The following is a 72,089-nucleotide window of genomic DNA, read 5'->3' as shown; positions in this document are numbered from 1 at the left end:
TTTCCTTGACTCTTCAAGGAAGAGTCTTGACTCTTTGTGTTTTCTTCGTCGACTCTGCCATGATTCACATCTGAAATGCGTGCTGGTGTCTTCCATAGAGGCTGCTTCATATGTTGTTGATGTATGTGACGTCGTGCCGTAAAGCAAGTCGTGATTCTCGTGAGATTTGGCGGGGCGCCACCTCTCAAACCTGCATTGCTGGTTTTGCCAGCGGTGTCCCCGCCCCCTGCTTTGCTATCGGGATGATTCGCCCTACTACGAGTTCGTTTACCATCGAAATGATTTCAAAGCTGTTATATTAAGGTACAAATCTTGCATAGTGTGCTTTTAAAATTACATGGTTTACTCAAACTGCATTCACAATTAAAACTCAAATCACATACCAATATGAACTGAATATGCGTAACTTAAGCAATTAAAAAAATAAATAAACCTCCAACCAGCGACATTACTAACACTATCATGATACCAAATACCACCAAATACTGTTATAAATGCATTCTCACCTGTGTATTAGTAGGTTATTGTGAACAAGGGTTAAGAAGCGCTTCTCAGTGTGCACTGAAAACTAACAATGCTCTACCACAAGCACACACACATTTGTAAGATTTAGGCTGGCGCAGGTCTGTAAGACTGGAAAAACTGGAAGAGAGAGCTACTCTCTGAGAGAAACGAAATTAACATTTGAACTCACTCTTGTGAAGTTAACATCATCACCATTTGAGACGCAAAGTCTCACCTCAGAACACATTTCTCCCCCTCTTCCCCCACTCCCCATCTCTCAAGCTGAGATCGCATGAAATTCAACCAAAAATTCATATGGTTTAATGTGAACAATTATCATACAGTATTACACATGTTTGGTCTCGTTTGAAATGTCTCAGTGCGACTGGTACAAGCATCTCATTCCCAAATAAGTAAAACAAAAGGGAATAAGGTTTTCAAGAGTTTAGAGATAGCTGGCACACAAAGGAAGGTGGTCTCTAGACAAATGGCCTCATACCCCCAAAAGGTGTAAACATTAGCTGCGTTTACATGGACACTTATAATCGGATTGACGGCTCAATCGGACTAAAAAACCTTCATGTAAACACCTTAACTGATCCGATTGAGCTCGATCCGAATGAAATTTCGATCGGATTGAAAGGGGTGGTTTATCCCTTTTGTAATCCGATCGAGAGAACATGTAAACACTTGATCGGATTGAAAACCGAAACTGAAAGGACTGCGCATGTGCAATGACGTTAACTAGCGTAATGACGTATGACGCGCGGAACGAGCTGCTGTTCTTCCTGTTTAATAAAGTGTCATATTAATACGTTTCCCGTCATTCTAAAATTCTCATTTCACTCGCGCGTCTGTGAAGTGAAGCAGGACAACGTCCCACCAGTCCTTGTTTTGGATTCTCATCCACAGACGACTGGTTTTGGCCGCGGGGAGGGGCATTTTTACTGCGTGATCAATAAGCAGCACGGCAAAACGGTTTATATGCTCTAAATTATGACCAGAGACGAATTAATATTACGTAAAGAACCAATAGAGGAGAATATTTATGCACGAAAAGCGGGAAACTCTGTATATTCGTGCAGTGTGCGCATGTCAAAACATCAGATCCGTTTTGAAACTTGTGACATATAAACGCGCACATCAACCCGATTACTTTATTTATCATTCATGAAAACACCTTGTTCGGATTCATCAATCGGATTGATTTAATTCCGATTGTGTCCATGTAAAAGTAGCAACTGAATGCAAATTACCATTGTTAGCACATGTTTCCATGTGAAAGAAGTTCTGTCTATATAATGGAATGCAGCAGGGGATTCTGGGCCTTTTCTGTATTTCAGATTAGCCCGTGAGGCTGAGAGTGAGACTCTCAGCTTCATGTATTTCTTAATGTTGAGTTCGCATCTCTTCTCTTTATTCCAGAGCATTTGATGTTTTGTATCGATTATATTTGAATTGATAATGAAATTGGCACGATACATTTACCTGACATAATAAATTGTTACATTTGATTATTCTAACTGACTTTGACATTACTTTCATTAAAGAGTTAAAAGGAATAGTCAAACATTCGCTCACATTTAATGATCCACAGATGTCATTAAAACCTTTTCATTTATGGAGTCAGATGAAATAACGAGAAAATACATATGAGAAAATGTATTGCATTTAATCAAAAATACTTTACCACGAGAAAAGACAGTAACACGTAAAGACCTGGTCGGATGCCGGCTTTGGGCCGATCGAGCGCAAGCTTACAGGTCCTAATCTAAGAGACAATAAATCTGCAGTTTAAATCGCGTGAGAGAACATACCTGCACATCATAGGTCTGAATCCATATTCAGCGGCTTAAAGGTGAAGTTCAACTCATGCGGATATCCCATCTGGCTCTTATCCCGGAGGGCCTTCCAGTAGACGCTGTGCTTATGGCTATTACAGTGGCAAATGCCGGGGATGGTCCAAAACTCACACTTCAAAACAAGTCATAGCACTTTACCAATGCTTCACAAACACAAAAGTGGGCTTGTTTTTAGCCTGGTATAGTATAGAGGGAATAACACAAATCAGGCCTAGTATAATAATAATAATAATAATTTGTTACATTTATATAGCGCTTTTTCTGAGACCTCAAAGCGCTTTACATAGAAGGGGGGAATCTCCTCAACCACCACCAATGTGCAGCATCCACTTGGATGATGCGACGGCAGCCATATTGCGCCAGAACGCCCACCACACACCAGCTTACTGGTGGAGAGGAGACAGAGCAATGAAGCCAATCAGTATATGAGGATGATTAGGAGGCCATGGTAGACAGAGGCCAAGGGGCAAATTTGGCCAGGATGCCAGGGTTACACCCCTACTCTTTTTCGAAGGACATCCTGGGATTTTTAATGACCACAGAGAGTCAGGACCTCGGTTTAACGTCTCATCCGAAGGACGGTGCTCTTTTGGCAGTATAGTGTCCCCGTCACTATACTGGGGCATTAGGACCCACACAGACCACAGGGTGAGCGCCCCCTACTGGCCTCACTAACACCTCTTCCAGCAGCAACCTGGTTTTCTCAGGAGGTCTCCCATTCAGGTACTGACCAGGCTCAGCCCTGCTTAGCTTCAGTGGGCAACCAGTCTTGGGCTACAGGGTGATATGGCTGCTGGCTCCAGTATCCATCAACACACCAAATGAAGAAACTGTCTTCAGGAAAAAAGAAATTCCCACTGTCACAGGATTCAAATAATGGGATTTTTTTTTTCTTACACAAAAATGTCACAATAAAGAAAATCCTAATGGTGCTAAAACATGATTCACTTTCTGTATGCAAAATTTTATTCACTTGTGTCCCTTCTGATTTGGGGGACATTATGATTATACACTGCCAATTGTTATGAGTAACTAATAGGGGTGTAACAATACCCCTCATGTCACGATTTGATACATATCACGATACTGAACTCAAGATATGATATTATTGTGATACTCCAAGACATATGATAAAAGGTTAACATAAAATGAACTGTTGATTAAAGTGTAAATGAATAGGCTTGGTGATGGAAACCCAAAGCACAGGACAATAGAGACACCAGAATAAAAATATTCATGATTCTGAAGCTGAAAATGCAGAATTATTTTAGATGAATATGCTTGCACTCTTTCACAGACTAGATATATTTAAAATAATGTAGGCCACTTTTTACTGGTAACATCAGACATTTGACATTATCAGGACCAACAAATATTCCCCCTTTTTCCCAGAACACCTGAATAATTACAGCAACTCTAATTTCCAACAGAAGAGCATATAGAACAGTGGTTCTCAAACTTTTTACACCAAGTACCACCTCAGAAAATATTTGGCTCTCCAAGTACCACCATAATGACCAATATTAAAATACAGTAGCGTAGTAGGCCTAACTATTCAGCTACAGTTATGCACAGCTCAAAAACCAGGCAGTTTTATTTATAATAAGAATATTTATTGTTGTCAGCCACTTTAAACATTGTAACACCCTGTATTGTAAGTTTTAACAGCAACACTGCACTGTGTGCTGCTTACATGCAGGCAATTTTTTTAATGATTGGTAAATTAAAATGTATTGCACCTAAAAGTGAAATAAAAACTGTACTTACAGATTTAATTAAAATGTATTGTACTTAAAAGTACACTGTTGTTAGCACTTGTGCTCGGTTGGTTCACTCTCATCCTCTTCAGTTCTTGTATTTGAAACATTCTCCTCCTGATCCAAACTTCTCTTGACAGATTGAAGCCACAATAGCAGTTTTGAACTTTTCATAATTTAATCATCCCTCTAACATTCATTTATATTGAACCTTTTCACACACTTAAGTTAAAAAAATCAGCTGCTCCCCAAGCGACAAGCGTAAGCTTTTCAAGGCGACCGTTATAGATCGTAATCGTATCACTTTGTTTCCATGGTGACGCGTCTATGCTTGTCACGCGATTGTCCTGCACGGTTGGTGGACGAGGTGGAGGATATAGAGGTTAGACTAAATGTCAGCCTTGATGTTCATATTATATCTTCATTTTATGATTTTTGCCACATTTTATGACTTCTCTCCTCCATGGCTAAAGGGGGCAGCGCCTGGCATGATAATGATCCGAGAATGGATGGTGATGATGGAACATCGTTTATAAGTCCTGACGGCGAGATGTACCTGGAACCACTCAAAGGTGACACAATAAAGGGTAGTACCCCAGAGTGCAGTCTGGACGATGGGGCGGGGCGACACTTTTAGGCGGGGCGACACGTGTCGCTCCTCCCACACCCAATTTAATTGGTTTATAATACCGCAATCTTATTGGTGTAGACGAATCAGGTCTGAGCATGCGCATTCCTTTAAGTACGATTTTATGAATGATTTGCAGGGGGGCAGGGTTTCATATTATTTTGAAGTTTCCCCGGGCGCCGCCATTGGCTAGCGGACCATCACCTGCTGTCAGCATCCCATTGACTCCCATTCATTTTGCCGTCACTTTGACAGCGAATAACTTTACATCTGAGGCGTTTAAAGACTCCATTTGTCCATTATTTATTTCTAAAGGAACACGAAAATGTATAAAAGGCTCCATTACCTTGTATCTTACGTTATGGCCCCGTAGAAGCCGTTTTTGTAAAAATAGGCTAACGATTGCGTCATTACCACGCGACTCTCTGTCGCACAGTAGAGAGATTACCGTATGGACAGGAAGAGAAGCTCGTGCGCAATTGGGGGGACGTGGAGGCAAAATGACAAAGTAATTAATCAGAATACTTAGCAAAAGTTTCTCCTGCTCCTAGCTCATGGACACCTCCTACTCACGCTCTCCGTCTCTGCAAGTTTCAGAAGGGAATGATTCAGATTTCTTTTGGCACAGCTACTAGAAGACAGACGGGTTGCTCACGTCACATCTACGTCGTCAAGCTCAGTTAGAGTCTGCGCAGTACGCTCGACCATCAGGAAGTAAGAGCTTCTAATTGACTTCACTTGTCTCCGTTGAATCCAATGGGGTCGCTGTGTCCAGTTTATATACTGTCTATGATGATTTGGCCGTATTAAAGAAATATTAAATGCTAACTTTAATCGTAGGCTATATGTCTATCTTGTCGGTTTACCAAAGTAATTTTAGTTAAGATCTATTGGCTAATGTTTTATTGTACTTAAGAAACAGAATGGATGAAGTTATTGTTTAAAAACGAACGCAGGCCTACTTCAAGGAGATGTTTTACAAACTGGGGATTTTACGCAAAGGATGATAATTCACTGTAAGAATGTAAAAGCAGCTGATTTTAATTTTTAAAGCACGACCTTTTTTGTTGTCATTTTTTTAACGAGATGTTGTCCAATGCATGCATTATTTGGTAGGCTACAAAGTGCAAATAAAATGTTTAATGGCAAACTCACGTTTCTTTGTTAATAAAATGAGGGCCTGTTGGTTCTGTAAATCCCTATGTTATAGTTTTAAAGATTCATGTTTTCTATAAGTGTCAACCGTAGGCTACTTCGACTATCTGTTACTGTGACATCAGGCCATTGGGTTTTGTGCGTTGGCTACAATAGAATTAAAACCGTGTAGTGCTGAAATGTGAAAATAAATAAATAAATAAATATGTTTACTAAAACAGATTTATTATATCGATCTGGGCTTGTATACTATTTGGTAGGCTAGCCTATTATTGTCTTATTTGTCACTGTGGTTTTGCTTTAAAATAAAATAAAACACACTTTCGGATTTATCCGATGTTTTACTGAAATACAGTGAATTATCATCATTTGTGTAAAATCCCGAGTTTGTGTTTATTCACTGATCCTAATGGAAAAACGAAGAAGCATTTACGAATGATTTGAAATTCCGGAGCCCTGCATGACATGCGGAAAAATATTGTCTATATCAGCCTATAGAAATTATCTCTCCATTGATAGCCTGTGCTATGCCAGTAATTTCATGCTGTCATGATCATTGCTCACTAAAAGTGGCACTGACTTATCTGCAGGGTAAATTAATAAATATAAGAGTAGGCTATCTAGGCTAAATCTCAAACAGTAATTTATCAGCAACATATTTCGTGATATTGCCTAGCCCTAAAACTGCTCAATATTAGCCTAAAGCTTACAATATGATTTTTTGTAAAGCTGCTTTGAGACGATGTGAATTGAGCGCTATACGAATACATTTTGACAGTAACTTCATCTAACTTGATTCGTAAATTCAGCAAAATATTATCCAATTGATCATTAGGCTACTGAAATCGGACATCCCCATGGTTATCATCACTTAATATTTCTGTAGTATGGCCAAACGTTAAGTTATGCATATAACTGCTGTTCCCAGAAGGAGGGAAACGAGGTACAACACATAAGACTATGGGATATCGCGCTCTAGCGCCATCTGCTGAAGACACCTTTATTCACGCCTGAAAGGCAAATGACGCATGACGACGTGGGCGGGGCCACCTGCCCACAGCATATAAATGCAGTCGTATGCGTCATACCCTTTGTTCAGTCCAGCTCTTCACCGAGCCTCCGACTGTGCGGGGCCCCGAGGTGTTGTACCTCGTTTCCCTCCTTCTGGGAACAGCAGTTATATGCATAACTTAACGTTCCCATTCAGTCGGTCAACTCGGTACAACACATAAGACTATGGGACATATATTCACGCCCTGCCAAGTCGCTGAACTAAACGTAAGGGGCCAGCACCGCCACATGACCCCTTTTTCAAGAGAGTGAGGGTCCTTGGTCTAAAGTCCCTGCAGTAAGCACAGACCGAGCCACTGTCAAAGCAGTGACATCTAGTCGGTAAAACCGAACAAATGTGTGTGGTGATGCCCAACTGGCTGCCGCACAAATATCTTCTACTGACACCCCTCTAAACAACGCCCATGACGTTGCCATGCCTCTTGTAGAATGCGCCGCACCCCTGCTGGTGGAGCTAATCCTTTACTTTTGTATGCAATTGAAATCGCCTCTACGATCCAATGCGAAAGACGCTGTTTAGACAGCGGTTTCCCACGAACTGGGTTGGCAAAACACACAAAAAATTGGTCGGATGAACGCATTGCTTGCGTCTGCTCAATATACCTGCGTAAAATTCGCACAGGGCATAACGCATGGAGTCTCCTGTCTTCCTCCGAGTCAATCGAGAGGTTTGACAGAGCTGGCAGCTCGAACGAGAGCGAACTATATGTTCCTGACATAACTTTTGGTGTATACGCCGCGTTCGGGCGCAACAGCACTTTAGACCCATCCAGTGCAAACTGGATGCATGAGGGATGCACTGACAGCGCATGAAGATCACCGATGCGCTTTGCTGACGCCAGCGCGAGCAATAGGGCTGTTTTATAAGACAGTATCCTTAGATCCAATGATTCTAAGGGCTCAAATGGAGGTTCACACATAGCCTCCAAAACCACAGTTAGGTCCCATGATGGTATCATCGACTTTGTAACGGGCTTCAGCCGCTTCGCTCCTTTAAGGAACCGAACGGCCAGCGGGTGCGCGCTCGGCGCGGACCCATTAATACCCTCGTGACAGGCCGAAATGGCTGCTAAATAAACCTTCAGTGTGGAATGTGAGCGACCTTCTTCAAACAATTCCTGCAGAAAAGTTAATATTCCTGCAATCGGGCATTGAAAAGGTGATAATGACTTTTGTCCGCACCACTGTTCAAATATGCGCCATTTCGACGCGTAAAGCCCCCTTGTTGATGGTGCTCTAGCACTTTGTATCGTGGCCACAACATTAATTGGGAGCCCTGCTGCTGCTAGATTCACCCTCTCAGCGGGTAGGCCCATAGATGCCACAGTTCTGGCCGGGGGTGTAGAATCTGTCCTTCTGCCTGGGACAGCAGGTCCCTGCATTGGGGAAGACACCATGGTGTCCCGGACAGCAGTGTCATGATACCTGCGTACCATGTTTTCGTTGGCCAGCACGGGGCTACCAAAATTAGTGACAGACCCTCCTGACGCACTCTGTCCAGAGTGGGCTGTATCAGATCTACCGGCGGAAACGCATATAGTAGAGTTTTGGGCCATACATGAGACAGCGCGTCCACCCCCAGTGGGGCGCTGCTGTTTATTATCGAGAAAAACAGCGGGCAGTGCGTGTTTTCCCTGGACGCAAAAAGAACGACCTCGGCCCTGCCGAACCGATCCCAAATCTGCGCCACTATTCTCGGGTGCAGACGCCATTCCCTGACCTGTGGTCCTCCCCGGGATAGCAGGTCTGCACCGCCATTCAGGTGGCCCGGGACATGCACTGCCCTGAGTGACGCTAAGTGTTCGCTGGCCCATATTAGGAGTGCATGTGTTAGTTGCAGCAGTGGAAGAGAGCGTGTGCCCCCTTGTCTGTTTATATATGATATTACCGTCGTGTTGTCCGTTCTGACTAACACATGTTCGCCGTGCAGATGCTGCACAAAGTGTTTCAGTGCCAAAAGAACTGCCTGCAATTCCAAATAATTTATATGGCGCCCCTTCAGTGTTGACGACCATTCTCCTCTCAAGGAATTCCCCTTGCATAGGGCTCCCCATCCATGTAGGGATGCATCTGTCGTCACTACTACACGTGACGTAACCCTGCCTAGAGGGATTCCCTCTGTCAATAGACTCGGGGATCCCCAGGGAACCAGAGCTCGAACGCACGCTGGCGTTATCGTTACTTGTCTGTTAAAATGCCGTGTGACATTTAGACCAGTGCTCAGCGCCCATCTCTGGAACGCACGCATAAAGAGGAGACCGAGTCGAACGACTGTTATTATTGAGGCCATCAACCCCAGCAGCCTCAACACTGTGTGAAAACGTATTCGCCGTCCTAGTCGGAAGAGACTCAGGCAGTTGTGAACATTCTCGGCTCTTTGAAGTGACAGCGTAGCTGTGTTCTTTACTGAATCGATCTCTAAACCGAGATATGAAATCCGCTGACACGGAACTAAGGAGCTCTTCTTGAGATTTATTAAAAATCCCAGATCTCGCAGGTGGGAGACAAGGGTCTGTGTTTGCAATACTGCTTGTTCCCTGGTATCCGCGGCCAGGAGTAGATCGTCCAAATAGGCGAATACTCTCATGCCTTGATGACGCAGCGGAGTCAGTGCCGCTTCTGCACACTTCGTGAATATGCGCGGTGCCAGGGACAACCCGAACAGCAGGACTTGAAATTCGTATACCGTCCCCTCGAAGGAGAACCTCAGAAATTGTCTGTGATCTGGGTGAATTGTGACATGGAAATACGCATCGGTCAAATCCAACGATGTGTACCATTCCCGGGGACGCAGAGAGGATAGTAGATGACGTACTGTGAGCATTTTGAATTTGTAACGTCTGAGATGTTTGTTCAACTGCCGTAAATCCAAAATCGGGCGTAAGCCCCCACTTTTCTTTGGGAGGAGGAAGTAACGACTGTAAAACCCTTCCTCCGTTTTTCCCTGTGGAACCACCTGAATTGCAGCTTTGCTGAGAAGAACCCGAATTTCTTCTCTTAATACTGGGGAAGCCTCCCCCGACACTGATGTCGTAATTACCCCGCCGAAACGGGGGGGGGGGCGTGAGAGGAACTGCAGCCGATAACCGCACTGAATCGTGCGAAGAACCCATGGAGTTGGTGCGCATGCGCGCCACCGTTCCAGGTTGACAGCAAGGATTCCCGGCATCACCGGGGAAACCCCCATCTCTCTTATTGAGCATTGCTGGATATTGGATATCCCTGCCTTTTCCCCCTTTGACAACACATGGTTTATTTTTGAGTTTGGTGGTTTCGACACATTTTGATTGTTCTGACAAATCAATACATGAGGCATTGCATGATTGTTTTGACAAATCATAACACGAGGCATTGAATGCTGAACACAAAGTTTCTTTATTGAAATTGAACTTAAAACTGAACCCGCTCTTTTGCAAGGTCTCTTTTCCACTGAGAGAAGAATGCGGCTGCCTCTGGGCCGATGATCCTCCCCCGCCTGCAAGCTAGGAATTTGGCCGTCCCCTCCTTTCTGCGGAGAAAAATTTCCCTTTCGCTGGGGGCGGGTCTTTCTTCCCCGACCCCGCCTGCTGTTTAGGTTGTGGGTACGTTCGCCTAGGTTTAGCCTCCCAAGCATTGTGTCTCGGCGCTGCTACAGCAGCCGGTCTCTTAGCTGGCGGCGGTCGAGACGACACCCTAAACCCTGGCTGAGCGGGTGATTGTGTTGGTCTATTAAACCTTCTGGGCATTGAACCCCTGAGAGATTCTGCTTGTTTTTTTGAATTTTCAAATCGTGCTTGAAACGCGTCAAGACCCTCACCAAATAGACCCGTGGTAGAGATTGGTGCGCCGAGGAACGCATTTCGATCTCGTTCCGGCAGGTTCGCCAGAGTCAACCATAGATGGCGCTGAGCCACCACTGTACTTGCCATCGCATGACCTAACGATACCAACGCGCAACGTGTTGTGCGCAGTATATAATCAGCGGTGGATCTCACCTCCCCCATGAGCTCGTCACACGGTCTTCCCTCTGACATAGCCTCGCTTAGCTCCCCCAAGCAGATAGCCTGATACGTTTGTAGCAGGGACATTGTGCTCAAGGCTCTAGCCGTGCAGGCCTGATCACTATAAATCCTGCTAAGCTGTCTGTACGAGAACCTACACGGTCCTGACGGGAGAGTGGGGATGCCCGCGATACCGCTATTATGCATTGGAGCCAAGTACGTCGCAAGCGAATGCTCCATTGGTGGAGCTGACATTAACCCAGCTTCCTGTGCACCTTCGAGGTCGGTGAACTTACTCATACCCGACACCGGGGAAAGAGTAGACATGGGTTTCGACCATGAAGATGTAAGCTCTGCTATACAGTCTGGGTAAATCGGCAGATGTGTTCTTACCACAGTTTGAACCTGAGATAAATAGAACCCGCCGAAACGTGAGCTTTTCTGAACCGGGGGAGGGGCAGGCCACTCCACTGTCAGCTTTGCTGCCGCCCTTCGATATAGTTCAAGGAAGGGCTCCTCCATAAACTCACTTCCCCCCGTCGCCTCGGAGAGTGAGGGGGAAGCCATGACCTGCTCCGGCTGAAGACTATCGTCAAAGAACTCTTCGCCCGCTTCTAGCGAGACAGAGTCCTCCTCCCGACAATCCAATGAAGCTATCAGGGGAACATTATTAAAATCCTCTATAACCTCCCCGGCTTCCATACGGTCGCCCCAAGTATCTGTAGTTTCCTCAAAACCAGCTAGTGCCGTATCTGGAGCAGTACCTGAAGACAGAAGTGGACCGTGTCTATCCGCTGTACTCTCGAGCACTCGTTCAACAAACGCTACACGTCGTTCGAGTGTCGAACGACGAAGCTGTCGGCAGTGTATACATGTTCCCGTGTTGGAGAGAGCCAGCTTAGCGTGGACAATCCCCAAACATACCGGGCAGTGCTCGTGTGTATCTTTTTCAGACAACAAGTAGCCACATGCCATTGGACATGGGCGAGAATTCTTATTGTTAGCCATTTTTCCCCGAGAAAAAGAATTAATTAGCTCTTAGTTAGCAATGCTAAACTTATGCTTTTTAACACTTTTCTCTGTTGTGCCTTTCAATAGGAATCACCACCGTGGGCGCTTTTTTTTTCCTATGAAGATTGTGGCGTGATGGCGTTCTAGCAGCACGGTGAAGAGCTGAAGAACAAAGGGTATGACGCATACGACTGCATTTATATGCTGTGGGCAGGTGGCCCCGCCCACGTCGTCATGCGTCATTTGCCTTTCAGGCGTGAATAAAGATGTCTTCAGCAGATGGCGCTAGAGCGCGATATCCCATAGTCTTATGTGTTGTACCGAGTTGACCGACTGAATGGGAACAGCGTCGTAGTCGTAGATCATTCATAAACTCCTACCATAGACTCGTACATAAAGGAATGCGCATGCTCATGCCTCAAGCGTCTACGCCAATAAGATTGCTGTATTATAAACCAATAAAATCGGGTGTGGGCGGAGCGACACGTGTCGCCCCGCCTAAAAGTGTCGCCCCGCCCCATCGTCCAGACTGCACTCTGGGGTTAGTTGTGTTCCAAATGACATACAATGCACTTCTACTTTGTACTATGCAAATAGTGCTTTGTAAGGTTATTCTGTCACACAGCATTGGAGGATGATAGACCCTCCAATTCCACTACTTAAGGAACACTGAGACAGTTGAGTGCATGAATGATCCAACATTCCACACTTGATTTTTTGAAGTGCACTTTTTAGGGGTTCAAGCACGTAGCGCTGAAACCCTACTGTAATTGTTTGAATTTACAAGGATCAGCATTATCCACTAAAAGTGATCGTGCAGACCAAACCGTAAGTCGTAGAGACTTGAAACTTTGAGGGATGCTAGTATTCGTGGGAATTGCGGAATTTCGTGGGAATTGCGTACAAATGTCAGTTGCCCGTGATGGTTGTTGTAGCGCTGTGCTAGAATCTAATATCAAGTGTTTATAAATATAAATATTTTCGCGAGATACGTGCTGGCGGCAGGAAACTTCACTTTGTGTGCCTGCGCCTCGTTATATATAAAGCTAGCAGGACAACTTGGTTGGCATTGCCTGTTCAGCGTGAGAAATACACGGTGTGTCGTGTGAGCGTGTGAACTGGTTGAATTGCGTGTGTCTCACGGCCAATGCGTGAGACTTGAGAACATTGCTGTGGTAAATTCGATGCTTGGGTTTTAAATATTCAAGTAAACCACAAAAATGCCAGCAAACTGTCGCTTTTATCATGTTTGTTTTGCGATCACGCTGTTTCTAGTGATTTCTTTCCGATTATTTTTCTGATAAAACTTCCATTTGTTGGTGAAAAGATGGGTGACGTTGTTCCAGTTGTTTAGTGAAGCACTGTAGAGCTTCTGGCCCGACAGTGGAAACGCGACACAGATCTGTGTGTGAAAGGGGCCTGCCTCTCTCTCTCTCTCTCTCTCTCTCTCTCTCTCTCTCTCTCTCTCTCTCTCTCTCTCTCTCTCTCTGTCTCTCTCTCTCTCTCTCTCTCTCTCTCTCTCCTCTCTCTCTCTCTCTCTCGATAAGACTGAGGTCATTGGTGAGGCCCGCTGTCTGACTCGACTCTCACTCTTTATCTTTATAGTTCACATGGAGTGTTTCTGGGTCAGAGAGCAGGGATATGATGATATGCTGCAGTAAATCTAGAGGCAAGTCTTCACCCGCTTTCTGCTGTTATTTATAACATAAAAAAAAAAAAAAAAAAAGCCTTGGTCACTGCTGGTCTTTTGTCTATCAAAATGTAAAAAATGCGTTTTTAAGTATTATACTTAAAGGGATAGTTCACCCCCACATTTTATTTACTCACCCTCATGTAATTTCAAACTCGTATGGATCTTCTGTGGAAAGTAAAAGAAGATATTGTCCAAAAAATTATAAACCATATATCAAAATATTTATCAGATATATTTTTAGTTTAGTACTTTCAGTTCATTAGGCTGTGATGTTTACAAAACACACACACACACACACACACACACACACACACACACAGACAGACGCACGCACGCGCGCGCACACACACATTCCTCAATCTATTCAATACCAACAATATACCAAGGAAAAAATGGTAAAAGAATGTCTGTTTTCTAATATTTTTTTGTAAAGAGTTTATTTATTTAAAAAAAAATAATAATAAAAAAATGAGATATTGCCACAATCAGTATTGTTGCAGTAAGAAAATATCATTACAATGAATTAATTAAACAATTACAATTAAAGGCTCACTATTACAGTATATACCTTAAAAATAACTGTATTTTTATACTGTAATAGTGAGCCTTTAATTGTAATTGTTTAATTAATTCATTGTAATGATATATTTTTTTACTGCAACAATACTGATGGTGGCAATATCTCATAAAAAAAAAAAACACGCATCACTCATAATAATTACTACAGTCATAAAACTAAATAATACACAAGTATCATCAGCAAATCTTGAAATGGTTATTACTGCAGAGAAGGTACTTAATCAAATTAGCTTCGCTTAATGGTGGATCTGATGACAGAACTGTCAGTAAACATAATCTTGATTTTGAATATGTTTTTGAGGGGTAAGATCCTGAATATGAGCCTGATGCTGAATGTACCAGGGAGATGATGATGATGATGATGATGATGATGATGATGATGCACCTGCTCAAAAACAAACCCTTCTGCTTTATTGTTTTACTGTACAGCTATATCATCTATATCATTGGGGCAGTTTAAAGATCCATTTGTGTTAGATACACATTCCGTGACACTAAAGACCCAAATACGTAATAATGAATGGTGAAACATTCATGTATTTAAGTTTTAAACAGGTGGATTGGAGTAATATGAATCTGAAAAGTAAGACCTCACTTTATCCCTTGACTAGTTGGTCAGATTAGTTCTTAAGTCTCAGTCTTAACATAGTCACCGAGGTTGCCAAGTCCACGGTTTTCCCACGGGATTAGGCTTCTTTTAAACTGTTGCCACGGGCTGATCCCTCCCTCCCGCGGGTTAAAGGTTTGTGTCAATTATATTTGACTGAAATATTTTATATTGTACCAATGATAAAACTATGCTAGATGTTAAGTTTTGTGAAGGAGGGCCACTGGTAAGAAACCTTTGATCTGTGTTTATGATCACTACAAAAAAAGTGGTTTTCAATTTTAATAACAGTGACTATAAAATAAGTATTTAAGGTATGGGAATGGCATATTTTGAGTTTTGGTATTGGGATATGGTCATTGGGCAACTTTTGGACTATTTTAGTTAGACCTGGCAACCCTGATGGTGACCTGGCCCCTGAATGCCCCGCCAGACACCCATGAAACCCTCGCACCACAGTGCTTTGCATAGGCCAACACCTCTCACATTCAAACGAGAACAATCAAACATATAGCTGGATTTACAAGAGCTCACGTATAGTAAAAAACACAAAAACACTTTTTACTTAAAATGCCCTGTGGTGAAAATCCAGCTTTTAATGTTGTTTATGTGTCTATGTGGTGTTTTTAATGTGCTTTTAGACTAACCATGTGTAAATTCATAAGTCGACAGCATTGCTGAGTATTTTCTCCTTAAAACTGCAGTGAACCAAAGACAGTCTCAAAAACACGGTTTGAAATCGCTGGTGTTTCTGACATCACAAACTACCTTGTAACCAATCAGATCAACGTGTGATCGTCAACCAGTGGATCTCTGAGCTGAGTGAGTGAGTGGAGGCGGGGCTCATTTGCATATTCATAGAACCGCGCATACTAAATGAGACAAGGGTGTTGAGTTACATTCAAGATATTTTAAGGCATGAAGACATTTTATTCAAGGAAAAAAACGTTTAAATATGTAATTTTGGTGATCAAAGATGAGTTTTAAGGGATACAATTATTGACTACAGGGGGACTTTAATCAAAGTAAGCGCTTTATGCAGCTGAAAGAAAATGAAGTAGGTTAGAGGAAGAGCGAGGCATAATTTTATTATCTATGAAACATTTGCATAGGATTCTTCTTCGGTTTGCAAATGAGTGCCGTGCCTCCAGTAAACACAGATGAAAGGGCTTGTGTGTGGAGCTTCTTCCTGCTCTATTCCCTGTGTTCAGTGACTGTACGACATCTGACTCACTGTCGTCTTCTGCGCTCGTCTGACGTGTCTCTGCACGACGGGAACACACAGTCCCAGAGGAAAGCCCTTGGCAGGAATATGAAGTACACCAGAGGATCAGACACCTCCACCGGGGAATAGTCCAAAAGAACAGCTTTAACCTCTCGCTAGATCACAGTATGTCATCGGGAAATCAAAGCTTTCTTAATACTTGTTACAATAATGCATGATTCATCAGTGTGGATTATGCTAAAGATAAGCAAAATGTAATAACTTGCTCCACCTCAGACAGACATTCGTATGCGACTGACATCATTAACAGATTTTCACCCCCCGCTCCTGTCACATAGACCACTCTTCCCAACACAATCTGTTCCTGTTGGATCAGTCCGTTGGAACAGGCGTATTCATCAGTGTTCTCCTTCAGATCATGTATACACACACTCAGCACACAGGCCGGGTTGATGGACAGTATGTACAACAGCCCAGGGGTGAGTCTGAACCCTCAGATTGCATAACCTTTCTCTGCCCCGTCCTAAAATATCCTCCCCGGGGCCCGTGTCTCCCCTTACTCTCATAACACGAGCCCGTGAGTGTCGCAGGGGTCGCATGAGGAGACATGACTGGCCAGCAGGTGGCGTAATACAATACAGGTTCATTCAACAGAGTGTGTGTGTGTGTGTGTGCGCGCAAAACTTGCAGGTAAAGTTGTCAAGAAAGCAGCAATAGCTATGACATATAAAGTGCATAGATAGTATCATATTTAAAACATTAATTTCTGAGGCCTCTAGATTTCTAACACGACCAAAACCTGTTGCACACAATCTACTGACATCTTACTGGACTGAAGCAACTTAGGTTTACTTGATTATCCATCATTTTAAGAAAAATAATATTAAAATGTGAGAATGTCTCAAATATGATCATCATTTGCACTGCATTATATGTTTTGAAACTACAATAAAAACTGTAAAACTATACACTGAAATATCAGCTTACTAAGACATTTTATTGACAGATATAGAGTGATAACTGATATTTAATTGTATTTTATGCAAGTACTCTGCTATGCTGTTATAAAAAACGTAATCTTTCTTTATAGCCATATCAATATCAGCAACTGTACACAATTGCATATATTTGCTCAGTTTGGGCCTGTTTGGGTTGTTTTTTTCCTCCTCGAGTTTGAGCCCCATATTTTCTCTGTATCAAACTATATGAGCCATAAAAGCCTGATGTGTCAAATATTATACAAAACGAAACTTTTTTCAAAGATTTTTTACGATTATTTTAGATTTTGTTCAATAAACGGTTAAACAAATTTTTTTACGGTTTTACGGTATTTGTTTACGGTTGAACGGTCCTGACTATTATTATAGCCTATTTGTCAGACTTTAGTGTTAAAAACTTAATATACAACTACGATTAGCAAAAGTGGCCGAAAATTACACAGTAGTTCAGAATTGGCGGCGCCCGCTTTTACGTTGAACATAAGGTGATAAAACAGCATTTTTTAAGCTCTAAAAATAGATCAATGCAAAACTAATGTTTAAGAGCAAACATGTTGAAGATTAGCCGATGGCCTGTCGAGTCATCAAATGATAGCGGTTTAGTCAGCGTAGTGAAGCCTGTCCTCCATTGACATCCATTAAAAAAGAACCCGGCCTCTGTTCTCCTTTCCTGCGAACCACAGCGTTATATATATATATATATATATATATATAGCTAACCTTGCAGGCTTGCCTTCAAGTGGCTTTGCTAAATGCAATAAACAGTTAAACCTGATTAAGAAGACAACATGTATCAGCATTCACAGAGAGTGGCCTCTAGTGCTGTGAAGGGGAAACTGCAGGTTGGGATGTTACACTTGAAACCATGTGGAAACCTAAACCTAAAGTTGGACTCAATGACCTGAGAGAAAAGCGCTATGTTTGGCTCATACGCAGGACAGGTAACACCATCTCTGCTGTGTTATCGACTGAATGAGAATATTGAAGACTTCAAGTTTAAGTGGGCTATAAATAATTGTATTCGCGATGTGCAATGGCAATTTACAAATTTATGTATAATTATATATGATGATAATGGTTGGGGGGGGGGTTACTTATTTTGACTGTACTTTAGATCAAGCTGTGGATAGGAATCATGAGGAACCTTACAGGGCTGAAGCACTTAGGTCTTTAATTAATTATCATAGTTTTCCTGATTTATGGAGAGACCGTTTTTCATGGGTTAGCAGGGTATATCAGGGAGTTAGACTTAATTCCTTTTAAGATCTTTTTTAAACTCTTTCAAGTTTCCATTCATTTTAAGACCTCATCGCCACTTCAAGTTTTAACCGGTTACATCGGCGACACTTTAACTTACATTTACTATATATTGATTGTAAGATAGCACAACTAAACAGTCTTAGTTTGTGATAATTCCTTATAAATGCAACATAATTCAGAAGGGTGGGAACGAAGCAAAAGAATACAATTCTTTGGACAAATATACATAATGAAAAGATGACACAAAATTTAAAGGTGCAGTGTGTAAAATCTCTGGTTAAAAATGATGGTTTCATGATAAATTGTGATTACTGGCCCTTCCCTGTTTACTAAGACCGATTCTGTATTTTCCTTGCTTGTGAGTTGTCTTGATTTTGTCATTTCATCTGAATATCAACATTTATGAGATTTAGTAATCTGAAACAGTTTTAAGGTTAATTGATCTAATTTTGTGTCTCTGGATCTATAAAATTGTATTGTTTAATATACATTTGTTGTGTCTATTTGTTAATGAGGGATTTGTGGACACATGTCTTTAGATTTGTGGAGTAAAAGTTTGTAGTTTTTATGTAGAAGTTAAAAAAAATTTTTTTAATTGACCCGTGGGGTAAGATGGGCCACGTAAGTGGCATGGTGTTACTAGAGTTAATGTTTTCAAATGTAATAATTATTTTAATTAATGGGATTATTGTTCATTATTTTCAAGAATTAGATGTAGGCCTACTTTTCAGACATCTTCGCTTTCATTAAAACGTATCGTTAGTTGAGTGAGATCATTCAATTTGCATAGTGTTGCTATTATTACATATCTTCAATTAAAATATGGGCAGTTAAATAAGTAAATATCACATGCCTGTACATAAGTCATAGAATAATTTCACCATTCAGATGAATCTCTTTTACTGTCATTCTGCTTTGTCTGTCATTGCTATTACAATGTCTAAATGTACAACTAAATTGTCAAAATAAAATATTTAATACAATAATTTAGTATTTTACATTTACATACATAAGACACTTATTATATATATATATATATATATATATATATATATATATATATATATATATATATATATATATATATATATATACATACACATTATGTAAAAGTTTATCCAGAGGGATACCCTTCTTACCCCTCTTGTAGTATTTGACATTTTTTGTTATAACAACTAACTTAGCAAATGTTTCTATTTATTTCCTTTGATTGGCTGGTACAGCATCATCATCATCATCATCATCATCATCATCATTCCTGCACATGTTGATCTTATACCTAAATATATTACCGTTTAAAAGTGAACTTTTTGACTTTCATAAACTTTTATTTTAAAAGCATTATATATAAATCAATTTATTTAATTTCCTTCAATTTGTTAAAAAAAACAAAAAAAAATTAAATAAAAAGCAACCAAAAAAATACAAATACTAGTGAAAAACCAAACTACCAGATTCATGAACAGTAACAATTGTTGGATATCAAATGTTAAATATATCCCAAGTCCGTTGGAGTTGCAGAAACTTGATGGTGTGTCTGATTAAAACAAATGACAAATACCAGTCCTTTGCTCTCTTTTATTTTAAGTTCAGGATGATTAAGTCTTGGGTAATTCACATGACTTGAAGTTCATGGATTCATATGGAGCAGATTCACACGATGTAAATGGACAGGAGTTAACGGATGGACAAGATGATCTTAAGTCACTACAAACAATGCAATAAAGGAAATCTAACTCATATAATTCATCAATAATATACAATATATATATATATATATACATATATACATATATATACTCAATCCAAACAATTCAAATAAACAAATTCAAACAATACAATTGGCAAAACAAACTAACTTAACACATCCTAAGGAAAGGACTCAAAGGACATGGTTGGGTGTCCATTCAAATACCCACACCTCACCAATGTAAAAGAAACAAAGGAAGGAAGTAAAGTCTACTTATAGACCTTAACCATGGGGTGTATCTGTAGTGTAGTGTACTAGATTTAGTAGTGTAGTTTGCTTGGAATTGTGGGAGATATATATATATATATATATATATGTGTGTGTGTTTTTAAAATAAAAGTTTATGAAAGTCAAAAAGTTCACTTTTAAACGGTAATATATTTAGGTATAAGATCAACATGTGCAGGAATGATGATGATGATGATGATGATGATGCTGATGCTGTACCAGCCAATCAAAGGAAATAAATAGAAACATTTGCTAAGTTAGTTGTTATAACAAAAAATGTCAAATACTACAAGAGGGGTAAGAAGGGTATCCCTCTGGATAAACTTTTACATAATGTGTGTGTATATATATATAAATAATAAGTGTCTTATGTATGTAAATGTAAAATACTAAATTATTGTATTAAATATTTTATTTTGACAATTTAGTTGTACATTTAGACATTGTAATAGCAATGACAGACAAAGCAGAATGACAGTAAAAGAGATTAATCTGAATGGTGAAATTATTCTATGACTTATGTACAGGCATGTGATATTTACTTATTTAACTGCCCATATTTTAATTGAAGATATGTAATAATAGCAACACTATGCAAATTGAATGATCTCACTCAACTAACGATACGTTTTAATGAAAGCGAAGATGTCTGAAAAGTAGGCCTACATCTAATTCTTGAAAATAATGAACAATAATCCCATTAATTAAAATAATTATTACATTTGAAAACATTAACTCTAGTAACACCATGCCACTTACGTGGCCCATCTTACCCCACGGGTCTAATTAAAAAAAATTGTTTTAACTTCTACATAAAAACTACAAACTTTTACTCCACAAATCTAAAGACATGTGTCCACAAATCCCTCATTAACAAATAGACACAACAAATGTATATTAAACAATACAATTTTATAGATCCAGAGACACAAAATTAGATAAATTAACCTTAAAACTGTTTCAGATTACTAAATCTCATAAATGTTGATATTCAGATGAAATGACAAAATCAAGACAACTCACAAGCAAGGAAAATACAGAATCGGTCTTAGTAAACAGGGAAGGGCCAGTAATCACAATTATTTGTGATCACGAAACCATCATTTTTAACCAGAGATTTTAACTCAGTTGTTCTCATACACTTAAGGACTATCCGCAGAAAATATTCCTTAAATATTTAGATGATAGTTTGTTCATTTACAAAAGGAATTAGACAGTTTTTTGTTAAAGCCCACACAGAAAATTATAAACACTTGTCAACAAACACTGACGACAGAAACAGTTGATTATTATGGCATGCCTGACCTCTAGTGGTGAGGAGCTTGATGTACTACATCCACAGATTAACTTCGATTGGCTTCGGGAAGAACTGACACTTTAAGAGCTGAACACGGTATTTCCAGTATTTCTCCCCCATCTCCTCTGGACATGAATTGCTTTCTCAGAAGTATTTTTAATCTGTGTGTTTTATTACTTCTTTACTTTATTTGAAATTTAAGCCCTAGATTAAGTCAACACTGCACAACACTGAAACAAATACTTACCAACCTTGTTACAGCTTTGGTATCACATCCTGATATATGGTATTTCTGTTCGTGCTCCAGCTGACCGATGACCGGTGGACAGGATGCTTTTCTGGTTCACTTTGGGTAAATCGCCCATTTCTTTTTCTCAGTATTTAAATAATACTGTTTTCTGTTTTCACTGTAGAAAGCATATGAAGTGTTTTAAAATTACATTTGAATTAACCAGCAATCAATTAATTGGTAAAAGGTAAAATAGCCTGTTAGTAAATTACCTTATTTTAAGTCACAATGAATACATTTGATTGGCTTTTGTATCTGATTTGCATAACAATTAAAAGCAATTTAATGGCACAAAAGGGATAAATTCCCAGATGTTCCCAGATAATGATCACATGACTGCAGTCAGGAAAACCATGGCTTATTGACTTTCCTTCTCAACCCGGATGTCTTTCTCTGAATCCTGAAGACCTTGTTCAGTAGTGTTTGATTAGGGGTGGACCCCTGCTGTAGAGCTTTCAGAGTCAGCTCAGTTTGGGTGTTCTCCTGTAGATGGCAGCATAAGTCAGAGGCAGGGTGACTTATGGGCATTTAGGACATCTTACCAAGGACTCAAGGGTTGGCTGGTTAGCAAATGAACATTTTCTGTGCATGGAATGCACATATTTTTTCTCTGTCTGCTGTCTTTGATGTCACAGCTCACGAAAGTCAGTTCCATTACAGATTTGCGCAAAACTTTAGCGATTTTTTTCTAAATGTCGACAAAAAACTATTGCGAAATGACAGCGTTTCCATTAACCGATGTTATGCGACTAAAACTTCAATTTAAATCAAATTCAAGTAAAATCATTCCAAAAACCATGGCAACGGACGTTGGTAGTTTATGTATATCCCAGCCACTGCACTAGCCATTATTATTAATCGAAGGAGATGTATGTGTGTTTTCCAAGCATTAATGGTAAGGAACGACCCTTATTATACTTGTGAGCGGCACATATGAGGTGTTTCTGTGTTTCTCCCTCATATCTGCTTCGAGGTCTTGATTGTGGCATTTATTTGAGGTTAGAATCCATTATTCCTGTAATTCTTTTTGTCTTTTATGAATCTAATAAAGAACTCTGTCTCGTATTTTCTGTCCAAACACACCGCGTCATCTACGTCAGCTGACCTGTAAATGTTCCATTGCAGTTTTGCAGCTTCAGATTGATGTCACCTGTGATTCACGACTGTCGTTGAGATGAATGGAAATGCTAATAGACCTGCTTGTGTAAAATACTCTTGTTGTGCTCCATAAAGTGAGGACCTGTGCTCCAACTCACATAAAGAAGATGAAGCAGATATCTGAGGGGGTGATATCGATGTCAACCTCACATTACAGATTACAACACAATATCTGGCACAGAGACATGAGCAGCAGATCCTTCAAGTCCTGTAGGTTGTGATGTGGATTGAACCTGTTGGTCCAGCACAAGATGCTCAATCCGATTGAGATCTGGGGAATTTGGAGGCAAGAGCAACACCTTGAACTCTTCATCATGAAGGGTGTGCCTGGTCTGCAACAGTGTTTAGGTTGGAGGCATGTGTCAAATTGGTGATGTTTTGGTTCATCAAGGAATGCAACTAATATTATATCAAATAACTACAGTTAAAATTATAATAAAGTACTTTAATAGTCAACACATGAAAATAATTATACTTCTTCATGCATGACAGAAGATTATTAAAGCCCCCCTGTGTTGAAAATCCGTTTTTAATGTTGTTTGTATGTCTATGTGGTGTTTTTAATATGCTTTCAGACAAACCATGTGTAAATTCATAAGTCAACACCATTGCTAACATGGTTCATTTTGATTAAATATTATACATTTATTTTTTATAGGCAGTAAATAAACAATGCCACTGCTGGTCCTTTAACAATGGAATTCTAGAAAAAGCCAATAACGGACTCAGCAACATTCAGCCAAATGACATTATGCAGCAAACTCACCTTTGCAACTTCCCTTGAGGAGCTCCATGTACAGTCAAAATGTCTGTCAATTAAGCTTTCTATCCTCTGAAAGTAATTATGGCCTGGAACAGCTGATCTCTTGGTCTTGCTACTCATGTACTGCTGTAGATATTCACGGTTGTAGAAGAACTGTAGTTCTGAAAAAGATGTACACACATATTGGTCCTTTACTTCTCACATTGGTCCTTTACTTCTCACAGTCAATACATCTGGGGCAAGCGACGGTAGTCCCCTGTTCAAGAATGAATAGCAGATTGTTGCAGAGTGCCCCAGACTTTTACTTTGGTAGTCTGAAAGCCCAGGTTTTATTACTTTATTGCTCCATGGTAAGCACCAAACTCATCTGTGAATCAAGGCTGAAGCGCGGTGGACTGAGGTTTATTTTCCTTTTGGAAAAAATGCAGAAATGGGAATTAATGAACCCCGTACCTGGGTTTTCCCACAGTAAACGCTCTGGTAAATCCTGCTGGTGCAGGTGACTGGTCAATTCTGAGTCTGACTTCTTCTGCCACAGCCAGAATCCTCCCGAGCTCTGTGAATTTGATAATACCGTTTCAACATAGCAACAAACCTGAGGTTCCAGGGCGAAGGTAAGTCTTGTCGTCCATGCTGATGGCCACAGCAAACTTTCTCCTTTCCCCAGCCTCAAATCCAAACAGATGCTCTTTGGCAAGAGAAACGTGTTTCTTCTGATGGTGAGTGCATTCGTTATCTCTTTCCTCTGTTTTTGGAGGTTTCTTTGAGCACCAGAGTCCCAAACCCTTCTGAAGAAAACAATAAAACAAAAGTATTCTATCATATCTAGCTGAAAAGAATTAAACACTACATAGTTTAATGAAAAATAGTGGCATACACCAACAATTTAAATGAATACACATTCTTTCAGTACTCGAACCACACAGGCACTAACCCACATAAACACACATACAATCAGTCACACATACACACTGACCCACATGAAATTGCACAGTCACATGCGCACACAATAAAGCCCTATAAATGTATATTGAGACCTACATGTCTCCTGCTCTGTAGGGATTTCAGACGTCTTGCTCTTGCTCTGCAATGCACTGTGGACACAGCACGAATCAACGGCAGTGCTCGTCTCAGCCTTCAGTAGTTTGCCAGTTTCAGCCATAGACTGTAAAAAAATATGGACGTATTGTCCGTGACGTCACCCGTAGGTTTCTGAAGACAGTTTTTGAAGCCTAAAGTGGGCGTAGCCGACCGTCGCCATCTTAGCAGCGCGTCACTCCCGAATTGATTTATTTTTACAGTCAGACAATGAGCAGAGGTAACGTGATGGCTAACAGACAGCAGACAAACAGCTAATGATGACTAATGACCACAGCAGCGGGAATCCACCTGTCACTCAAAAGTGGACACACCCTTAATTTTGCAGAAATTTAAGGCTTAATATAATTTAAACAGAACAAAATTCACCCCCCTCACAGTCGTCATGAAGGGCAAAATTAGCTGTATAGACCAAAGCCACTTTTTGCTCCAGGCTGTAAACATGTTTTTTTCTGCTGTAAAGTTGGGCATTTCAACATGGGAGAGTTGCAGATTTGACTCACTTTTGCAGCCAGTTGTTAAATTGCCGTTTAATTCACTTCCATGTTGGTTTGAAGAGAGAGACAGGGAGGTTGCCGCTTGGTTTCAGCAGATCCCGGGACATCACTCTATGATGGGTGTAGAGAACGCTTTCATGCCGATGACCATGAACTGTAGTTTTGTCCTCTGAAAATAGCAGAGAATACAAAAATCCTGGTTGCCAAGTCTTCCATTAATAGTTTTCAATAGCCATAATTTACTATAAAATGGTATAATGAAAAAGGTTTACATTTATTAGGAAAAAAACAAATTAAAATGTAATTGACTTACCTATACACTTAGCCAACCACCTCTCATCCTCCTCATCCATCATGGTTTTGTAACCCGCAGTTCGTGCCCTCTTCGTAATGCGTTCGTCTTCAGCAATCTGGTCTGCCTTCCTTTTCACAGCTTGTTTCAAACACTGTCTGATGTATGGTGTCTCAGCTGCCTGTACATGGAAAATAGTACAAATGCTTAATACCGCAACAGGTCATTATCTTGCATCAACATAATTTTAAACACACCCATAATACATTTAAGCTGTAGTGAACGTCAACACATTACACTCAATGGGCATCATTATGAAATGGTGCGGATTATTACGCTTTAAATTGCTTTTTAAGTAGGCTACTCACTTTCAGTTTTTTCACATTCTCTAATGACTCCTGCAGAAAGCTTCTCTCATTCTCTAGATCACCAACCCCTTCTGGAGTCCATCATCTGGAAGCTACTTGTATCTGCTCCGTCAAAGCTTTAACCCTGGCCTCCAGGTTCTCCATGCGGTGATCAAGTCTTTGGGAGACAAAGACCTCTGCAGCTGATTTGCTGGGCTCCCACTTGTACAGTCGTTCCTCAAAATCTTGCAAGAGTTGTCTCGCTCTCATAGTAGTCATGCCATGCATTTTTCCAGCACAGAGCAATGGCAACCCTTCGATCATATTCATTGGTCATTGATTCAATTAGCTGGTGTATCTAGTGGAGAGAATAACAATATCAATATTGAGTATTGTATGAATGCAGTGTAACGCTTGCGTTGTAATAAGCTGTGATACTTTGACTTAAAACCGATACACTGACTTAATAGCGCACAGTGCCACTCATTTCTGGCATGTTTGAATTTCTAGAAACAATTTCATGATGTTGTTTTTATGCATAGCAAAGTGTTTCATTTTGTACTTGCTGAGCTGCTTTTATACTAAATGCAAATGCAGAAGAAAAACTGTGCAGAGGTGTCAACACATCGCAGGGCGTGAACAGAGGGCATGAAAGGACAGGGAAAACAATCTGTATCTGTTTTATGTTAATATTGGAGGAACTTGTCAGTTTTTATGTGAAATAAAATGCACACAATTATCTCTCTCTGACACACACACATACACACATTTTAATAATCTTAAAATGAAAATTAATGCGATCCCACAAGAGTTTTATATACATGGATACATTTTAGGATCTGTTCAAAGAAATGACTGATTCTTCTCCCCATTGCTCATGATCATATCAGAAAACTGAAATGTTTTTTTCCATGTACAGTACGCTAGGCTCTGTGGACTAGGCCTACTCTTCTGTTCTGTGATACTGTGCTCCAGTCGCAACGTTACACCAGAAACCTCAACAAAACACATGCATAGTAGCTCAAAACCAGACTGTACCGTTTCAGTATTGACGTCCTCGATGTCTTGGTCATGTTTTTCGTCCTCGTCTTTCACAAGCTGCAGGAAAATGTTCTCCATTGACTCCGACCCGTTGTCCAATATAATCCACTGCTTGCCTGTTCGTCTATATATTAAAACTAGTATCCCATATTCGGGATTCAGCATGCAGTCCCAGAACCATTCTTTTTCGATTGTTTGTCTCTCGAAAAATTACGCAAACAGTTCGAAGGCAAAATCCATATCCAATACCCCACATGGCTTGTCTTCATAGGGTACCAGCAACTCCTCCAACACTCTCTAGACTCCTCGTAATTTTGGATCGTCAATTTTATTGTCTATAAAAAAAATTAAAAAAAATTAAATGTTTCCTCACCCGACAGCATCTGGAGTGAAACTCGTAGGTTTTTGTGCTTCCAGCTAGTGGTCCGTATTTTCGTCCTCAGCTTGTTGTGATCCATTTTGTGAATCTGTGCGCATTCACATGAGCTTAAATAGCTTGTTGTTCACAATAAGCCTACCTGTGATTGTGGGGGTAGGGTCAGGTGTGGTGCATCATGGGGGTGGGGGATTTTTTGTTGGGTCAGACCCATCTGCTAGCGATGGGGGGCTCTGACTGAGAGAGCTACATGGAGCTACATGGAAAAATATGCACCAAACAAGCCGCTTTGAAATTTTGCTGTTTTCATGAATACAAAAGTTGGGTGACTCTCCCCCTAGACTAAAAAAAGTTGGATGACCCTTCCCTCAACAAAGAATAAAAAGACATGACCCACCCCTATTTTCCTCCGGTGGTCCATTCCATAAATACCGAACGGTCCCTTATAAGACGTTCTGTGCAGAAGGTCGCTGAAAAATCTTGTTTCCATTCTTAGATTTAACACATACTTGAAAACTGGACAAGGCACAAGCATCTTCACCAGCCCCAGTAAGACGACTGGACTGAACAGAGATCAGAGCACTACTGCTTGCTTTGGTTCCTCTGTTTTATCTCGCTGAAAGACATGAAGGATGCTGGGATGTTTGTAACCACACACTTTGATGTAATCCGATTCTTACAATCTTTGCTAATATGGCCTGTAAATAGACAGTCAAAACAGATTCCTTTCTTCTTCAGAAACCCCATCTTTTCTTTTTTGGCAAGCACAGTACAGGAATTGACGAAATGTTCTTCGCCACAACAAAGACAGGATACTCTTCTTTTATTAATTTTCCTAATGTCTTCCATACCTGTTACAGTGACAGCGAAACTACTTCCCTTAGTCTTAGAACGAATCATTCTTCGACCTCCAACAAAAGGAGCCTCTAAAATGTTTCCAAACACAGGATCTGTTGCAATTTTTACTTGCTACTCTACAAAATCAACAATGTCTTTCAATTCTACTGGTTCATTACGGTTTTCCTGCAAATCACACGCCACTGCTCTCAATTTGTCTCTGAGCCTAAATGGCAACTTTGAAAGAATAATTTGCATGTTGGTAGCCACGTTTAACTCTTTCATATAACGAACATCCTCCATGGCATTACAGCAAGCTCTAAAGGTGATGAGACACAGGGAAACTTTCTGAGCAATGTTGCTAGGCAATGTTGTCATCAACGGACAACCAGTTGAGACACAGGGCCCATCTAAAGTATCCAGATAGAAATTTGTTGCCCATTCTCAATGGGAAAGTGCCCAAGCAACATTGCTCAAATAAGTTGCCCTGTGTATCATCACCTTACACCTTATAAAAAGATGATAATCTTGTAAAGCCTTTATATCCTCAGGCTTTATGGACTTCCAAGAGAGCACTTTGTCCATGTATACTGAAGATATTTTGAGTTTGTTTCCAAAATGTTCCTTAAGTTAGGCCTTGGCGTTCAGGTAACCCTGTGTGTAAGTCATGTGTTGACATCTTCTAACAAGTTATCTAAGTTGAGTGTACTGCTCAAGAAAATAGAAACAGTCACCATAGTTGTTTGCCCTTTTTTCCACAACCTTCTCATATGAACGAATGAAGCGTTGATATTGCAAAGGATCTCCACCAAAGGACTGAATATCTCTGAGAAGAAGCAAACAAAGTATTCTGTTGTTGTACCAACATGGCAGTGATTTAATTTTGTTTTCCATAAGATGCAATATATTTCCTTGTTCTCCATCAGTTAATGATTGTCTTGAAACAGGTACATCGCTACCATGGTTACCGAGTAGCTAACTGACTGTACCAAGTAAAGTACCAAGTAGACTGTAATGGTGTTATGGACCTCGGTTGAAGCAAAGAGTGAAGCTGAGAAGTACTTTCCTTATTTCTTGCACCTCTTGTTGAATTATTAACAGACAGAAACTGTGACTCAACTGTGTGTCAACTTGAACTGACGCCACTGTCATTGAAGTGGAGGAGATAATTTCATCCTTTTCCTTTCTTGATTTTCTTACCTCCAAATGTATACTTTGTTCTGATGCAGCAGACCTGTACACATTAACTTTAGCTATAGACACAGCTATTTTAGTTTGAATATAAATTTGTTCCTTTTTTTCTTGGTTGCTTCAGATGCAACATTTGTTGACTAGCTAATAAAGCCGCCACTTCAGCTTCAGCTTGAAGACGAGCAGATGATGTAGATGATCTACTAGATCGTGAACCAGAAGAAGTGCTCTTTTTACTTGATTTTTTTGTTGTTGTAAACGTTTGAGATACTATCGGTTGGTTTGATCTCATCAATGAAAATGCTCACAAGTCAATGCATTACATTCCTCACCTTGATGCAGAGTCTTTTGTACATTGCGCATTTACATTAGAGGGAACAGCAGCAAGCAATGAATAATTTTAAAGGAGATTGCCCTTGAACAGCCATAGTCATTGTCTGTATTCCATCGATAATCAATATTCATTACTCTCTTCACACTTTTGCTCTCCATAACCGCATCAGCCTCATCTTCATCCATTTTCTCTCAATCGATCAACTTAAGTGGCACATACAACTTTTAAATGTGTGTTTTAATCACTAACAAAGATTGTACAAATCCCAGCGCTGCATGTAACACACGACAGAAACTACGCACTTCAAGACCACCATAGTTTATCCAAACAAATGGATCCGCAATCCACATCAAGCACAACCAACCATAGTGTCTCCAACAGTCCAGCAGCAAGCAGATACATAAGAATCTGATTCACATACCGGTCCAAGTGCTGTGCATCTCGTGTCCGTTTCCTCTCGTGATCCACAACTGTGTTCCAGTGCAGGGCATGAATGGAATATCCTTGAAGACAAACGCCGTTTTCTCTTGACTTATATTTGCAGCATTCCGATAGCTACATAGAGGCTAGGTAGTGGGATGGCTGACTTTTTTACACTCAGTCGTCATTTTTCAACAAAAGGAAGACTGACGATCTTAGCTTGCTTTTGATTTGATTTTAACAAAGCATATACAGACATGATTAAATTGATGCAATACAGTCAACAGAAAGTTGGCTCCCGCTACTCGCCCTTTCCAACACTAGCTCAAACAATCCACCAAAGGAAATAATAAAGAAAACGGAAGTGATCACCTGTGGCCATGTGACAGTAAATAACCAATAAGAAATAACAAACAATGAACGCTCCTACACGTAAAAAGATTGCAAATGCACAAGGTTTTGATATAATTAAGTTGAGTGTTAACCAGCCCAGTGCTGCAGGGGGCACCAGGAAGGCAGGAACAAACGCGCTCGGAATTGGACCAAATGTGCCCAGTGTGAAAACTTCTTTGTTTTAGTGTCTGATAAATACTGGTCTGGTTTAATAGAAAATCATATAATCTGATATGTTTTTAAAGATACTGCCCCTTTTTCTTGTAGAAACTAAATAAAGTCAAAACCTCTTTGAACATTTTGAAAATCACAACCAACCAATGAGTGCACAGGAATGTTAACGAGCAGGTCCTCTGTCACTAATTTCACTGTAACAAGAAACCCAGGTGATGAAAATCTGTTATTTTAAAAGCCCTGGCTTTGAGCCTGTTTTAGAAAGCATAGATAGATTGGTGATTGTTTCATCTGTAATCAAGATGGCAGTTTCAAACTTTATATTTTTATTATTTATGTGTCAACAACTGGTGCTCAATGGTAATGTTGTTTTCACCTTAATGCAATGTTTCAAACATGCTAAATATGTATGTGACTTTTTCTCTTTTTTTCTTTTAACCTTACATCTTTTTTTCAGGATTTGCTTTTCCAGTTGGGAATTATTCATTGAGCAAAGGTTTGTAACCCTTATGCTGGGTACACACCAAAAGATAATCCGGCTGATTTTCCCTCTTCCGACAATCCTAGCTATGTCCTGATTATCTTGATGGATCTACAGATTATTTTATCAGATTTTCCCTTGGTGTGAGGTGTTAAAAATGTCTGAACCTGCTTGGAAGAATGTCGGAGCCGCCCCGATCGCGAATCAGAAATCCTGATGTGTGTGGGGAACCCCGAGGACAAACGCGCGCACGCTCTGTAGATTATCACGTGAAACTAAAAAATATCCAATCAGAAAGCGAGATGATGGAAGATGAAAGCATAACAAATGCAGTCATGGCGCAGCACAAAGTGAAATTGATGTGGACCGCAGAAATGGAGGATCAGCTTGTTGATAATTCCAACAAGTATTGTTGTTTCAACAACAAAATCATTCCAAACACTATCATGGCAATTTTTTCCTGCATATCGTTCGGCATGCTTATTCTGAAGTCTCGCGAGATTTCCTGTGTTCACAGTCAAGACTCTGGTTGAAAATCTGTTCGTGTGTGGTGTGCTCAAGGCCGCCTTAATGCACGGGCTTACCTGGGCTGAAGCCCAGGGGCCTCCCAAGTTCAGGGGCCTCCCATGTTCAGGTTCATGATGAGCTGAAAAGGTCATATTGTTTTAACTTGTCAGATTTTGTCGCTGTATGTCGCTAGTCGCTTGTGGGTGTTGGTAGTGCTGTCGCTCTAATGTTATTGTTATGGTGCGTTCACACCAAACGCGAATAGAGCGTCTGGCGCGAGTGATTTCAGTGTTGTAAAGACGCGTTTACGCGCGTCTAGGTCCCGCGGCGCGAATGAGGCGAGACTGCTCGTCTGGCCACATCTATACAAAACACCACCACAAGTGATATTATACAACTATATCATTTTAATTTGACTAGGAATTAGGCTCAAAAGAAACAGTATGCTGTTGGGAGAGTGTTTTTATATCTACCACACAGCAGTGTTCAGGGATTAAATCATTTACTAGATTAACGATCGATCAATCTACAAATTAAACTCACTCATACTGTCATCAATTACTAAAACGTCATCCGAATTTGACAAATAGGCTAATACATTTTCTTGTCCCTAATAGTCAACATAATGCACTGTAAAATGAACTGCAGCAGTGCTAAACTTGCATCATAAAACTACAACACTCGAACTATAAATGTATGAATTAAACTCACTGAGACTGTCGACAGTTTCTTTTCCATGCATCATTTTATTATATCCATGTTTGTGGTTAGTTACAGTCAAATCATATAAAACAGTGAAATCGCCCTTGAACTCTTCGGTCTTGCCGATTCACATGCAATTTCACTCGAGACGGTGACGGGAGCTGAGCTCCACTGAAAGGCTTCTTTCCTATTGGTCGTCGCTCGCGAAAATCGCTTCTCATTTGCATAAAGTTGAAATTTAGTTGCTGTGTGTGGTTGTTAAATAAAGTGTCTTGTGTTTATGTGCTCAGTGATATGTTAATAACAATATTAAAATGAAAAACAATATTTTAAAAAATCACTGTTGTAGGTCTCGAAAGAAACTAATGCATTTTGTGATGTAGATTACCTATAGATAGGCTATTACACTTTTTTTAAATGAGACTCTTTAAATTGAGGGGATGGGGGGCCTACAAAACCTCTCAGCCCCGGGGCCTAACATTAGGTTAAGGCGGCTCTGGGTGTGCTGTCTTTGTCACATCATGGCACACCACACACTATAGGAGCAAAACGGTTAAATCTAGGATTTTTTTTTTGTCCTCATGTTTGTGGTCTATCACATTTTGAAAATCTTATAAGATGTCAAATCTTTTGGTGTGTGCCCAGCATTATATAGTGGTTAACAATGCTTTTCTTTACACTATGCATAGTTAACTTTAACAAGGCCTGATGACTTCTTGTATTAAAGTTAATAATACCTTTTGTTTTCCAGATGGCCCCTTGTGTTTTCTTCGTGTGAACAAACAAAATCAAACATGGCCAGTGGTAGTGAAGTGTAATATGGCTGTTCTGATGTCTTTGCAGAATGCATCTGGGCTAACTGTCCAAAAAGGTGACTTAATTTTTTTTTTGACCCCTGTTAATTGCTGCTACCCAAAAAAAAAAAAAAAAAAGTTTTTCAAATTTAACTTCAAAAGCCCAGAGTGCCACTTCTGGCCCCTGCATAGAGACACCTAGTGGATGAATATTGAACTCACAAGTGCCAGAGTGGTAGTAATATGATGGCTGACCACATGGTGTTTTGTTGAGCTGGAAACCTGGCCAAACAAAATCGTCTTCTCAGCAAACCAGCGGATGGTAAAATTGTGTTTTTTTTTTTGTTAATCTATTTAGTATTAGCTTGCAGAATGCCTAGAAGTATGTTTTATTCTTTTTGGGCCAAAAATGACCCTCTGGGTGTATGGGTTAAAAACATGTTGGGTCAAAAATGACCCTTTGGTTCTTTGAGTGACTTTTATGGAGAATGGTGACAGTCCTGTGTTTGGCTAAAGCCTTGAAATAATTTCATTTGTATAATATATTTGAATAAGTTACCTCAGTAGTACAGGGCCAGAGACTAATAAAGTAGTATATCTTTTCAGGGAGTATGGCCACTCCCTTTTCAGGACAGGGAAAGCAGCAGAGAAAGGTCACTGTAACACAAGTATTGGAGCAACTTGAAGCTGGTGATAGTGACTTTGGCCCTGAATTGGACAGCGATAGCGATTCTGATGAATTGTTTCAACCGCATGAAAGTGATGGTGGTGAATCTTCTGCCCAAGACAGTGACCATTGGCCAAAGTGTTTGTACATTTGAAATCCAGTTCTAACATGCAACAAATAACATGCAAAAAAAACAACAAAAAAACATTGTTAAATGTAGCTGTGTGGTTGACTGATTATTTTCCTAAATTTAAAATAGTTTGCATTGACGGTGTTTGTTATTGTTGTTCTGTGAAATTATACACCTAAAGCCCAATGGGTCAAATTTGGCCCTAATCCTAAATTAGGGAATAAAGGGTTAAAATTGAAAAAGTGGATATTTTGGTGTTCAGTGAACTTATAGAAGTAATTTAATGCATAGTTCATAATTTTCCAAAGAAGAAAAGTGTTCTTGGGTTCTCCAGGGTAAATTTTTTTTTTTTATAACTACTGATGCTGTAAGGTTGATATTGACCATGAGGAAAGATAATCTCAGCTTTTTTTCACACCAATTTTCTTTAGCCGAGGAGCCCTGCCGTGTCCACGCCGAAGAGCCCTGCTGTGTCCACGCCAAAGAGCCTTGGCGAGTCTGTGCCGCCCGCCGCGTCCACGCCAAAGAGCCTTGGCGAGTTTGTGCCGCCCGCCGCGTCCACGCCAAAGAGCCTTGTCGAGTTTGTGCCGCCCGCCATGTCCACTTCAAAGAGCCTTGGCGAGTTTGTGCCGCCCGCCGCGTCCACGCCAAAGAGCCTTGTCGAGTTTGTGCCGCCCGCCATGTCCACTTCAAAGAGCCTTGTCGAGTTTGTGCCGCCCGCCGTGTCTACGCCAAAGAGCCTTGTCGAGTTTGTGCCGCCCGCCATGTCCACGCCAAAGAGCCCCGCCGTCTCCCCCCTGAGGTTGATGGGAAGTCCCGACATGTCCCAGCTGAAGAGTCCTTCCATGTCCCAACTAAGGTTGATGGAAAGTTGACAGAGTCCGGCCCAGTCCCAGCTAAAGAGTCCGGCCCAGTCCCAGCTAAAGAGTCCGGCCCAGTCCCAGCTAAAGAGTCCGGCCCAGTCCCAGCTAAAGAGTCCGGCCCAGTCCCAGCTAAAGAGTCCGGCCCAGTCCCAGCTAAAGAGTCCGGCCCAGTCCCAGCTAAAGAGTCCGGCCCAGTCCCAGCTAAAGAGTCCGGCCCAGTCCCAGCTAAAGAGTCCGGCCCAGTCCCAGCTAAAGAGTCCGGCCCAGTCCCAGCTAAAGAGTCCGGCCCAGTCCCAGCTGAACATTCCGGCCCTGTCCCAGCTGAACATTCCGGCCCAGTCCCCGGCCCAGTCCCAGCTAAAGAGTCCGGCCCAGTCCCAGCTAAAGAGTCCGGCCCAGTCCCAGCTAAAGAGTCCGGCCCAGTCCCAGCTAAAGAGTCCGGCCCAGTCCCAGCTAAAGAGTCCGGCCCAGTCCCAGCTAAAGAGTCCGGCCCAGTCCCAGCTAAAGAGTCCGGCCCAGTCCCAGCTAAAGAGTCCGGCCCAGTCCCAGCTAAAGAGTCCGGCCCAGTCCCAGCTAAAGAGTCCGGCCCAGTCCCAGCTAAAGAGTCCGGCCCAGTCCCAGCTAAAGAGTCCGGCCCAGTCCCAGCTAAAGAGTCCGGCCCAGTCCCAGCTAAAGAGTCCGGCCCAGTCCCAGCTAAAGAGTCCGGCCCAGTCCCAGCTAAAGAGTCCGGCCCAGTCCCAGCTAAAGAGTCCGGCCCAGTCCCAGCTAAAGAGTCCGGCCCAGTCCCAGCTAAAGAGTCCGGCCCAGTCCCAGCTAAAGAGTCCGGCCCAGTCCCAGCTAAAGAGTCCGGCCCAGTCCCTGCTAAAGAGTCCGGCCCAGTCCCTGCTAAAGAGTCCGGCCCAGTCCCTGCTAAAGAGTCCGGCCCAGTCCCTGCTAAAGAGTCCGGCCCAGTCCCTGCTAAAGAGTCCGGCCCAGTCCCTGCTAAAGAGTCCGGCCCAGTCCCTGCTAAAGAGTCCGGCCCAGTCCCTGCTAAAGAGTCCGGCCCAGTCCCTGCTAAAGAGTCCGGCCCAGTCCCTGCTAAAGAGTCCGGCCCAGTCCCTGCTAAAGAGTCCGGCCCAGTCCCTGCTAAAGAGTCCGGCCCAGTCCCTGCTAAAGAGTCCGGCCCAGTCCCTGCTAAAGAGTCCGGCCCAGTCCCTGCTAAAGAGTCCGGCCCAGTCCCTGCTAAAGAGTCCGGCCCAGTCCCTGCTAAAGAGTCCGGCCCAGTCCCTGCTAAAGAGTCCGGCCCAGTCCCTGCTAAAGAGTCCGGCCCAGTCCCTGCTAAAGAGTCCGGCCCAGTCCCTGCTAAAGAGTCCGGCCCAGTCCCTGCTAAAGAGTCCGGCCCAGTCCCTGCTAAAGAGTCCGGCCCAGTCCCTGCTAAAGAGTCCGGCCCAGTCCCTGCTAAAGAGTCCGGCCCAGTCCCTGCTAAAGAGTCCGGCCCAGTCCCAGCTAAAGAGACCGGCCCTGTCCCTGCTGAACATTCCGGCCCTGTCCCTGCTGAAGAGACCGGCCCAGTCCCTGCTGAAGAGACCGGCCCAGTCCCTGCTGAACTGCCCGGCCCAGTCCCAGCTAAAGAGTCCGGCCCAGTCCCAGCTAAAGAGTCCGGCCCAGTCCCAGCTAAAGAGTCCGGCCCAGTCCCAGCTAAAGAGTCCGGCCCAGTCCCAGCTAAAGAGTCCGGCCCAGTCCCAGCTAAAGAGTCCGGCCCAGTCCCAGCTAAAGAGTCCGGCCCAGTCCCAGCTAAAGAGTCCGGCCCAGTCCCAGCTGAACAGTCCATCCAAGTCCCCACTGAGTTGGATTGGAAGTTGACAGAATCCAGCCATGCCCCAGGTGAACAGTCCAGCCAAGTCCCCGCTGAGTTGGATAGGAAGTTGACTGAATCCAGCCATGCCCCAGGTGAACAGTCCAGCCAAGTCCCCGCTGAGTTGGATTGGAAGTTGAAAGAATCCAGCCATGCCCCAGGTGAACAGTCCAGCCAAGTCCCCGCTGAGTTGGATTGGAAGTTGAAAGAATCCAGCCATGCCCCAGGTGAACAGTCCAGCCAAGTCCCCGCTGAGTTGGATTGGAAGTTGGCAGAATCCAGCCATGCCCCAGGTGAACAGTCCAGCCAAGTCCCCGCTGAGTTTGATTGGAAGTTGACAGAATCCAGCCATGCCCCAGGTGAACAGTCCAGCCAAGTCCCCACTGAGGTTGATGGGAAGTTGATTGAATGCTCGTGCGCTTAAGTCTCATAGTAGATCTGTCCGTCTCTACATCTGCCACTTTCAGGTCTCATTTTTAGTCAATAAAACCAGTTATGTTTCTGGAAAAGTCCTGCTTTTAAAAATATAAAAAAATAAAAAAGACTCAGCAACACTTTACAATAAGGTTCATTAATTAACATTAGTGCATTAACTAATAAATGTATGTTACAGTATTTATACTTTTTATTTAATTTTTTATGTTAGTTAATAAATATCCAGGGGCCTGTTTCAGAAAGGAGGTTAAGTGAAAACTCTGAGTATGTTAACCCTGAAATGAGGGAAACTCTGGGTTTTCCATTTCAGAATTGGAGGTATGTAAAACCCGAGGAATCAGAGGAAGTAAAGCCCGTTTCTGAAAGATGGGTAACTTGTACTCAGAGTCAGTTACAATGGTAACTTACTCTGTGAAACTAACCTAGTCGGGAGCGGGTTTTCTTCGGTAAACCCAGAGTTTTTCTTATGTAGAAAATGCATCTTGATTTAAGCATTTTTAGATATTTTGACTGGAAACAACAACACATAAAGGCTAAGTAGGAAAAGCATTTTTGCAATTCATTCATTCATTGCACACTTTTCTATATATCATTGGAGATGCAGAGCACATTAGTAAGGCCACCGTATCAGAGCAGGAAAGAAAGTGTGCCTTGCTCTCACGCTCTTTCTGAGAGTTTTTGTGTTGTTTCACGGACACAAACCCGTGAGATCCATCAAAGAGGAGATTCAGGATTGCAGGTCAGTGGTGGAGAAATTGGTTTAAATTAGGTTATCTGGAAAATAACGTTCACTTGATAACATCTTGTGCTGTGACATCTGAAAGTAACCGAATAAATAGAATTTCCTTTAGGATTTCCAGCGTGGTTGGATGCATTGACACGCATATTCCCATCATCGCTCCTGCCGAAAATGAAGCAGATTACTGTATGGAATGGGAGGATGCCAGATGGAAGGGTAGTGATATATGCTGTAACCACCATCATAGCTGTTAAATAAACACTAATTATTCACAATTTATTTGGTCATTTTTATTTCCTACAAATAAAAAGGCAACAGTTATTCTTTTTGCTGTTGGATTTTAATATTCTTCCAATAATTGGTATTGTGGACATCTCCTCTTCACCTCCCCCCAATTTGCGAGCCTCTGCCTTCTTTCTGTTGGCGGAGTAGAAGTCAAATGTTAAATGTTTCTTTACCCTAATTAAGAAATGTTACATGTTGGATTAGAGAACATTTAATTATATGAAAAGAGCATTAGACTATGTGGAAAAAACTGCTGCATATTGAAATAGTCACTGAATGATATTTATTTTATATTTCAAATGTTTGTAAAGTCACGTAGATACCCATTAACCTTTTATGTGTAAAGATTTAACTGATTGAAATATGTTTTTATAGTTAATTTTTAGTTGTTGCCATGTTCTTTTTATTTATTTATTTTGCCTGTGGGATACCATGAAAATGAGTATTAGTTCAATAACTTACTATTCTGTCTGTTTTCACCTAATAATATAACAATGATTTGGAATTATATAGACTCTTAAGTATGCAGACGTCTTTTTATTGGGTGCTGTTGCCATGGTGAATCGTAATTTCTGAGCTTCATTAATCATGCTTATTCAAAGTCGTGGTACACAACGCTTAACTCAGACACACGAATCAGTTATTCAAAGTTGTGGTACACACGCTTAACTCAGACACATGAATCAGTCTACTGAGAGTTGATTGAACTCAACTCAGCTGTTCTGAAACCGAAAACTGGTTTTCAAGTTTTAACTCAGAGTTAGTTGAACCTCTTTATTGAAACTGACCCCTGGTTTAATGGAAAAAAATTATATGTGTTTATAAAGATACTGTCCATTACTGTACTTTATTACATCTTTCAAACACATTTAACACAATTGTACAATTGTAAAAATTTGATATTTAAATAAAAGATTAAAAAAATATGATGTCTTTAAGGAAATGTCCATTATTACATATTTCAAACTCATTTAACACAGTTGTACAAATGGACATTTTACATTACATTTACGCATTTGGCAGATGCTTTTATCCAAAGCAACTTACATAGCATTTCAAGGTTCATACATTCACATTCTTAACAATTCTTGCTTTCCCTGAGAATCGAACCCATGAGCTTGGCGTTGCAAGCGCCAACGCTCTACTGTTTGGACATAGACATTTGCTTGGAATTGGAATTGGAACATTGGAAATGGACATTTTCTTTAAAGACATATTTTTATTTATTTATCTTTTATTTAAATATCAAATAATAATAATATTAAATAAGTAAATAAAATAATAAATAATTATAATTAAAAGGGAGGAAGGGTTATATAAAAAAGGTAATTAATGTAATATGTATTCCTTTATTTTATAGACTGTTCGATTTTAATTTGATTTTAGAGTTGCCCATATCTTTTCAAAATGTATCCTTATGCTCTTAATTTCATGTTATCCTCTAGTGTACATTTGAAACTAAATCTAACCAGTCATTTAAAACGGGCAATTCTTGCTTTCTCCAAAAATGTGTAATTGCTTTAAAAGATGTAATTCTCAGTATTCTAAATAAGTATAACTCATCTTTATTAAGTAGCATAGTTCCTATACCCAAAACTATATTTTGTATCTTTATTATATTTGGTTTCTTAAAAATGTCTTCCCTGAATTACTTCAAATTTTATTTTTATTTTACAAGTATAAAAATAAATGAGTATAATGAGCTATAAGTTCACCGCAACTTATCCAACATTCTAAAGGTAAATTATTATAGTTAGAAGATATATCTGGCGTTATAAAATATTGCATATTAATTTTTCAAGCAAAATTTATATTTTAGTCCGAATTTAGTCCATTTGGCGCACATGCGCGCAGCAGCTCTCATTCAATGTGAAGTTTAGCAGCAAAATGGAAATATTTGCACGACTTTCTAACATTTACAGATGGAGAATATACCTGTGAAATGTAAGTTTTGCACTGAGGAAAACACCATGTCTCAAACACATAAAACAGCACAAAATATGCTATTTGCTGTGATGGATCATTTAATCAATGATCACCTTTAGGGTTGCTTAAGAAACCATGCACACACAATTATCCAGACTAGATAAACCTGGATCAAATTAGTGGAATTGCATGAACTTCAATTACCTTTTATGAAACCACTTTAGCCCCAACTTATTTGTTTGGTTCATTCAAGTCAGGTGTTGGAGTTTAATACCAGATAATGAAAATCTGTGTTATTTTAAAAGCCCTGGCTTGAGGCTTGTTTTAGAAAGCAATGGTGACTGTTTAATCTGTAATCAAGATGGCAGTTTCAAACTTTATTTTGTTAGTATTTGTGTGTCACCAACTGGTACTCAATGGTAAAAAAAAAAAATTCACTTTAGTGTAATGTTTCAGAAGTTGTTGTTATTTTATTGTTTTAAAAATAGAAGGTTATTTTTTTTTTTTTAACCTTCCATCTTGTTTTCAGGTTTTGCTTCTCCAGTTGGGCGTCATTTATACCAGACTGGTATTAAGCAATTATGTTTGAAGAACAAAGGTTTGAAATTCTTATGTGGTTTTAAACATTATGCCTTTTTGTTTGCACTGTGTACTTAAGTTTGAGGCCTGATGACTTCTGATATTAAAGTTAATAATGCCTCTTGTTTTCCAGGTGGCCCCTTGTCTTTTCCTTGTGTGATCAAACAAAATCCAACATGGCCAGTGGTAGCGAAGTCTGATATGGTTGTTGAAATGTCTTTGCAGAATGCATCTGGGCTAACTGTCCAAAAAGGTGACTTTTGTGCTGATGCTATGAGGCTGAGGTTGACCTTGACCATGACCATGACCATGAGGGAAGATAACTACAGCTCTTTTTATTTTTGCACCAATTTTCTTTAGGCATTGATGGGAAGTTGCTGGAATCCAGCTCTCTCTCCACCACCAAGCCCGAAAAGGTTGATGGGAAGTTGATGGAATCCAGCTCTCTTCCCAAAAAGGTTGATGGGAACTTAACGGAATCCAGCTCTCTCCCCTCTGAGGTTTCTGAGAAGTTGGAGTCCAGCCCTGTCCCAGCTAAAGAGTCCAGCCATGTCCCAGCTGAGGTTGATGGGAAGTTGCCTGTGTCCAGCCCTGTCCCAGCTGAGGTTGATGGGAAGTTGCCTGTGTCCAGCCATGTCCCCACTGGAGTTGATGGGAAGTTGCCTGTGTCCAGCCCTGTCCCAGCTAAAGAATCCAGTCATGTCCCCACTGATGTTGATGGGAAGTTGACTGTGTCCAGCCCTGTCCCAGCTGAGGTTGATGGGAAGTTGACTGTGTCCAGCCCTGTCCTAGCTAAAGAATCCAGCCCTGTCCCAGCTGAGGTTGATGGGAAGTTGACTGTGTCCAGCCCTGTCCCAGCTGAGGTTGATGGGAAGTTGACTGTGTCCAGCCCTGTCCTAGCTAAAGAATCCAGCCCTGTCCCAGCTGAGGTTGATGGGAAGTTGACTGTGTCCAGCCCTGTCCCAGCTAAAGAATCCAGCCCTGTCCCAGCTGAGGTTGATGAGAAGTTGACTGTGTCCAACCCTGTCCCAGCTAAAGAATCCAGTCTTGTCCCCACTGAGGTTGCGGGGAAGTTGCCAGTGTCCAGCCCTGTCCCAGCTGAGGTTGATGGGAATTTGACTGTGTCCAGCCCTGTCCCAGCTAAAGAATCCAGTCATGTCCCCACTGAAGTTGATGGGAAGTTGTCTGTGTCCAGCCCTGTCCCAGCTGAGGTTGATGGGAAGTTGCCTGTGTCCAGCCCTGTCCCAGCTAAAGAATCCAGCCCTGTCACAGCTGAGGTTGATGGGAAGTTGCCTGTGTCCAGCCCTGTCCCAGCTAAAGAATCCAGTCTTGTCCCCACTGATGTTGATGGGAAGTTGCCTGTGTCCAGCCCTGTCTCAGCTGAGGTTGATGGGAAGTTGCCTGTGTCCAGCCTTGTCCCAGCTGAGGTTGATGTGAAGTTGCCTGTGTCCAGCCCTGTCCCAGCTAAAGAATCCAGTCTTGTCCCCACTGATGTTGCTGGGAAGTTGCCTGTGTCCAGCCCTGTCCCAGCTGAGGTTGATGGGAATTTGACTGTGTCCAGCCCTGTCCCAGCTAAAGAATCCAGTCATGTCCCCACTGAAGTTGATGGGAAGTTGTCTGTGTCCAGCCCTGTCCCAGCTGAGGTTGATGGGAAGTTGTCTGTGTCTAGCCCTGTCCCAGCTAAAGAATCCAGCCCTGTCCAAGCTGAGGTTGATGGGAAGTTGACTGTGTCCAGCCCTGTCCCAGCTAAAGAGACCAGCCCTGTCCCAGCTGAGGTTGATGGGAAGTTGCCTGTGTCCAGCCCTGTCTCAGCTGAGGTTGATGGGAAGTTGCCTGTGTCCAGCCCTGTCCCAGCTGAGGTTGATGGGAAGTTGTCTGTGTCTAGCCCTGTCCCAGCTAAAGAATCCAGCCCTGTCCCAGCTGAGGTTGATGGGAAGTTGACTGTGTCCAGCCCTGTTCCAGCTAAAGAATCCAGTCATGTCCCCACTGAAGTTGCTGGGAAGTTGCCTGTGTCCAGCCCTGTCCAAGCTGAGGTTGATTGGAAGTTGCCCGAGTCCAGCTCTGTCCAAGCTGAGGTTGATTGGAAGTTGCCTGAGTCCAGCCATGTCCCCACTGGAGTTGATGGGAAGTTGCCTGAGTCCAGCCCTGTCCCAGCTAAAGAATCCAGCCCTGTCTCAGCTGAGGTTGATGGGAAGTTGCCTGTGTCCAGCCCTGTCCCAGCTGAGGTTGATGGGAAGTTGCCTGTGTCCAGCCCTGTCCCAGCTGAGGTTGATGGGAAGTTGCCTGTGTCCAGCCCTGTCCCAGCTGAGGTTGATGGGAAGTTGCCTGTGTCCAGCCCTGTCCCAGCTAACGAGTCCAGCACTGTCCCAGCTGAGGTTGATGGGAAGTTGCCTGTGTCCAGCCCTGTCCCAGCTGAGGTTGATGGGAAGTTGGTTGTGTCCAGCCTTGTCCCAGCTGAGGTTGATGTGAAGTTGCCTGTGTCAAGCCCTGTTCCAGCTAAAGAATCCAGCCCTGTCTCAGCTAAAGAGTCCTGCCATGTCCCCACTGAAGTTGATGGGAAGTTGCCTGTGTCCAGCCCTGTCCCAGCTGAGGTTGATGGGAAGTTGCCTGTGTCCAGCCCTGTCCCAGCTGAGGTTGATGGGAAGTTGCCTGTGTCCAGCCTTGTCCCAGCTGAGGTTGATGGGAAGTTGCCTGTGTCCAGCCCTGTCCCAGCTGTGGTTGATGGGAAGTTGCCTGTGTCCAGCCCTGTCCCAGCTGAGGTTGATGGGAAGTTGCCTGTTTCCAGCCCTGTCCCAGCTAACGAGTCCAGCCCTGTCCCAGCTGAGGTTGATGGGAAGTTGCCTGTGTCCAGCTCTGTCCCAACTAAAGAATCCAGTCATGTCCCCACTGAAGTTGATGGGAAGTTGCCTGTGTCCGGCCCTGTCCCAGCTGAGGTTGATGGGAAGTTGCCTGTGTCCAGCCCTGTCCCAGCTGAGGTTGATGGGAAGTTGGCTGTGTCCAGCCTTGTCCCAGCTGAGGTTGATGTGAAGTTGCCTGTGTCAAGCCCTGTTCCAGCTAAAGAATCCAGCCCTGTCTCAGCTGAGGTTGATGGGAAGTTGCCTGTGTCCAGCCCTGTCTCAGCTAAAGAGTCCTGCCATGTCCCCACTGAAGTTGATGGGAAGTTGCCTGTGTCCAGCCCTGTCCCAGCTGAGGTTGATGGGAAGTTGCCTGTTTCCAGCCCTGTCTCAGCTAAAGAGTCCTGCCATGTCCCCACTGAAGTTGATGGGAAGTTGCCTGTGTCCAGCCCTGTCCCAGCTGAGGTTGATGGGAAGTTGCCTGTGTCCAGCCCTGTCCCAGCTGAGGTTGATGGGAAGTTGCCTGTGTCCAGCCCTGTCCCAGCTGTGGTTGATGGGAAGTTGCCTGTGTCCAGCCCTGTCCCAGCTAACGAGTCCAGCCCTGTCCCAGCTGAGGTTGATGGGAAGTTGCCTGTGTCCAGCTCTGTCCCAACTAAAGAATCCAGTCATGTCCCCACTGAAGTTGATGGGAAGTTGCCTGTGTCCGGCACTGTCCCAGCTGAGGTTGATGGGAAGTTGCTTGTGTCCAGCCCTGTCTCAGCTAAAGAATCCAGCCATGTCCCCACTGAAGTTGATGGGAAGTTGACTGTGCCTAGCCCTGTCCCAGCTGAGGTTGATGGGAAGTTGCCTGAGTCTAGCCATATCCCTGCTGAGGTTGGTGGGAAGTTGACAGAGTGCAGCCCTGTCCCAGTTAAAGAGTGCAGCCATGTCCCCACTGAGGTTGATGGGAAGATGACGGTGTGCATATGCTCTGAAGTCTCAAACAGATCTAGTAAATATCTAAATATGTCACTTTCTGATCTTGTTTAGTCAATAAAACCAGTTCTCTTTCTCAAAGTGCTGCATTTATTTTATTTATCTGCTTTAGAACATGTTATGCAAATCATCTGTTCAAAACAATTCCAACAACGTGATTCATGCCACTTTAAATTACCAAGTTTACTTTTGTATTCTTTACTCTATTCTAAGGGTGTTTTTTTTTTTTTTTTGGTTAACGTTTTCTATGCATGATTTGATGACAGTCCCCAGACCGATTACACGATCCAATCACATTTATGGATTAAAAATAAAACAAGCATGTAACGACCACAAACAGAGGGAAATAACAAAGTAAAAGTACCAATACATCACTTAAAGTACTAAATAAAAGTACAATTTTTAACTACTAAAAGTTCAATTTCTTATAAAAACTACTTAAATACATTTACATTTTTACATTTATGCATTTGGCAGATGCTTTTATCTAAAGCGACTTAACATTACATTCCAAGACTGTAAAATCCAACAGTGATTAACACTTTAGTTAACTTTACTTAATGTCTTAACGTAATTGTAAAAATCTAGTAATCTGCACTATTCACATACTATGTTTTGTTTACTAAGAAAACCCAAGTTCAGATTAATTGATTGGTTTGAGTGTGGTTTTTGAGGCGGGGAAAATCTTAATGGACTTTTCACTCATTTCCTCCACTCCTGCAGTTATTTTTCTCTGTTTGCCGTTTCCCAAAGTCATCTCAAATGTTGAAAATTTTATAAAACAGAAATTTGAGAGAACATCACATAAACTGACTTCATAAACTGATGTTGATCCCTTTGGTTGGGCACTTGGAACTTCATTTATACTATTGTAATTCTTTTTCCATTTATGCAATGATTGCAACAAGAAATCAGTTATTCGGTTTCAAAGGAAGATATATGTGTGTGTGAATGATGTATAACATAACTATATTTTATGTCAATTAATGATCTTTTATAATTTTTTTGCTAACACTTATGTCCTAAACACCTTGTGAAACTTTTAATTGGGTTTATATAATCACTCTATATTTGTGACAATCTTGCAATTGATCATACTTGAGTCACACAGACTTCAACATTCAGCCTGCAAAACACAACAATGGTAACAATTATATTTTATTTAAAGTAAATGATCAAGTACTCTCTACAGTTCTTTTTTAGTTACTAGAACTCTTGTGTAAGTGAACTATACTAACTAAGCATTTGTCAGTCCCACATACTATTCCTATTTCACTTTACTTGCTTTTTTTAAGGCAATTGGTTTGCATGTTTTTTTTAAGTAAGTCCAACTAATTAGATTTTAAAGTGGTGCACATTTTTACATTCTTATCAGTTATTACAGTATTTATATTTAATTATATTTACAGTATAATTACAGTAATGTGAGTTTTTGTAATTCGTTACTTCACGCCCCTGCTGCCAAAGCAACCTAATTACTGATTTTCTGGAGCTCAGCTATACAACTACACTGTCAATATACTCTCAACAGGTAAATGATTTCTTTCTTAAAATGTCTATAAATTATACACTGATAAAAATGATTTTGTGGTAATGTAAATACTACAGAAAAAAAACAATGTAATTTATATGAAAAAGTTAGTTAAGGCAAGAGTAAAAAAAAAAAAAGTAAATTCTATATTAGTACTCAATTCAAGCGTGTAGAAATGAAAGCGTAAATATCAACGTTATAAAATTAAGTAAAATTACTCAACTTTTCTGATACTGGTGTTCCCATCATGCACTGGGCCTTGAATAATTAATGAGGTTGATTTTTCACTGTTTTCAAACTGTATTTACACTGTTTCATCATTGCTTTTGTTGTTAGAATTAGTAACGTGCCATTTTGTGACATTTGGAGTTCATTTTCTACTCAAAATGACACATTCAAACACAAAAACAATCCATCAAATGTTACCGTCATTGTGTATTGTCTACCAAGTATTGAGGTCTCAGCGTTCACATGATGCTTGATATCTATTATGTAGATATGCTGTCTTACACAATATCTATTGTGTTATTACTTAGGAATTTTAAGTAAAGCATATACTTAATTCAATATTATATTGTTTGAGTGAAATGTATTGCAAAGGAAACTTCAACTAAATAAATATTACTCAACCTTTTACTAGCCAAGTTAAAATGACTTATTTTCTTTGTTACTTTCTCTTATCTCAGTTAAGTAGAGTTTACTTAATTCCATATGTGAAATTTACTTAAAAAATATTAGTGCAAAAAAACTTGCCAAAGAAAAATTGAGTAAATTTTACTTATTGTTTTTTTTCAGTGTAGCCTAACTTTACAAATTGTAACATGATTGGTAGGAAACCAGTCTCTTTCTCTTTTTAGTTTAACTGAACATGTAAGTGTGAGCAGCTCTGTTCAGATACTCCTCTTCTCCACAAAGTAGTAACAGAGATATGGAATTTATGATCCATTGTTTGATTTTTGTTTTTTTTTGGTTGAAAAAAGACGTAACAATTGTAACAATCCAATTGTGTATTTCAGATGCTGTAACGTATCATAACCTCTTCATCTGCAGAGAGAAACTGCCACTCAGAATACACACATAATGAAGGAACTAAAGACATCATATGAGGATCGATAAGATATTTCACAGGAACTTGGTCTTCATTACATCTATATCATGTTCAATGTCAAGTGTTATTTATTCATGTATTCAGCTAACAACTGTTATTAGAGCATTGTCATTTTTGCTACAATCTGCCATGCCAATAAAAAAGTACCTAATTGACACAAAATACTGTTTTTTTCAAGTAAAACCCAAATAGAGGCAATAATGATAAGACCACAAACTGAAAAACAATATTAATAAATAATATATAAATAATAGTAAAATTAATAATATGAATATACTAATATTAATGAAAATAGATTTTGTTGAAAATGTTATTTATAACATTATTAAGGTCCTATATAACACTTTCAAAGCATGGTTCTTTATGGAACCTTATAAAAAGGGTTCTGCTATTGTTACAAACCGAAAAACCCTAATTTGGTATTGTTTAGACCCATTTTTCTTAAGAGCGAGATAACCTTGCTTTCTGGAATACACCCCAGAAGTATTCAGTCGTGTGGAGTATTCATGTAAACACAGTCTGTTATGTACCATGCAAGCGTAAACCGTTAGGAGAGAATAGGATGTGTAACAGTATATTAGATCCGTGTATTCACTCTTAAAGGGACGGCAGCCTCATAAGCTGCTAATTTATATAGTGAATACCATAGTGTTTTAGCCTGGTTAAAACCAGACCATTCTCAGTAGTAACTGAGTTATGGTCTGGCAAAGCTCCATTAAAAACTCATTTCCAGAGGGGCGTCACCAACGGACGTCGCTCAAATGCCTCTGGGCACAATTGGATAGACCTAAAACCAATCAGAGCGATCGCGATCGTCATCGTGTAAAGCCATATGCTGCGTCCCAATTCGCCTAAGTTACACTACGCCATAAAAGTATGTACTCTTTTTGTGAAGAAAAGGTATTTACTTTTGAATGTGTAGCAAAAAAGTAGGCAAGCTTTGGGACATACTACTTCGTCATCTTTATCGGACGGATCTGTCGCGTGCGTCCTGTCACGTAAACTGCCCTGTCAATCATCTTGTCACAGTTAAAATCCTCTATTAAATCTAATTTCATTTCCTACCGTTTCGGAGAGAAATTTAGCAGCACGTTCATCTGCCAGTGGGTCTTTCATGGAGACTGTCCTCATGTGTTTGCAATTTTAATATAATAGTGCATTTAAAAGTTGCTGCGCTTCACCAACGGACGTCGCTCAAATGCCTCTGGGCGCAATTGGATAGACCTAAAACCAATCAGAGCGATCGTCATCGTGTAAAGCCCGCCTCAATGTTTCTGATTGGTGCCGCGATTTCGACGGATTAGAAATGGGCTTGAATGGGCTCTTTGCCAGACTACTTGCAGAGCAAATCTAAATTTGCCGGAAGTTGTCTGGGTTTTCCCAGGCTAATAGTGTTTTACTTTCATTATTTTATTTCTTACTACAGCATTTTAAATAAACCTAGGCTACCTGAAAAAGCTTATTTAATTTGTAAATAAAAAATAAATAAAAAAAAATCTATTGTATTTGTCCTTTTGTTTGTAATTTAGTTTTTTCTTTTCTTTTTGATATTAAAAATAGAACAAAAATTTGCCTGCCAGTTTGCTTGCCGCCAGAAGACTGCCAGTCATGTGTGAAATAAATGCAGTCAGCATAGTAATAATACTGGGTTGACTAAAATGGGAAGAAAAACAAATTACATTTCAAGGTTCACATTTAATTCAGTGGGATTTTGTTCTTCCAGACCCACCCACTGTGCTTAGCAACCAGCCGATCACATAATACGATCGATGTGATTTTGATTAGATTCAGTGGTCTGAATATTAAGATATTATATATGCCTACTTTACACTACTAGTTACATTTTAATAACCCACAAATGCAACAAAAATATAAGTTTGAAAGCTACTGTATGAACTCACGGTTAAAAAAAAACCCATTATCACTTTGTATTACCATTATGAATAAATGATGTACTTAGTAAAGTTCCAGAAACATTTCTGCATTGAATGCTTGACACCTGTGAGTGTGATTCATTTAAACTGCAAGATTGTCACTGCATGATTTTTTTCCCTCAGTATTTTTGACATTTTCCAGTACAAATATTTATCCTAAATAAAGATCATTTGCTTAAGCAAAATTTACCTGCATATTTAACAGAAAAAACTGCTGCATATTGAAATAGTCACTGAATGATATTTATTTAATATTTCAAATGTTTGTAAAGTCATGTAGATACCCATTAACCTTTTATGTTTAAAGATTTAACTGATTGAAATATGTTTTTATAGTTCATTTTTAGTTGTTGCCATGTTCTTTTTATTTATTTATTGTGCAATGAAAATAACTTACTATTCTGTCAGTTTTCACCTGATAATATAACAGTGATTAAGAGTTATACTAACGTATAGACTCGGAAGTATGCAGACGTCTTTTTATTGGGTGCTGTTGCCATGGTGAATTGTAATTTCGGAGCTCCACTAATCATGCTTATTCAAAGTCGTGGTACACACGCTACTGCGTTTTCGTTTAAAGACATATTTTTATTTATTTATCTTTTATTTAAATATCAAATAATAATAATATTAAATAAGTAAATAAAATAATAAATAATTATAATTAAAAGGGAGGAAGGGTTATATAAAAAATGCAATGTAAGTCGCTTTGGATAAAAGCGTCTGCCAAATGCATAAATGTAAATGTAAATGTACTTCTTATGGGGTGGGAGTGGCGCAATGGATAAGACACATGCCTTTGGTGTGAGAGACCCGGGTTTGAATCCACTGTGAGACACCAATGTGTCCCTGAGCAAGACACTTAACCCCTAGTTGCTCCAGAGGCGTGCGACCTCTGACATATATAGCAATTGTAAGTCGCTTTGGATAAAAGCGTCAGCTAAATGAATAAATGTAAATGTAAATAAAAATGGTAATTAATGTAATATGTATTCCTTTATTTTATAGACTGTTCGATTTTAATTTGATTTTAGAGTTTCCCATATCTTTTCAAAATGTATCCTTATGCTCTTAATTTCATGTTATCCTCTAGTGTACATTTGAAACTAAATCTAACCAGTCATTTAAAACGGGCAATTCTTGCTTTCTCCAAAAATGTGTAATTGCTTTAAAAGATGTAATTCTCAGTATTCTAAATAAGTATAACTCATCTTTATTAAGTAGCATAGTTCCTATACCCAAAACTATATTTTGTATCTTTATTATATTTGGTTTCTTAAAAATGTCTTCCCTGAATTACTTCAAATTTTATTTTTATTTTACAAGTATAAAAATAAATGAGTATAATGAGCTATAAGTTCACCGCAACTTATCCAACATTCTAAAGGTAAATTATTATAGTTAGAAGATATATCTGGCGTTATAAAATATTGCATATTAATTTTTCAAGCAAAATTTATATTTTAGTCCGAATTTAGTCCATTTGGCGCACATGCGCGCAGCAGCTCTCATTCAATGTGAAGTTTAGCAGCAAAATGGAAATATTTGCACGACTTTCTAACATTTACAGATGGAGAATATACCTGTGAAATGTAAGTTTTGCACTGAGGAAAACACCATGTCTCAAACACATAAAACAGCACAAAATATGCTATTTGCTGTGATGGATCATTTAATCAATGATCACCTTTAGGGTTGCTTAAGAAACCATGCACACACAATTATCCAGACTAGATAAACCTGGATCAAATTAGTGGAATTGCATGAACTTCAATTACCTTTTATGAAACCACTTTAGCCCCAACTTATTTGTTTGGTTCATTCAAGTCAGGTGTTGGAGTTTAATACCAGATAATGAAAATCTGTGTTATTTTAAAAGCCCTGGCTTGAGGCTTGTTTTAGAAAGCAATGGTGACTGTTTAATCTGTAATCAAGATGGCAGTTTCAAACTTTATTTTGTTAGTATTTGTGTGTCACCAACTGGTACTCAATGGTAAAAAAAAAAAATTCACTTTAGTGTAATGTTTCAGAAGTTGTTGTTATTTTATTGTTTTAAAAATAGAAGGTTATTATTTTTTTTTAACCTTCCATCTTGTTTTCAGGTTTTGCTTCTCCAGTTGGGCGTCATTTATACCAGACTGGTATTAAGCAATTATGTTTGAAGAACAAAGGTTTGAAATTCTTATGTGGTTTTAAACATTATGCCTTTTTGTTTGCACTGTGTACTTAAGTTTGAGGCCTGATGACTTCTGATATTAAAGTTAATAATGCCTCTTGTTTTCCAGGTGGCCCCTTGTCTTTTCCTTGTGTGATCAAACAAAATCCAACATGGCCAGTGGTAGCGAAGTCTGATATGGTTGTTGAAATGTCTTTGCAGAATGCATCTGGGCTAACTGTCCAAAAAGGTGACTTTTGTGCTGATGCTATGAGGCTGAGGTTGACCTTGACCATGACCATGACCATGAGGGAAGATAACTACAGCTCTTTTTATTTTTGCACCAATTTTCTTTAGGCATTGATGGGAAGTTGCTGGAATCCAGCTCTCTCTCCACCACCAAGCCCGAAAAGGTTGATGGGAAGTTGATGGAATCCAGCTCTCTTCCCAAAAAGGTTGATGGGAACTTAACGGAATCCAGCTCTCTCCCCTCTGAGGTTTCTGAGAAGTTGGAGTCCAGCCCTGTCCCAGCTAAAGAGTCCAGCCATGTCCCAGCTGAGGTTGATGGGAAGTTGCCTGTGTCCAGCCCTGTCCCAGCTGAGGTTGATGGGAAGTTGCCTGTGTCCAGCCATGTCCCCACTGGAGTTGATGGGAAGTTGCCTGTGTCCAGCCCTGTCCCAGCTAAAGAATCCAGTCATGTCCCCACTGATGTTGATGGGAAGTTGACCGTGTCCAGCCCTGTCCCAGCTGAGGTTGATGGGAAGTTGACTGTGTCCAGCCCTGTCCTAGCTAAAGAATCCAGCCCTGTCCCAGCTGAGGTTGATGGGAAGTTGACTGTGTCCAGCCCTGTCCCAGCTAAAGAATCCAGCCCTGTCCCAGCTGAGGTTGATGGGAATTTGACTGTGTCCAGCCCTGTCCCAGCTAAAGAATCCAGTCATGTCCCCACTGAAATTGATGGGAAGTTGTCTGTGTCCAGCCCTGTCCCAGCTGAGGTTGATGGGAAGTTGCCTGTGTCCAGCCCTGTCCCAGCTAAAGAATCCAGCCCTGTCCCAGCTGAGGTTGATGGGAAGTTGCCTGTGTCCAGCCCTGTCCCAGCTAAAGAATCCAGTCTTGTCCCCACTGATGTTGATGGGAAGTTGCCTGTGTCCAGCCCTGTCTCAGCTGAGGTTGATGGGAAGTTGCCTGTGTCCAGCCATGTCCCAGCTGAGGTTGATGTGAAGTTGCCTGTGTCCAGCCCTGTCCCAGCTAAAGAATCCAGTCTTGTCCCAGCTGAGGTTGATGGGAAGTTGCCTGTGTCCAGCCCTGTCCCAGCTAAAGAATCCAGTCTTGTCCCCACTGATGTTGATGGGAAGTTGCCTGTGTCCAGCCTTGTCCCAGCTGAGGTTGATGTGAAGTTGCCTGTGTCCAGCCCTGTCCCAGCTAAAGAATCCAGTCTTGTCCCCACTGATGTTGCTGGGAAGTTGCCTGTGTCCAGCCCTGTCCCAGCTAAAGAATCCAGTCATGTCCCCACTGAAGTTGATGGGAAGTTGTCTGTGTCCAGCCCTGTCCCAGCTGAGGTTGATGGGAAGTTGTCTGTGTCTAGCCCTGTCCAAGCTAAAGAATCCAGCCCTGTCCCAGCTGAGGTTGATGGGAAGTTGTCTGTGTCTAGCCCTGTCCCAGCTAAAGAGACCAGCCCTGTCCCAGCTGAGGTTGATGGGAAGTTGCCTGTGTCCAGCCCTGTCCCAGCTAAAGAATCCAGTCTTGTCCCCACTGATGTTGATGGGAAGTTGCCTGTGTCCAGCCCTGTCTCAGCTGAGGTTGATGGGAAGTTGCCTGTGTCCAGCCCTGTCCCAGCTGAGGTTGATGGGAAGTTGACTGTGTCCAGCCCTGTCCCAGCTGAGGTTGATGGGAAGTTGTCTGTGTCTAGCCCTGTCCCAGCTAAAGAATCCAGCCCTGTCCCAGCTGAGGTTGATGGGAAGTTGACTGTGTCCAGCCCTGTCCCAGCTAAAGAATCCAGTCATGTCCCCACTGAAGTTGATGGGAAGTTGCCTGTGTCCAGCCCTGTCCCAGCTGAGGTTGATTGGAAGTTGCCCGAGTCCAGCTCTGTCCAAGCTGAGGTTGATTGGAAGTTGCCCGAGTCCAGCTCTGTCCAAGCTGAGGTTGATTGGAAGTTGCCTGAGTCCAGCCATGTCCCCACTGGAGTTGATGGGAAGTTGCCTGAGTCCAGCCCTGTCCCAGCTAAAGAATCCAGCCCTGTCTCAGCTGAGGTTGATGGGAAGTTGCCTGTGTCCAGCCCTGTCCCAGCTGAGGTTGATGTGAAGTTGCCTGTGTCAAGCCCTGTCCCAGCTAAAGAATCCAGCCCTGTCTCAGCTGAGGTTGATGGGAAGTTGCCTGTGTCCAGCCTTGTCCCAGCTGAGGTTGATGGGAAGTTGCCTGTGTCCAGCCCTGTCCCAGCTGAGGTTGATGGGAAGTTGCCTGTGTCCAGCCTTGTCCCAGCTGAGGTTGATGGGAAGTTGCCTGTGTCAAGCCCTGTCCCAGCTAAAGAATCCAGCCCTGTCTCAGCTGAGGTTGATGGGAAGTTGCCTGTGTCCAGCCTTGTCCCAGCTGAGGTTGATGGGAAGTTGCCTGTGTCCAGCCCTGTCCCAGCTGAGGTTGATGGGAAGTTGCCTGTGTCCAGCCTTGTCCCAGCTGAGGTTGATGGGAAGTTGCCTGTGTCAAGCCCTGTCCCAGCTAAAGAATCCAGCCCTGTCTCAGCTGAGGTTGATGGGAAGTTGCCTGTGTCCAGCCTTGTCCCAGCTGAGGTTGATGGGAAGTTGCCTGTGTCAAGCCCTGTCCCAGCTAAAGAATCCAGCCCTGTCTCAGCTGAGGTTGATGGGAAGTTGCCTGTGTCCAGCCTTGTCCCAGCTGAGGTTGATGGGAAGTTGCCTGTGTCCAGCCCTGTCCCAGCTAACGAGTCCAGCACTGTCCCAGCTGAGGTTGATGGGAAGTTGCCTGTGTCCAGCCCTGTCCCAGCTGAGGTTGATGGGAAGTTGGCTGTGTCCAGCCTTGTCCCAGCTGAGGTTGATGTGAAGTTGCCTGTGTCAAGCCCTGTTCCAGCTAAAGAATCCAGCCCTGTCTCAGCTGAGGTTGATGGGAAGTTGCCTGTGTCCAGCCCTGTCTCAGCTAAAGAGTCCTGCCATGTCCCCACTGAAGTTGATGGGAAGTTGCCTGTGTCCAGCCCTGTCCCAGCTGAGGTTGATGGGAAGTTGCCTATTTCCAGCCCTGTCTCAGCTAAAGAGTCCTGCCATGTCCCCACTGAAGTTGATGGGAAGTTGCCTGTGTCCAGCCCTGTCCCAGCTGAGGTTGATGGGAAGTTGCCTGTGTCCAGCCCTGTCCCAGCTGAGGTTGATGGGAAGTTGCCTGTGTCCAGCCTTGTCCCAGCTGAGGTTGATGTGAAGTTGCCTGTGTCCAGCCCTGTCCCAGCTGTGGTTGATGGGAAGTTGCTTGTGTCCAGCCCTGTCCCAGCTGAGGTTGATGGGAAGTTGCCTGTGTCCAGCCTTGTCCCAGCTGAGGTTGATGGGAAGTTGCCTGTGTCCAGCCTTGTCCCAGCTGAGGTTGATGTGAAGTTGCCTGTGTCCAGCCCTGTCCCAGCTGAGGTTGATGGGAAGTTGCCTGTGTCCAGCCTTGTCCCAGCTGAGGTTGATGTGAAGTTGCCTGTGTCCAGCCCTGTCCCAGCTGTGGTTGATGGGAAGTTGCTTGTGTCCAGCCCTGTCCCAGCTAACGAGTCCAGCCCTGTCCCAGCTGAGGTTGATGGGAAGTTGCCTGTGTCCAGCTCTGTCCCAACTAAAGAATCCAGTCATGTCCCCACTGAAGTTGATGGGAAGTTGCCTGTGTCCGGCCCTGTCCCAGCTGAGGTTGATGGGAAGTTGCTTGTGTCCAGCCCTGTCTCAGCTAAAGAATCCAGCCATGTCCCCACTGAAGTTGATGGGAAGTTGACTGTGCCTAGCCCTGTTCCAGCTGAGGTTGATGGGAAGTTGCCTGAGTCTAGCCATATCCCTGCTGAGGTTGGTGGGAAGTTGACAGAGTGCAGCCCTGTCCCAGTTAAAGAGTGCAGCCATGTCCCCACTGAGGTTGATGGGAAGATGACGGTGTGCATATGCTCTGAAGTCTCAAACAGATCTAGTAAATATCTAAATATGTCACTTTCTGATCTTGTTTAGTCAATAAAACCAGTTCTCTTTCTCAAAGTGCTGCATTTATTTTATTTATCTGCTTTAGAACATGTTATGCAAATCATCTGTTCAAAACAATTCCAACAACGTGATTCATGCCACTTTAAATTACCAAGTTTACTTTTGTATTCTTTACTCTATTCTAAGGGTGTTTTTTTTTTTTTTTTGGTTAACGTTTTCTATGCATGATTTGATGACAGTCACCAGACCGATTACACGATCCAATCACATTTATGGATTAAAAATAAAACAAGCATGTAACGACCACAAACGGAGGGAAATAACGAAGTAAAAGTACCAATACATCACTTAAAGTACTAAATAAAAGTACAATTTTTAACTACTAAAAGTTCAATTTCTTATAAAAACTACTTAAATACATTTACATTTTTACATTTATGCATTTGGCAGATGCTTTTATCTAAAGCGACTTAAAGGTACAATATGCAAGAATTTTTTTGCCGCTAGAGGGCGCTACATTCCAAACAACAACAACGGCGTAGCTTGATGACGATGTGAAGGAGCGTGGAATGATGGGAACTGTCGTTTTAAACTCCACCGTGGATGTAAATCAGTCAGACGGGAATCGAAAAATCATGTTCGTGGATGAGGCTAAGTTCTATTTTTATAAATGTTGCGTTTAATGACATGCTTTTTGTGGCGAGGGGGGCGTGGTTCAGCGCGGTCTGTAACGGGAGAGAGAAGAGACGAGCAAGTAGATCAAGTGCAAAGTATTATTGGCGTGGAGAGCTTATAAGCCACGCTGGAACGAGAGAGAGACTGGAGAGAAAATTGGACGCAGAGAAAGAGAACCGGTGGATCCGAGCTCTCATTTTTGAACTGTTTTGTGCCGTCGCGGTTGCCACGGTGAATGCGCGTTGTGCGCGGCTTTTGTTTGTTTTGCTTTATTTTAATAAAGTAGCCTACGAGTCCCAGTCACGCCGACCCCTGTCTTCTTCCTTCCTGACTCTTAAACCTCATCACACTTTTATTTCATTAAAATGAATTAACCGCAAGAAAAGTAAGGTTTAATACTAAATTGGTTATCATAGATGTTACTGTATTTGTTGAATTCATTGTTGTGATAACGCTGCGCAGTTTTACGTGTTCTAAACAATTGTTGTAAAAGTACATTCGAACATGCCCACATCATTTGCCAAAATACTGATTAATCTTTATGTATTACACATGCTATGTTTATTTACATGGCCATAAACACCAGACGTGATAAACAATGTCAATAAACTAAACACAAATCTAAAGCAATAATACTTTCCTTACATAAACATAACTATTACCGAATGCTACATTTGGAAAATATAAAATTAAGCATGCTTTGTCGACAGAACCAGCAGCAATCGGTAAAGAATAATTGTGTACCATAACGACTGCAAGAAACAAGCTAAAGTTTGTAGATTGATAGACGCTACAACTACAACTTCCGCATTTGTCCAGGACTCCACGCAGTACGAGCGGAAACCGAGGGTGACGCGGATATGACGCAATTGACTGGCGACTCCCAGCTCCCCCCTGCTCTAACGCCCCGTTTCCTTGGATAAAATCGCAATTTTCTCACGATTTAAAAATAGTTGGAAACATTTGGGATATTGTAAGTAATCAACTTAACAAAATATATAACACTGGCCTTGAGATTTTGGGATATTTTAATGCAAAATTCTTACATATTGTACCTTTAACATTACATTCCAAGACTGTAAAATCCAACAGTGATTAACACTTTTTAGTTAACTTTACTTAATGTCTTAACGTAATTGTAAAAATCTAGTAATCTGCACTATTCACATACTATGTTTTGTTTACTAAGAAAACCCAAGTTCAGATTAATTGATTGGTTTGAGTGTGGTTTTTGAGGCGGGGAAAATCTTAATGGACTTTTCACTCATTTCCTCCACTCCTGCAGTTATTTTTCTCTGTTTGCCGTTTCCCAAAGTCATCTCAAATGTTGAAAATTTTATAAAACAGAAATTTGAGAGAACATCACATAAACTGACTTCATAAACTGATGTTGATCCCTTTGGTTGGGCACTTGGAACTTCATTTATACTATTGTAATTCTTTTTCCATTTATGCAATGATTGCAACAAGAAATCAGTTATTCGGTTTCAAAGGAAGATATATGTGTGTGTGAATGATGTATAACATAACTATATTTTATGTCAATTAATGATCTTTTATAATTTTTTTGCTAACACTTATGTCCTAAACACCTTGTGAAACTTTTAATTGGGTTTATATAATCACTCTATATTTGTGACAATCTTGCAATTGATCATACTTGAGTCACACAGACTTCAACATTCAGCCTGCAAAACACAACAATGGTAACAATTATATTTTATTTAAAGTAAATGATCAAGTACAGTTCTTTTTTAGTTACTAGAACTCTTGTGTAAGTGAACTATACTAACTAAGCATTTGTCAGTCCCACATACTATTCCTATTTCACTTTACTTGCTTTTTTTAAGGCAATTGGTTTGCATGTTTTTTTTAAGTAAGTCCAACTAATTAGATTTTAAAGTGGTGCACATTTTTACATTCTTATCAGTTATTACAGTATTTATATTTAATTATATTTACAGTATAATTACAGTAATGTGAGTTTTTGTAATTCGTTACTTCACGCCCCTGCTGCCAAAGCAACCTAATTACTGATTTTCTGGAGCTCAGCTATACAACTACACTGTCAATATACTCTCAACAGGTAAATGATTTCTTTCTTAAAATGTCTATAAATTATACACTGATAAAAATGATTTTGTGGTAATGTAAATACTACAGAAAAAAAACAATGTAATTTATATGAAAAAGTTAGTTAAGGCAAGAGTAAAAAAAAAAAAAGTAAATTCTATATTAGTACTCAATTCAAGCGTGTAGAAATGAAAGCGTAAATATCAACGTTTTACAATTAAGTAAAATTACTCAACTTTTCTGATACTGGTGTTCCCATCATGCACTGGGCCTTGAATAATTAATGAGGTTGATTTTTCACTGTTTTCAAACTGTATTTACACTGTTTCATCATTGCTTTTGTTGTTAGAATTAGTAACGTGCCATTTTGTGACATTTGGAGTTCATTTTCTACTCAAAATGACACATTCAAACACAAAAACAATCCATCAAATGTTACCGTCATTGTGTATTGTCTACCAAGTATTGAGGTCTCAGCGTTCACATGATGCTTGACATCTACTATGTAGATATGCTGTCTTACACAATATCTATTGTATTATTACTTAGGAATTTTAAGTAAAGCATATACTTAATTCAATATTATATTGTTTGAGTGAAATGTATTGCAAAGGAAACTTCAACTAAATAAATATTACTCAACCTTTTACTAGCCAAGTTAAAATGACTTATTTTCTTTGTTACTTTCTCTTATCTCAGTTAAGTAGAGTTTACTTAATTCCATATGTGAAATTTACTTAAAAAATATTAGTGCAAAAAAACTTGCCAAAGAAAAATTGAGTAAATTTTACTTATTGTTTTTTTTCAGTGTAGCCTAACTTTACAAATTGTAACATGATTGGTAGGAAACCAGTCTCTTTCTCTTTTTAGTTTAACTGAACATGTAAGTGTGAGCAGCTCTGTTCAGATACTCCTCTTCTCCACAAAGTAGTAACAGAGATATGGAATTTATGATCCATTGTTTGATTTTTGTTTTTTTTTGGTTGAAAAAAGACGTAACAATTGTAACAATCCAATTGTGTATTTCAGATGCTGTAACGTATCATAACCTCTTCATCTGCAGAGAGAAACTGCCACTCAGAATACACACATAATGAAGGAACTAAAGACATCATATGAGGATCGATAAGATATTTCACAGGAACTTGGTCTTCATTACATCTATATCATGTTCAATGTCAAGTGTTATTTATTCATGTATTCAGCTAACAACTGTTATTAGAGCATTGTCATTTTTGCTACAATCTGCCATGCCAATAAAAAAGTACCTAATTGACACAAAATACTGTTTTTTTCAAGTAAAACCCAAATAGAGGCAATAATGATAAGACCACAAACTGAAAAACAATATTAATAAATAATATATAAATAATAGTAAAATTAATAATATGGATATACTAATATTAATGAAAATAGATTTTGTTGAAAATGTTATTTATAACATTATTAAGGTCCTATATAACACTTTCAAAGCATGGTTCTTTATGGAACCTTATAAAAAGGGTTCTGCTATTGTTACAAACCGAAAAACCCTAATTTGGTATTGTTTAGACCCATTTTTCTTAAGAGCGAGATAACCTTGCTTTCTGGAATACACCCCAGAAGTATTCAGTCGTGTGGAGTATTCATGTAAACACAGTCTGTTATGTACCATGCAAGCGTAAACCGTTAGGAGAGAATAGGATGTGTAACAGTATATTAGATCCGTGTATTCACTCTTAAAGGGACGGCAGCCTCATAAGCTGCTAATTTATATAGTGAATACCATAGTGTTTTAGCCTGGTTAAAACCAGACCATTCTCAGTAGTAACTGAGTTATGGTCTGGCAAAGCATCTATTTCTAGCATGCATAAATGCGTGCATGCTAGAAATAGAACTGACGCCTATTTTTCATGCGACACACAAGCGTGTTGGAAGCGTTTCCAGGCAAAATAGAATAGGAAAAGATGTTTATATGTCATTTTGACACAAATACATATTAATAAATGACATTTTGATGTTTGAAAGCATTTTTTTACAGTCTATGTTTTAAAGTCTCTAGGTTTACACCGGCACGCGCATGCCCAGTGTTGGTGAATGGTCACGTGATCCGCGTTTTCAGTCGTTTTAATGTGGACGGAGATCAATTCTAATACGCAGCTAAAACGCTGGTGTGGACGGAGATCGTATTCGTTTTAATTCTCAGTTTCTAAACGAAAACGCAGTAGTGTGGACGGGGCCTAAGAGTCAGTCTACTCTGTTCTGAAACCGAAAACTGAGTTTCCCATCTCAGGGTAAATCAACTCAGAGCAAGTTTTAACTGAGAGTCAACCAACTCTCAAAGGTTCAACTTTTAGGATTGAAAATAATCCAAGATATTTGAAAATGAACAAAGTCATTTGCTTTTACTGTTTTCCACCCCCGCTCTTCTCTCTCTCTCTCTCTCTCTCTCTCTCTCTCTCTCTCTCTCTCTCTCTCTCTCTCTCTCTCAGGTAACATTTTAAATATATGCTGGGTACAAATAATGGTATAAGTTTTATCTTTTTTTTTCTTTTTTTTTACTATTTTAAGTGTAACCATAACCATATTTTGTCATTAAACCTTTTCAGTTATAAAAATGGGCTAACTAGTTTTAATTTGGTTTTGAATTTAAAGTGCTACCTATTGCAATCCAATATCATCTCTCTATAGCAACGCTCTCCCACATATTAAGCTATTGTAACTGTGCTTATTTCCGTCATTGGTATAAGATACAGGTATAAAAGTTGGTATAAAAGCATATAGAATGGTGATTGTTAAATCTGTTATCAAGATGGCAGTCTTTGTGTGTCACCAACTGGTGCCCAATGGTAAAGTCATCTTCACCTTAGTGTAATGTTTCAAATGTTAAATACTAATGTAACTGTTACATTAATTTCGGAGCTCCACTAATCATGCTTATTCAAAGTCGTGGTACACACGCTACTGCGTTTTCGTTTAAAAACGGAGACCTTTTGCTACATTTGCACCTCAAAAGTGACTTGTGAATCTGTAGAGGCAGTGGGCGGAGCCTACATGAATATTCATGAGTTTCCCAGGCATGCACATGGAACTGATCATTTTAGTTCACGCTCATAAAGTTCATAATGTTTTTATTAGTCTGCATGTTTTGTGAATTCGTCAGTGACTGAATGATTGCAGGCATTCACTTTGTGTAGGCCTATATAAAGTACAGCAAAATTCAACTAGTCGTATTACCTACATTGTACCTTGTGATGCTTTAAAACTGTCTTTTAGGCTACTAATTGTTGTTTGTTGAATGCAATAAATGAAATAAACAAAAATGTTCTATTTAAGATCCTGGAAATTTAATAAGTATCAGCAAAACTATTCTGTAATTGAAAAGGAGGCTTTAGGGCTAATTTGGGCTCTACAGCACTTCGAAGTCTATGTTGGTTCCGGTTTGATCCCTTTAACTGTGTTCACTGACAACAACCCACCCTGCAAAATCCCAACCAGCGCCTGATGTGTTGTGCTTTGTTCTTGCAACCATTCAACCTCAATATTAGACACATTAGTGGTAAGGATAATATCATTGCTGATGCCCTCTTAACCTAGTTTGTATCTCTTCTCTCTGCTGACCCCTGCTGGCTGTCTGCGCCTCTTTCTCTTAAATTGTTCCCCAGGTACCAGGGCTGCCGAGTACACAGGGCGACTGTTAGGAGCCGCGACTGGTATCTTTTTTTTTCTTTTCTTTTCTCTTTTTTCTTTTCTTTTGGGGAACTTTGGATTGTTTTAAATATGTTGGGCCAAATTTAGGGATGACAGTGGGAGCCTCATTTTAAGGAGGAGGGTTTCACGGCCCCCCCTCTGCCTTGCAGGGGTGGTTCCTCCTGCAGGCGGAGGAGGGTCGTTAGTGATTGGAGCCACCTGGGCTCAGGGTATTTAAACTGCCTCAGTACCCCTCTCTCTGCTCCAGGTATGATCCTGTTTGTTAGTTCCTTTGTAGTTTTACTTAGTTTCCACTCAGTCATGTTCACACACACAGATTCACGCATCCCTGCACTTTACATACACCTTAAATTATGACATTCTCACACCTCATTTTTTTTGTTTAAAGTTAATAGTTTTTGGTTTACAATAAAGAACCTTTTTGATTGGCCCATACCTGTTGTTTCGTGTCCCCTCATTTTTGTCACAGGCTATGAGCCGGCCACTGACAAGATATAATTACCTTAACAATGCTGCTACTCTCATTCTTCAGTCTGGCCTTGACACCGACTTTGTTGCCTCACTGACATTAGACTTAGACGTCCTTTATTTATCCCTGAGGGGAAATTAAGGTGTTACAGCAAACAGAAAATCAAGACCACACGCATGACAAAAATAGACAATACAATCAATAATCCGAATATCTCAATTACAAAATACCATACAATGACCTACTTAACAACAAATTCAAAAACAGCTCCAATTCCCTTACCCACATCCACACTCAAAACTCACATTACACATCGTACCAAACAGTGCCACTCAATCCCTAGTCCAAGCAAAACATTAAATCTATTATTTAAAACAAGTTATTACAGTATGTACTAAATATACAAGATAAACAACTACCGTTCATGCATCTACGTAAGTACGCATACCATACATCACCGTATACATCACTATGCGTATAAATAACTATACCCATATACTGTATATATACACATATACATGCAGACACATAAACACTTCTATCCATGTAAATGCATTTACAAATACATACCCTCACTGTTCTGTACATACTTCAAATCAGGGTGTGGTAATCGCAGCAGGAATAAAAGACCTAAAATATCTCTCCTTCGTACACCGAGGAGGAATTAACCTCCTACTAAATGTACTATTCTGTGCACCAACAATGCCATTTAGAGGGTGAGCAGTTTCACACACAACAGACTCATAAAAGAAACGGAGCATTTCTCAAGAAATAGAGGCGACTCTGTCCTTTTTTGTATGTCATCTCAATGTTAGTGGCCCAGCTCAATTTGTCGTCCAAGTGCTCTCCCAGATATTTATAGGAAGTGACTGTCTGAATCTCTTCACAGTTAATTCTGATGGGAGACACTGCATGTTTAGATCTCCTGAAATCAATCACCATCTCCTTAGCTTTGTTTGTGTTAAGTTGGAGATTGTTCTGCTTGCTTCGGATCTCGGATAAATTACTCTTGCGTCCGACGCAAATCTATAATGGGTTGGTCTGAAGTATCTTCATTATTCATAGGTGTGGTTTGGGCGTAACGTGAAATAAACCAATCAGAGCATCATCTCACATTCCCTTTAAGAGCAGGCGCGCTTGTTCCATGGCGGATTGCTATTATAACGGCGGATTGGCCAGACGCACGCCAGGAGCGGTTCACAGCCGAGGAGAGCGACGTTCTCGTCAGGGTCGTAAAACACAGAGAAGTGACATTGTTTGGGGAATGGGAGAAACCCACCCAAATTAGCTTCGGTTAAACAGGCGTATAATAATTTGGGTAAATGTGTAAGCTAGATTTATGCCTGTTTTTTCACATCTTCATGGACACAACAATGATTTCCCTCGTGTAGAATATATTTTTCCTTGTAATTATGTATGGTGTGCAAAAATGTGAACTACTGCGTCTGTGTAGATGAGAGAAGCAAAGTGTACGTAGTGCACAACGCTACATTGATTATGGCCAAGCATGCGCCCTTAAAATAGCATCTGAATAATGCGCAACTGACTTTAGACGAGGTTTTCCTGGTCTGTGGCGGAATTAGCACCAGGGAACGTTTGCGCCGGAACACGCCTCCTCTTTTCGCTGAACCGCCCCGGGAGCGCAAGTTCATTCCCTAATTTACAGACGTGCGTCTGCCGAGGGAAAAGGCCGCTCTGCGTGGGGTGCAAAATAAGAATGATACATGCGTCGGTGTACAAAGTCAATTGTGCTGGGTGCAAGATAGGGCCCTTAAAGTCCGAGGTGTAAACAGGAAAGGTGTCAAAACATTCCCCTGTGGCACACCCACATTACTAACTGTCAGTTCTGACCTACAGTTTTGTAGGCGCATATACTGTGGTCTGTCAGATAGTCCATGATCCATGTTACAGTGGGGATGTCCACGTGAGCTGAAATTAGCTTATCTGGCCTGGCTGGATAGAATTAAAAGCTTGAGAAATCAAAGAACATGAATCTCACTGTGTTCCCAGCCTTCTCCAGATGCGCCTGGCTCCTGTCTGCTGATCGATTGCTCCTGTCTGCCTTGCCAGCCCGATCTCATCCCAAGGCGTCACATACTGACGCTTTTGACATTTCGTCTACATCCAACGCACATGGCACCCTTTAGCGTCAATATGAGACGCAGATAGATATGGGCCAGAAGGCGCCTGCTAGCGGTCTAACCCTAACCCTACCCCAGACCTAAACCTACCCATAACTGAACAAAGCTCTGTGCGTGTCATATTGATGCTAAAGGGTGCCATGTGTGTTGGATGTAGACGAAATGTCAAAAGCGTCAGTATATGATGCCCTAGGATGAGAATGCGTTGGCCTTGCTGCTGAGTGGTTTGCGTCTATATGCTCCGTATAGCTTTCTGTTTTGAATCTTTATTTACTATCATTCCTTGCTGTTTATATTGCTAAATATAACTTACTCATCACCACACATTAACCTGACATCGCTAGCCTCAATCTAAATCGTTATCGCTAGCACAACACACTAGTAATTCGCTAGCCTGTTAACGTGCCATCCATACCTGCCGTCTTTTTCCCCCCCATCAAAGTCCATCAAACAACTGTGGTGAGTAGGATCAGTCAACAAACACGGTGAGTCATGTCATCTTCTCCTCTTATTGTCACTTTCACTTCGTGTCACATGTATATTTATATTATTAAAATGTAAAATGTATATTTTCTCCTTAAAACTGCAGTGAGCCAAAGACAGTCTCAAAAACATGGTTTGAAACCGCTGGTGTTTCTGACCTCACAAACTACCTTGTAACCAATCAGAACAACGTGTGATCATCAACGAGTGGATCTCTGAGCTGAGTGAGTGAGTGGAGGCGGGGCTCATTTGCATATTCATAGAACCACGTATACTAAATGAGGCAAGGGTGTCGAGTTACATTTAAGCTATTTTAAGGCATGAAGGAATCTGTTTTCAAGGAAAAAACGTTTAAATATGTTATTTTGGTGATCAAAGATGAGTTTTGAGGGATACAATTATTGACTTCAGGGTGACTTTAAAAACATGATTTAAAATGTACTTCAAAGCAGAACTTTTAAATTGACATTACAAAGTGCACTGAAGTGTGTTAAAAAAACTCTTTCGGTGCACTCGAGTGGCCTTTTTATTTCATTATATTATCTGCAAGTATAGTTTTTTTAGTTTTTTTTTAATGCTTTTCTGGTTTGAAGGACTGCAAGAACACATTCAGCACAATTAGACACACTGTTTTTCACTAGGGTTCCCCATGCAGTAACACACACTTACTGCAACAGATGACAGACTTCAACAGAAAGTTTAGTGTCTCATGTGACTGGAACACGAACATTATGATTGAAGTATGATTAAAACAACAAAAAAACGTGATTTTTACATCCACCTGATATGGACAGCTCACTTGTATTTCCAAGCCTTGTTGCATGAATATTCTTGACGCGAGTTGGTTCAACAGTGGGGGATTTGGAAGAAGTTGAAGTTTGGCCAAATAAAACAGGAATTTTACTACCTCTTTGGATCAAGTGCTCTATGAAGTGCAACTTTGTTGTCTATCTTTTACATTTTTAAAGTAAATGTGCTGTAAACTGTCTGTAAATATCACACTCCATAGTAACATTGTTATTGTTGCAGAATCTATTGTTTCATAAGTATTCAAGCCAGTGTTTTATCCGACATCTGTGGTTATTTTCATATAAACGGGTCCAGAGACACATGGTGAGCGTCACCCAGCGTCCAGCCTCGGCCGGTTCATCTGAGGACATGGGTTTGTTTGCTTTAGAGCCGGTCATGTTTTGATTGAGCTCGAGTCCAGAGGAACAGCAGAGTCTTAACACACAGGTCATCAAGGTAGACAAGGGTTGTTAAGTTAAATTCCTGGGCTCCTCCGACAACAGGAGCGTTTCACCATATGTTTGAGCTTAAGTTCTGGCGGGGGTCTTGTCTTCATGCTGGACCTTATCTGGTCCATGCTGTGTGAGGCAGGGGATCTGAAGACACCCCTTCCCCCGTCCCGTGAGTGTCTCTCGCCCAACAGCACAAGCCTTCACACCTCCATTTAACTGCAACGGCCTTTCAAAGGGATGTACAACAGAGAAACTCAGAGTGAAACACTAGACATTTAAAAGTCTTACTATAATATTGTATTTTTATTAATTAAATTGTGATTTGAAAAGAAAAATCCATAGTAAAAATACAGGTTTAAATTAACAATTGATTTAACATTTAAATTTTTATTGTAAAATAAGGTAAACATGCTTTTTGGAAGCAGAAGTAGGAGTTACTGTATAATTGATATACACTACCGTTCAAAAGTTACATTTAAATAAATGTATTCAATAAGCACATTAAACTGATACATTTTGACAGTAATGACATTTATAATTATATTTTTTTTGCCTAAAAAATGATGTTCTTTTGAACTTTCTATTCATCAAATAACCCCCCCCCCCCCCCCCACACACACACACACAGTTTCCACACAAAATATGAACTGTTTTCAACATTGATAATAATCAGAAATGTTTCTTGAGCATCAAATCATCATATTAGAATGATTTCTGAAGGATCATGTGACACTGAAGACTGGAGTAATGATGCTGAAAATTCAGGCTTTGATCACAGGAATAAATTATGCTTTACAGTATATTACAATAGAAAACTGTTATTTTAAACTGTAATAATATTTCACAATATTAGTGTATTTTTTTATCAAATAAATGCAGCCTCTAAGAGTAAATATTTATATTAATAAAATATTTATAACAGTAAAATATTATAAATATTATAAATAGTAAAATGTTCAAATATTATAAATGTATATTATAAAATGTCCTGTGTTTGTGATGGTGTTTTGTGTAATAGATGGGTAAAAGAAGAATTTTTTTCTTCACCAAACACAATTCATATTATTCCTATTCATTTTTAATTGTACTGCTTCCACATTTGTCTTTTATCTATATAAAATAATTTATATAATTCAATTCAGCATTTATCTTGTTTCTTTTTTGTGAATCAAAGCTTTTCAAGACATATTTCGATCATACATGTTTTAAACACACACACACACACACACACACACACACACACACACACACACACACACACACACACACACACACACACACACACACACACACACACACACACACACACACACACACACACACACACACACACACACACACACACACACACACACACACACACACTGAAGTCTGATCACATGTCTGGTCTTGATGAAGTCATAAGACTCAGTGCTGAATGAGTGAATGAGTGAGTGAGTGAGAGAGAGAGTGAGAGAGTGTCTGTCTCCCTCTGAGCAACACAAGGAAAACATCTGTTCTCAACGGAGGGCATTTCTGTGCTTTATACGCTCGCTGTGTCCAGGTCAAGAGATCACGACACTCCGGTCACTAAACACAACCTGTGGCTGTTTTATAATGTGTACTGACAAGCATAAAATGCAGCAAATTATGTGACCGCCAATTCAACACTAAAACCTTTTGTATGTGTGAGATGTTTTGAACTAAATGAAACAGTTAGTCAGAATGGTTGTGTCCCAAATGATGCACTGCACACTATGCACTATACTCAACCGTGTCTGAATTTTATAAGGTTATTTTGTCATTCAACATCAGAATCTGATAGTCCCTCCACTAAAGCTGCGACAGTCGAGTGCATGAAGTGTCCAGCATTGCACACTTCTGCTGAATTCAGAACTGCATACCTTGCAGGTTACCTTGTTTAAGGCCCATTAAGTAGATGCTACTACTCTTACTACTTTAACCATCTGCTAGTTGTTGCCTATACTAGTATGCAGTTCTGAATACAGCACTCGTTTTTTCTGTTACGTAAGCACATCATCCAGGCAGTTTTTCTTTTCTGGATTTTTAAGTGTGAACACACTCACACTATTTCTACTACAAAACGATATAATAATAGTGCATATGCGCACCAATTTTTCTTTATAATTTACTGTGAAAATGTATACATTTAACAAGACAATATACATGTACCTCAACAGGTAAATATTGTTAAAATAAGTGTTGTCTATCTATCTATCTATCTATCTATCTATCTATCTATCTATCTATCTATCTATCTATCTATCTATCTATCTATCTATCTATCTATGTACACTGTAAAAAATGATTTTTTGGTGAAGTAAATACTACTGAAAAAAAACGATGTAATTTACATGAAAAAGTTAGTTCAGGCAAGAATTAAAAAAAAAAACTAAGTAAATTCCAAATCAGTACTTAATTCAAGCGAGTAGAAATGAAAGCGTAAATATCAACTCAATAAAATTAAGTAAAAATTACTCAACTTTTCTGATACTGGGGTTCCCATCATGCACTGGACCTTGAATAATTAATGAGGTTAATTTTTCACTGGTTTCCAGCTGTATTTACACTATTTTATCATTGCTTTTGTTGTCAGGATTAGTAACTTGCCATTTTGTGACATTTCGAGTACATTTTCTGCTCAAAATGACACATTCAAACACAAAAACGATCCATCAAATGTCATTGTGTATTGTCTACCAAGTATTGAGGTCTTTGCATTCACATGTTGCTTAACATCTGACATGATATAGTATAAATTACTTAAATAATCTAAGTAAAACACATACTATAAATGACTGGTATAATTTAATATTATTGTTAGAGTGTAACATAATGCAAAGGAAATATCAACTAAATCGATAATAATCAACCTTTTACTAGCCAAGTTAAAATGACTTATTTTCTTTGTTACTTTCACTTAACTAGGTTAAGTAAAGTTTACTTTATTCCATATTCCAAGCACATTTAACTTAAAGATTTCTAATTAAAGCTACTGATAAATATGTTTAGGTTTTTACTTGGCAAATCTTTGTAAATTTACTAGCATTTTCTGAGTGGAAAAAGTTGCCTAGCTTTTTTCAAGTAAATCCTACTCCAATTTTTTTTTCAGTCTATCTATCTATCTATCTATCTATCTATCTATCTATCTATCTATCTATCTATCTATCTATCTATCTATCTATCTATCTATCTATCTATCTATCTATCTATCTATCTATCTATCTATCTATCTATCTATCTATCTATCTATCTATCTATCTATCATCTATCTATCTATCTATCTGTTTGTCAGAGACATACAGTAGGCCTATGTCTTATCACAAGACCTGCCATTTTACCATTTTAATAGGCTACAATAAACGTGAACTGTTCTGTTGTGGCTTAAAATGTAATATAAATTATATTTTAACAAGACAATATTGGCGACATGTATCTATCTTAGAGTTGAATATTGTTACAGTTTTTCTCAGTCGCTTTGGTGCATTTCTCACATCACTATTTACATTTGCACAACAGTTAATGCAGTTCTCAAAACAATTAGTACAAACTGCAAAACCTAGTTGATAACCTGCAAAAGCGTGTCACTTGCTCAAAATGGAGAGCTCATTCCTCAAAAGCAAGTATTCATGTCAATGAAAGTGTCAGTGTCATCAAGATGAAGAGTCCTGACACCATTGTTTATGAACAAGATAGTCAAATGGCTTTATCATGTTTTCATTATGACAGTTTACTCTGTAAATGTTTTCCAATGCAAAAAAGTCAGATCTTGGTGACACTACCTGAAAATGCTCAAGACAGCACTGTATACTATTTGCACAGCCATTTGAAAAATACAGTAAAGTTACACATTCCTGTATTTAGTGAGGTAACTGAGTACAAGACACTGAATATGTATGTTTCACATTTTTACTGCATATGCTCTTTGCTATTCTAATTTGTTCACAGCATTGTGCAAAAGAACAAATACACCCTTATTTACAACAAACATAAACTCCCTTTGGGTAGAGCTGTGCACAACTGGAAACAATATTGCAGTACATATTGGAACTGAACATACAACATACATAGTACTGTAATCATTCATGCACATCCAGACGTTCCTCTCTGTCTGGTATTGCTCAATTTAGGAGACATTTTCAGGAAAAAAAAAGATTTAAAAAAATGTGTAAAATTTGCTTGACAGATTTTGACAACTAGTTCAACATTTGTGTATGTAATGACTCAAGCAATGAAATGAGGACTATTAGTTTTATATGGAATGACTATTCAGCATTCACAAGTATAGTTAATTTTGACTGACATGACATAAGCAAATAATGTTATAAAACAGCAGAGAGTTGTATAAAAGCAACTGATGCATGTCCAAAAGCATTTGCAATTTGTTGGAAGGAATGAGAAACTGCTACTATGATGTGCACAAATGACTAAATATTGTGGAGGTTGAACTAACTGTTGTGCAAATGTAAATAGTGATGTGAGAAATGCACCAAAGCGACTGAGATAAACTGTAAAGTCTTTTCATAGTGTTTTGTATTCCTATTTGTGTCTGGTATGAGACAAAGCTGTTTTTTGTCATGTGTGCGAGTGTGTGAGTGTCTAGAATAGAATGTGTCTGGTTGGTGTGTGTGTGAGGGGTTTTAGCTCGGTTGACGCGCGTCTGCTCGGCATCCTCGCGATGAATGAGGACCAAATCACGGCACTTCACACCCTCCGCGTAATCAGATCATGGACACATTGACTGACACAATGAAGAAATGAATGCGCAAAGTAACCGATGGACATGTTAGCACCTCATTTCCATTAGGGCAGTTACAGTAATGTGTGAGCATGTGAATGTGCCTGAGGCATGAGATGGAAATAACAGAGGAGGATTCAGGACGGACACTTTTGTTCAGGAAAGTCGGTTAATTTTCAGCCACGCACCCGCTGAGTGTCTCTCACGCCCCGCAGAGCCCCGCGCGGGGAACCGTTCTGATGTGTGTCCTCTGATCCCGCAGATGAAGGATCAATGGGAGCTTGTGCTCCAAATGAGTGTTAAATGACTTGCGATTGTGCTTTGTGTCTAAACCGGTGTATTTCACCCTTTAATGGGGTGACCGGGGCTAGTTGTCACACAAATAACCTACGCTTTCAAAATGTTAAATAAAATGTAACAACATTTAGGCTAACTATAAACGGATTAATTTCATTTTTCAGAAATGAAAGTCAGTGCAAGTTGTCGCGTGTTCTAAAAATGCATTTTACAGTTATGATATAGGCCAACGGTTTTATTACCGTTTTCCATTGTGACAACTTGCCCTTCAGTGTTTACTTCGCAATATTGAATAGGCCTATTTAATTCAGATGTCAACCTAATATTTTATTCACTTTAAATATGCATATTTATTTCAGTTTATTTGTGTGTTTTTAAACTGAAATTTATCCACCTGCATTGTACATCTCCACAATCTCCAATGTTTGAAATGAAATGAAATGAAATGAAATGAAATGAAATGAAATGTAGGCTTATAAGCATTTCTATGGCACTTTACTGTGTAGGCATACTAGGCTACTGTACAACCAAAGCACTCTACACTCTACACACAAATGTAGCCAATTTTTAATGATCAAACAGTTCTTCCAAGATTGGAATCTGAGGTATTGTTTAAAGTTAGGGAAACCCGCTGGCATTAGTTGAGAGTTCCCGCGGGCACCTGCAGTGGAGGCTGCTCTCGGACAGGGGGCGTGTCGTGGTGGGCGTGGCCTGACGTCTAGCCCCGCCCCTTTCCCGCAGCCTAATATGAGGAGACCCGTGTGCGCTGAATGGCAGTGGTTCATGTGCAACTTTAAGAAACTAACGTTCCTGCCTAGACGCAAAGATTACTGGACA

The 72,089-nt window shown here is 40.5% G+C and overlaps 2 protein-coding genes and 3 long non-coding RNA genes across 5 annotated transcripts in view; 3 read left to right on the top strand and 2 right to left on the bottom strand.

Annotated features, from left to right (window-relative positions):
- The window catches only part of LOC309480240 (actin, cytoplasmic 1-like), a gene marked incomplete at its 3' end in the record, with an annotated part of 11,408 nt that extends 10,762 nt beyond the window's left edge, over positions 1-646 (bottom strand). The window contains exon 1 of the mRNA XM_082144652.1: positions 507-646. The remainder of the gene's footprint in view (positions 1-506) is intronic.
- A 23,749-nt stretch (positions 647-24,395) lies between these two features.
- LOC309480683 lies at positions 24,396-26,915 on the bottom strand. The gene is made up of 5 exons (XR_014199713.1): positions 26,071-26,915; positions 25,724-25,879; positions 25,417-25,579; positions 24,857-24,980; positions 24,396-24,603 (listed from the first exon to the last, which is right to left on the bottom strand). It is a non-coding gene; the product is annotated as an uncharacterized lncRNA (long non-coding RNA).
- A 13,605-nt stretch (positions 26,916-40,520) lies between these two features.
- On the top strand, positions 40,521-41,251 carry LOC309480710. The gene is made up of 4 exons (XR_014199744.1): positions 40,521-40,597; positions 40,708-40,776; positions 40,891-41,010; positions 41,118-41,251. It is a non-coding gene; the product is annotated as an uncharacterized lncRNA (long non-coding RNA).
- Positions 41,252-51,055: 9,804 nt separating this feature from the next.
- LOC309480709 lies at positions 51,056-51,785 on the top strand. The gene is made up of 4 exons (XR_014199743.1): positions 51,056-51,132; positions 51,242-51,310; positions 51,425-51,544; positions 51,652-51,785. It is a non-coding gene; the product is annotated as an uncharacterized lncRNA (long non-coding RNA).
- Positions 51,786-72,032: 20,247 nt separating this feature from the next.
- Positions 72,033-72,089, top strand: part of snai1b (snail family zinc finger 1b) — a 5,124-nt gene continuing 5,067 nt past the window's right edge. The window contains exon 1 of the mRNA XM_082145255.1: positions 72,033-72,089. This exon is cut by the window's right edge and continues 172 nt beyond it. The gene's annotated coding sequence lies outside the window, so the exon portion shown is untranslated.

This window comes from Leuciscus leuciscus (assembly GCF_965113295.1).
Source record: "Leuciscus leuciscus genome assembly, chromosome: 18".
Classification (NCBI taxonomy): domain Eukaryota; kingdom Metazoa; phylum Chordata; class Actinopteri; order Cypriniformes; family Leuciscidae; genus Leuciscus; species Leuciscus leuciscus.
The sequence above is the reverse complement of the archived record's forward strand: the minus strand, read 5'-3'. Positions and strand labels throughout refer to the sequence as shown.